The sequence below is a fragment of the Pelodiscus sinensis genome, chromosome 9, assembly GCF_052426305.1.
Source record: "Pelodiscus sinensis isolate ZL-2025 chromosome 9, ASM5242630v1, whole genome shotgun sequence".
NCBI lineage: Eukaryota > Metazoa > Chordata > Testudines > Trionychidae > Pelodiscus > Pelodiscus sinensis.
The window spans coordinates 38,009,807-38,081,895 of NC_143060.1; the positions used below are offsets into that span (position 1 = coordinate 38,009,807).

The following is a 72,089-nucleotide window of genomic DNA, read 5'->3' on the forward strand; positions in this document are numbered from 1 at the left end:
GGGGATTTAAGTAAACACGGCCGCCGCTTTTTTTCTGGCTTAGGGAAAAGCCGGAAAAAAGCATTTAGACTGGCATGATCCTCCGGAATAAAGCCCTTTTCCGTTGGATCTCTTATTCCTACTTCAAAGTAGGAATAAGAGATCCTCCGGAAAAGGGCTTTATTCCGGAAGATCGCGCCAGTCTAGACGCTTTTTTCCGGCTTTTCCCTGAGCCGGAAAAAAAAGCGGCGGCCATGTTTATTTAAATCCCCTGGGGGATATTTAAATCCCCCACGGATTTCCCTATTCTGAAGTTGGAAATTAACATGCCTCTTCCGGAGAAGGGGCCAATGTAGACGTAGCCTATGAGTTTGAGTAATCAGAAAACGTCCAATATCAAAAGCAGGAATTCAGTAACAGAAGAGGCCCTGAAATAAGGGCCTTTCACAAACCCAGGATGTCTTGCTTGATGTGAATACTTTATTCATGCTAAAGACGCCAGCTACAGTTTTAAGTGTCCCCTTCTGCTGCTAACGTTAACAGGAGGACTCCCAGAGATGCTACTGTTAGAGAAGGCAAATAAGGTAGTTACTATAAACCAGGCCTTACTCAAGAGCCTGAAAAATCCACAGCCTTGAACATAGTTTGGTTAGGCTAACTGCTGGTGGAGACAGTGCTAGATTGAGCTGAAATGTCTATACCAACAACAGGAAAAGCCCTCCTATCAGTATAAATAAGTTTCAGATCCCCATCCAACTGCAACCTTAGATCAGATGAGGCGACCCACTGAATTTAAGCATATTAGTCAGTGGATCATAAGCAAGTTTCTACACTGAAATGGTACAGCAGAAACAATGTGTTGCAAAAGTAGACAAAACATGCCGGCTATTTCAAAGGTACAGAAAAAGCAGAAAACCTGTATCTTAGTCATATCCTTCTAGTCTCCGCAGTTTATTCTCGTGGGGTTAAGTACAAATTCCATAGAATCAGAACACTAGAACTGGAAGGGACCTCCAGAGATAATCTAGTTCACTCCCGTGCCCTCACATCAGGACCCAGTACTGTCTAGACCATCCCATGTTTTAACCTGGAGTCTGCATCCCCCAGCTGTCTAGGGGATGAGAGAAGGTAAGCAGAACAAGTTCCAGCAAAATCTGTAATTCGATAGGTCCTCCTCCCGAACCTTGGGAGATACTAGTGATATCCTACATGTTCCACCACTGCCCCTAGAGCAGGGAGAGTATTTTCTTCTGTATGTTGTTCCCAGTTAGACTGTGCTGGGGCAGAGGAGCCCCTCCTGCTCTAGACCTTTGAAGTTAAAAATACCATTTCATAGTCTGGCCTGACATGTACACCAGAATTTTTCAGAGCTGAGGAGGTTCTAGATTACCTTTGCACAGCCAAGAATAAGATTATTTGGAAATCATTTCCGTGGCAACTAACGTTCTGAGGATGTAACAAATGAATGAGATAGTCATGTAACTTCAAGAAAATATTTATAAAAATACAATGGGATCAGTTCAATGAGAAATGTGGCAATAAATACAGTTCAAGGGGAGAAAAGCATTTCTACATGGATATATTATGGCACATACAATAAAAATAAATGCACCATCAAAACATGGGACTTTTGTGGGCTCAAGGACTTTGTACAAGCTCCCTTTTTAGTAAGACAACTATTTCTAGGAGTTTGGTCAGTTTAGATAATGGAATGAATACACAATCACAAATGCACATTTATCCTGTCTGACTTTAAACACAAGCAAACAATACTGCAGAAAAAGTACTGCAGCTTAATTTTAGCATTTAACATAAGCATGGAAGTGTTCAATATTCCATGCAAAAGATACCTAAGTACTAAACGTAAAATGAGGGGTGGATGTGGTGTGTATACCTATTTAAGTAGGAGGTTATGAAAATGCATAGATCTTTATTAAAAGAATTGGCTGTACAAGAGTACTCACAGTATTCCTTTTTACTTCATATGCAATTATTGGCTATGCTGTAGACTACAAATGTTACAGCACTAAAGGCAACTAGAAGAGGGGAAGGGCAGAGAAAGGAAAAAGGAATGTATGTATGTAAGGCAATCTTTCTTAAGGAACATTAAGCATAGTGTGTAATAAAATGGGTAACAATTCCACAAGGCTAGTTTCGTTTTTACTGAATAAAATAATGGACTAATACTGAGCTTTTGATACAGATCTAATAATCAATGCCCTGATCACTGTACTGACCATGGTAATCTCTTTGATAGTCATCCTGGAACTCGCCATGATAGTCATCTGGATATTCTGCCTGGTAATCACTATCGCTGATTTCTGATCCATTAGTTCCTGTTCCTTGGCTTCCGTTATGAATTACAGGTTCTGTTGGAGCAGCACAATATTTGGGGTCATACACTTGTCGTCCAAGCCCATACACGCTCATTCCCTTCTGGGAAGCCACTTTGTTGGTACCCATTTGTAGTGAAATAGTAGAGTTGTCCACGGGTTGCAATGTGAGCTTCTGGTCATAAATATCTCTTCTGGTGCCTGGTGCTGGCATCCCAGCCTAATAAAATAGCATTATAATGGTTTTAAATTAAGCATCATGACAAGGTTACCCTAAAAGACAGTTAATCACATTTCACTGAGTTCTGTGTACACAGCATCAACTAGTACAAGCTACAGACAAAAATGGTGACTTAAAATGCAACAATATTACACAACTAACAGTTAACCTGTTCTAAAATACCAGTAGGGAAAAAGAGATAAGCTACAGCTTATCATGCCTTGGGGGAAGGCACTGGTGATAAGTCCAGCATGCCCCCCTTTTGGATGTTGCAAAGTGGATGGTGAATATTCAACTAGGGTACTGCATAGGGAGCAGTCTTCCATTTTTGTTTTGGCTAGGAAGTATGGAAAATGAAGCTTCCCTTTAACTTTACTGACTGACACACAACCAGAGAAAGGGACTCTCTGCAGACATTGGTCTTTTGGGTTCCTCTAGTTTTCTCTCAGCAGGAAGCAGGTTGGGCTCCCACAAAAGATTCAGCTCTTGAATCATTAAAAGAAAACATTACTGGTACTGTGCCCTTTCAAGGTCTCAAGTGACTCCTTTAGCAAGATGCAGCGTCACAACAATAGCTGATTTTGAAATACTATCACATGTAACCTTTCTCACCTGACTGGCCCCTTTGTTAGTACCCATCTGTAGGCTAATTGTTGTCTGGTCAAATGGTTTATCGGTTTGCATTTTTGGATCATACAGATGCCTTCTGGTCCCATATGCAGTCATACCTGCCTGGCTGGCACACTTGTTGGTTCCCATCTTAAAAAAAAAAAAACACACACAAAAAATTTGGCGAGGAGGGCGAGAGTGGGTGTTAATTTCATTGCAATGCAGAGACCTAGTCCAAAACAGATATGCCATATTTCAGTGGGTGTGCAAAGGAGGTGTGTCTTCTCAGCAAGGGTATTGATTAGAATGAGAAACCTTATTTCATTTTGCACATTATGGTATATTTTGGCCATTATGATCTACAGCGGAAAGGCTGATTCATTTCTCATTACAGTAGAACCTTGGAGCTATGAACACCACGTTATGAATTGACCTATCAACCACATGTCTTATCTGGAATTGTAAGTTCGTAATCAGGTAGTAGCAGAAGGGAAAAAATGCAAATACAGTACAGTATGGTGTTAAATGTAACCTATTAAAGGGAAAGTTTAATAAATTGGACAAGGTGAGGAGATGGAAGCAGCATTTTCTTTCTGCATAGTAAAGTTTCAAAGCAGTAAGTCAATGTTCAATTGTAAACTTCAAGGAATCGTGTTTTGTAACTCCAATCCTAAAGTGTTCATAACTGAAGTGTTTTAATAGTTTGGACAGAAATACTAGTCTTCATTTTTAAGCATTATCGGTTTTAAGTATTGAATTGGCTAAAAGTATAGGTTACGTGTCGTTCTCCCCCCCCACACACATTTTAACCAATTTAAATTTTCACAGTTGCAGGAATTTGTGGGAGGAGGAAAGGGGTCAGTTTAAAGATATCTAAATAACACTCATGTTTCACCTCTTCTAATATGATGTATTGCCAGTTTGTTTTATAAATAGTAAGGTGGAACTCAAGTTCTCAAATAGCATTTTTCTTACTTTGTTCATTTATATTTTGATGAGTATCAAGACTTTTTTTCATCTATCAATAAATATCTAATTCTTCTAACTCTCAGAGATTATAGTAAAGAAAAATTCTTTTCATAATGTCACTTGATTTTAGAAATCCTATCTATTATTTTAGAAGGACAGAAAACAAACTGTACACCAATAGCAGGAGGAGACCTTGTTCCAGCTTTTCAAACAGCAAATTATCTATTAGAACCTCTAAATTTACAGTCCATTTGTTAATGTCCCAGTCATAGGACTTTTAAAAATAATAAATTGTTATTTTAGCTACAGGGCATCCCAGCTATAAGTTGCCCCAGTATACATCCATTCTGCACTCAAGTTGTTGACGCTTGTAAGAACTGATGCATTAAGTCCTCCTATTCCCTGATCTTAAGTTGCACACACATACACCCCTCGCCCCCCCCCCACCAAAAAACCAATTTGCACAAATGGAAGTCCCACTTTAAGTTGTTTTTTGGAAAGTATCTTGGACTTATAGCAAGGATAGCTTGTATTTAAATCTGAAATGTTTAATTATTGGATCTCAGCCAAAAAAGATTGGTGGTGTGGTACTGCTACCTTTCCTTCTGCCTTGCTGCTGATTGCCTTGAGAGATGGGCTCCAGGTCATCAGCCACCATTCTCCAGCTCTGGAGGCAGCAAAGTGACTGCCAATAGCAGTGCAGAAGTAAGGGTGGCATAGTATGGTATTGCCACTCTTCTGTGCTGCTGCGCGTGGATTGTTGCCTTTAGAGCTGGACATCTAACCAGCAGCTGCTGCTCTCCAGTAATCCAGCTCTTAAGGCCACAAAAAAGGGTATAATATAATGATCCCCCTAAATAACTTGGCTTCCCTCTCCTGCAATTCACTTTTGGACCAGGACCCGCAGAGAAATGTCAGACTCCACAGTGAAATATCTATAGTATAGGGTAAAAGCACACACAAGACCAGATTTCATGATCTGTAATTCATTTTTCATGACCATGAATTAGATTAGGCCCTATTATCTTTGATGGTTTATCAGTTTGGTTTATCACACACAAAACTTTAATCTAATTCTTACCTGAAGGCCAATTACACTTTGACCAGCTTTTAGTTTCCCTGCATCAAAACTTCTTGCTTGCTTTTCTGCATATTTTACACCAATATCAATTGTGGTATGGAATCCTTTGGTTTTTGCCTAAGTAGAAACAAGTAATTTAAAAAGGGAAAACACACTTTTTAAATAATCCTTTTTGCTGTTAGAATTCATGAAAGAATTACATCCCATACACAGACAGCAAGCTAAGCTTTTCAGAAGTGACTTTTGGGTCCCAAATTTACGGTGCCTTAGTGGACCTGATTTTCAGACAGTGCTGCAAATCTGTGTTCTGAAAATCAGTCCCTATAGAGTGCAATATGGGAACTCAAAACCACCACCCAAAATCATTAGTCACTTCTTAAATATTTGTTAGCAAGTTTTAGATATGCTTGAAAAGTGAGAATTACTTGACTAAGTCTTACATTTAGTACAGTAAAACTCCAGTGGTTCAGCATCCAATGGCCCGGCACTCCTGATGGTCCAGCACCATCTGGAACCCAGCTCCAGGCAGCCAGACAATTGGGAGTGCCTCTGCCCCCGGCTTCCCCGATTCAGCTGCTGCTGAAACTGACCAGCAGCTGACTCCAGGAAGCCCAGGGCAGAGCACCCCAGCTGCTATGCCCCAGGCTTCCTGGAGTCACCCGCTGGTCAGTTTTAGCAGCGGCTGATTTGGGGAAGTCTGAGGCAGAGCAGCTGGGGTGCTGCCAGGTTGGTCCTGCAGCGCCAAGGGGCGTATCCTCCCCCAGACCTCTCATAGCCCCCCTTCCGATAGTCCGTCATATCTGATAATCCGGCACCTCCTGGGTCCTAAAGGTGCTGGATTATCGGAAGCTTACTGTACATACATCTTTTACTTGCTGTTAGAAACACTTTAATATTCAACTACAGGCATACTGTACAGTTAAGTTTTCTTTGGCAGGATTTTTTTCTGCCAATTTTGTAGATGACCACACTAGTAATTAGCTTGTATGGCCTTCTGAAAATTCAGGAGTAATGTGATTCATTAGTTGTATGCACCTGAGACAGCTGGGGGCAGAGGGGTATAAAGATATTAAGGATTTTCAGTTCAACATCAATATTTTCAGGCTTTACCTCCTCTAGTGAATGGAGTTTATGGCTATGTGTGTTCAGAGTACAAGGCCTTCACACACCTAAGAGATAGGACATTCTCAGCCAGAGAAAATGTAGCCCTGTCCCGAGAGCTAACCCTCTATTAGCCCCTGTTCCTTGCAAGCACATCTTTTATTTTTATATAAACACACTCACACCCCGCTACCATTAGCAAAATTGCTCTGTGGCTGCTCAATAGCAGCTATGGAAGAGATTTAGTACGAGTTAATAGGATGTCATTAACTCCTTTCCTGGCTGTAGCATGCAAGCAGGGGACTATGCAATTAAAGACACAGTTTCATAACCCCAATCCTCTCCAACTCACAATCCTCATACCCACTACTGTGAAGAGGGAGACACTAAGGCAGAGCCGTGGCAGAGAGAGGAGCACAGTAAAAATCAATCTTTTCCTGCTAAGTTTTCCATGCTTATGAGTGGAAGAGATGATCCTGGTTAATGCATGGATTTCTGCCAGTTCAATGTGGTATAGTATATTTGATGGAAACAAATACTTACCAGACCTGCTAGTGCTACCAGGGAAGTCTGAACTTGGGTCATGTTCCCATTCTCATAAAGATCATTTGCTTCAAAAATATCATGTGGCTTCATACCATAGACTTGGATGGCTTTGATAAAATTCCCAATGTTCTCCAACTGAAAAACAACACACACAGTTTCATTTTTTAAAAGGTAGCTTCAAAATTTACAGTAGGAACTTTGACAAATTCCCTGCCTTGAAGAGTTTAGACAAGACAACCTCGGGATGGGACACAACATAGAGCAAAGTAAATGAGCGGTAAAGCTTAACAGAACACATTAGATCTGCATTTGGATTTTTTGTTTTATACATAGACCCGCTAATGCCTGATCAGATTCATATTCTCTCCTCAGAGATATTCTAGTTTAAATCAATGGTTCTCAACCATAGGTATGTATACCTGGGATGTATGCAGAGGTCTTCTAGGGGTATAGGTTTACAACAGGCTATATAGCAAAATCAGTACAAACTAAAATTTCATACAATAGCTTGTTTGTACTGCTCTATCCTATACATTGAAATGCAAGTACAATGTTTACGTTCATTTGATTTTATATAATAAAAAATGAGAAAGTAAGCAATTTTCAGTAATTAATGGAACTTGTAGTTGTATGTCTGATTTTATAAGCAAGGTGAAACTTGGGGATATGCAAGAAAAATTGGACTGCTGAAAGGGGTAATTCAAATGGTTGAAAGCAAATAGTTTAAACTAATATCACCCCCCACAAACACAATCTGTGCCAATAGTTTAGTTCTACTGAATTATGTTAAATACTTCAAAAAAGTCAGAACTACAATTTGTAGAAATTCTGAAATAAAGAGTATTTCAGAAATTACTTAATGTCCAGCTTAACATAAACTGCCCATTAAGCTCCCGTCACATGTGAAATACATGTTTACACTATGCACTTTACTGCTGACTCACTGGGACAGTCAGCCCAACTTCAGGTATTATTTTTTAGACACATCTGAAGAAGTGGTTTATGCCCACAAAAGCTCATGATACATGTTGTGATAGTCTTTAAGGTGCTACTGGACTATTTGTTGTTTTAAGTTTTTCTAGTAACAGACTAACTCGGCTACCCCTCTGTATTATTTATTAGTAGTTTTTGGATACTGCTGATAGGTCCCAAGGATAACATCCCTCTAATCTTTTTCCATCCACGTGTGGAATTATATTTTTATGTGCACCATCAATAGAAATACATGGTGCCAGCTGTGGGTGCTTGGCTAATCAGGCAGGCAGCATTTGAATCTCTCCTGGGTAGCCACCCAAGCACTCAGCTTACCAGGAACACTGGTCATGATGCCACTGTTTTGGGGTCCCTAGGGCTGCCTCAGACTTGCTAAGCCCTAACACTCAGGGGGCAAAGCCAAAGCCCAAGGATTTCAGCCCTAGATAACAGGACTCAAGTTATAAGCCCCCTGCCTGGAGCTGAAGCTCTTGTGCTTGCATTTTGTCCAGGGTGTGAAGCTTTGGCTCCCATTCCTCCCAAGGGCAGTGAGGGAATGAGAAGGCTTAGGCTTCAGCCCTCCCTCCTGGGGTTGTGTAGTAATTGTTGTCAGAAGGGACCACAGTGCAATCAAGTTTGAGAACTCTTGGCAAACACTGCAGTAGCTAGCAGCTTTGGCTGGGTGAAAATTTCCAGTTAAAGTTTAACTAAAACCAGCCTTTTAAAAGCCTTTTTTCCTTTTAAGGAACAAGTAGTCTTGCTGTATGTCCCCATTTGTCTGCTACTTGAAATTTCTGCTAGTAATTAGAGCTGCTATTAAACATTTCTACTGATGTACCATTTTAGAGGACAACCCAGTTGGGACTCCATTTATCTATTTGCTTAAGTATCCATAAACAAATAGCTAATTAACCACTGGAAATATTTCAGTAGAGGCAGTTCTATCCCATTTACATCAGTTCTGCAAACATACAAGGTGGGCTTTTTTTTCTTTTTTACCTGATGCCAATTTAGTTCTGATTGATTGATTTTCTTCACTGATCCTGGCTGCAGTTTATTTATGAGTCTGGGGAAAAATGAATGAAATGTGTAAACCGTGAATCTCATTTTCATAGTATTTGTACAGGCATTACCTAAAAATCTTCATTGTTCATGCTACCATTGCTGTAGTGAGTTGATGCAAACCAGTTTAAATTATTTTGTTTCATGCAAAGGCCCCTCTTACACTTAAGGATTTCTGACAAATCTCTTAATTCAAATACAAATTCAAAATGTGCTAGTTTAATACCATAGTGTCATATCTCTGATAGGATTCTTGGTCTTTCTTCCCCGGAGGCTCATGAAAAAGACAACATGGAAGCAGTGTCTTCCTTGGTAGCAAATGTATTCTGATTATAACTGATATATTCAAAATGCTCTCCAGAATCTGGAAAAAAACAAAACTACCTAACAAAGAAAATGTGCTTCTTACTCGCATAGGATTATGCCATCCTTTAAGCCCAACTGAAAGTTTGCACCAACACTCATGCCTGTAACCTCTTCTATCCAGTTGCGTAGATCTTCTTCTGCCTGTGGATCATATTTCAGTGCAATCTGTAACAGAAAATTGTTAAAGAGATATGTCATTGTACTGCCTTCCCAAAAGTTTTAGTCCAAATGTAAAGTTAATTTGCATCATAGAATATTCTATAACATCTCAGTCATACCAGTGCTGTGTTCATTTCCTTAATGAATTGGCAACCTATGAATGTGCTCTTAGGACAACAAGCTTTCTGCACCTCTGTCCATTACGTAAAGCTTTTTATAGCTAACAAAGCAAGAAGAAAGTTGTGTCCTTTCCTGCTTCTTTAGGATTCGTGAAGACTAGAGTTACCTCCTCCTTCCCCATACCATCAAGCAAGAGAACTTTTTGTCTTATCTTAAAAATCAGTAATATCAAAAGCCTGCCTTGCTTGAGGACTGTCTGGACACCTAAGAAGGTAGGAATTGTGTGACCTCGTAATTCAACTAACAGGTCAGCATGCTGACTCATTCTTCAGAGGGAGGAAGTTAAGGACATCTTAAAAACAAGGTTTTTAAATGGTCTGATTAAATATCCTCCTTACCCTTCAAATCCTCGGATTTCACTCTTATGTATGAGGTCATTATTTTATTTGTTACCTACTAACCAGAGTCCCTCAGTATAGGCAGAACCTGAATTTGCTATTGAAAACCCTAAAGCAGCAAAAGCTTAAACAACGAATAGCACCTACAAGACTAACAAAACATGTAGATGGTATCCTGAGCTTTCGTGGGCAAAACCAGCAGTTATTTAGGGTATTTTCCTCCCAAAATTTATAACCAACAATAGCTATACCAGTTTTGTAATTATAGATCAGGCTGTGTAATCATTCATATGAAAAACATAAGATTGAGTTACCATGACAAGTCTAGAAAATAAACCCTCGGTATTTTTGTCTAATGGAAAGACAAGTGAGCTAAAATATACAACTCAAACACTATTTAACACAGAAGACATGCCTAACTAAGGATGTTAAGTAATGGTCTGACTAGTCGAGTAGTTGATGAAATTTCCATTGACTACTCCATAGGCACTTGCACATTCCTCCTTTGAAATGTAGAAGAGTCTCTGTGCATTTCAAAGGAGGAATGCAAAACTCTGCGTGCAGACTTCCCACTGGCCCCGCATGGGTGCCAGCTTTGAATGTACAAGAGTACCCACCAGGGGCTCTTGTGCATTTCAAATCCGCAGCACAGCATGGAGCCCAGGGTCAACGGGGGACTTCCCAGCTGACCATGGGTTCTGTGTGGCATTTCCCCAGCTGATTCCAGGCTCTATGCAGCAGCACCGCACAGCTGACGCTTGGCTCAGCTGTGCAGGGCTGCCCCAGCATTTCAAAGCGGCAGCGCCACACAGCTGATCCTGGGCTCAGCTATGTGGCGCTGCCACTTTGAAGTACTCCCTCTTCCCCTCCTTTGCTGCCTCTATCTGATAAAGGGAGGGAGAAAATAGACTAGTCAACTAACTATCCGATAAGCATTTGCTTATCAGCTAGTCGACTAGTCCTTAACATCCCTATGCCTAACAAGTAACATACATTTATACTTGTCACATTTACTCCTATGTGTCATCACAAAAAAACCTTGTGGTAAGAGAGACCATTGAGAAGGCATGTTATTGAGCAGATTGATACACTACCAGGATTAGAAATGAATAATTGTATTTCTTTTTAGCTTTAGCAATCCACAAAGATGAACAGCCTCAAACCAAAAAACAAAGTAACATTCTGATTATGATTTTGCTGTTCAAGAGGAATGGAAACCTCTTGGCTTTGCTTCAGGAATCTGTCTGAAGTATTTTTAAATTTTATTGCAGTAGTGCCTGGAAGCCCCAGTCATCATTCTAGGGAGAATTCTGTGTCACTGTGTGCATGCAGAATTCACATCCCCCACAAATTTCTCTGTTTCCCTGCAGAAAAATTACTTCTAAGTGGAAAGTCACAAAATCAGTCACACAGTCCTCCTCACCAGCACAAACATGTTGTTTGGGTGCCTGGAGCTGTTGGAGACATAAATCACTGCAAGGGTAGAGAGGAGGTTGGGGATGCCCCAGCTGGTGGCTCCTACCTTATACCAGGTTTAGCTGCTAGTCCAATTTGGATGGAGAAGACAGCACTTCCTTTTTATCTGAAAGAGCGGCCAGGCCCAAGGTCAGGTCAGAGCCAGCCCAGAAACTAGCCCTACTCCCCCACCCCCAATAACTCAAATCCTCCCCATCAAATCTCACTCCTACACCCAGGATCAGATCCCTCATTGCAGCCAGACCTTCCACCAAGCTGCTCACATCCAGATTGTTCTATGAGAGGCACTCTTACGCCACACCTAAATCACCTTACATTAAATTCCTCCACATTTGGATCCTGCTAAGCTGACTGCCTGCTCCAAACCTGGATCAGGTATCAGGGTTGGGCATGCGTGAGAGTTTGTTCCTCTGGCCCTGCCCCTCTGCACCAAGATAGCAAGCAAAAGTGTTTTTCTGGGGCAGGCTCAGCCCTTATGCTGCATCAGCCTTGGGTGCAGCCACATCATCAAATCTGTATCCCAGGAAGAGGAAGGAAGCAAGGTGATCTACTATCTCTATACAGCCAGTAATCTGTGCTTCCCACCTGCCGTTCTGGAGCCTTCACATTTATTGACACAAAATATGCAGAATTGTAAAATATTGTGCACCAATTTTTTTTTTGGGGGGGGGGGGCGGTGCAGGAGTTTTGGGGGGTGGGACAGAACTCTCTTAGGAATAAGTCATGGATTAGGACTGTAGTCTTCACCTTCCTCATCTAGATTTGGTACAGACTCAGATTTTACTAATCTCATTTTCAGCACAAAAGGACACTTCCACCAGTACAGGTAGGACCTCCTGGTACAGCAACATCCATGATAAGGGTGGATGCTGGACCAGAGAACCCTGGAAACTGGAAGTGTTGCCCGGGGCTGAGAGAGCATGGAGGCTTGCAACAGGGGGCCAGAATTGACCTCCCCAGTCTGGTCCTCAAGGAAGGAGTTTGCCAGTCAGGAGGGAGGCCAAGGAGATCCAACCTGTATATTGAACAATCCTGCAGAATAAGTGCTATTCTGAGAAAAAAAATTGTGCTCTTACCCTTCAGTGGCAGAGAACATAGACCAAGAGGAGAGAAACTGACTGAGGTGATATTTTTCAACAGGGGAGCACCAAGTCTGTGACTGTTAGTTTAACATACTGGATATTAGATAGAAGAAAGTAGGAAGATGATTACAGATTATAAGGTTATCCCAAGCAAAAGGATCACGCTTCAGCAGCAACCATTGTACCACCAATGGTTTGAATTAGCATATGGACCCAGGTTGAGTTACTCTCCAGTGAGTCATGCATCAGCTGACCCACAAATTTAGGAGACTGATGCAAAATTTGAACCAAGAGGCAGTACACACATTATAATAGCTAAAGAGGCGTAGTGTTTCATAACGTGAGGGTGATTAACAGCAAATGGAGAAATAAGTAGAGAAATGCAAGTGCCCACTAAGTGCAGGGGAAGTCTGCAGTAACATGAGCAGAATGATCTGACACATTTATAACCAGACTACTAAGAGCTAACTACAACATTGGCATGAGGCCACATCTCTCTGGATCAGCTGCACAGGCAATCAAAGAGAGAAGCCATTGAAATGAGAGGTTTAATGGCACTGAAAGGAGTGGCATTGCTAGACCACATGCATCAAGAGTAAGACCAAAGTTTGCAGTGTCAGAAAAACTGCAAGAAAACAGTGTGAGATGGTCTGGAAGAAGCAACTGAGACTAGAGTTTGCATGTGGAGACAAGAGTCAAGAAAATGGTGAGTAGACTGTTTAAGGGAGGATGAAGTGAACTAGACTGGCAAGCCTAGAAAAGATTAGGCCAGTAATCCAACCCAGCCAGTTTGGAAATGAAGGGAAGCAGAAAGGAATAGTGTAGGGGACTAAAAGAAGCCAACTAGTCTGACATCCTGCTGTTCTTGACATAGCTTTTGGGAACACTGCCAGTAGTGATCACATGCAAAACAATACACCTTTCCGCTCCAGTATGCCGAAAGTGGATTCAAACACTTATTCCTCCCTTTCACCTCATTCTCCTTCTGCTCCCCCCCCCCCAACCAACCCTGTAAATTGCATGCTTAAGATTGCTCTTGGCACTTAAAAGGCTCATAAACTGTTAAAATATAGTTAAAAAAATGCTCAGGTGTCACTGTGAAACAAGATTCTGTATATTTTCATTATCTGTTTATGGATAACATGGCCCCCACCATGCTTTCTTGTTCACTGTATTCATACATCTGTACTTAAGGTCAGTCTAAGAATTAGCAAAATCATTCTCTGGAATTTAACCCAGGCACAACTGACTCCTTTTCCATTAAGCTGACCCTCTCCCATCCTGCTCCAAGTTTCATGCTCCTTTCAGACCTAGTGATCAGTTTACACCAGTTTACTATTTTTTCTACCTTTCAGCGCAATGACCAGCTTTGTTGACAAGTCTCCTTCAGGTCTGCTTGGTATATATTGTAGGACCTCTAAGAATCAAACATCATGTGAAACCAGACATAGTCAATCAGGCAGCAGCAGAGACCAATTTCCCTTCCCCTCAAACAGTATTGGGCCTTACTGACTCTTCAAGGCAGGCCCCTCTGGACTGCCTGTGCCCATTCCCATACATGGAGCACCCACTTACAGCTAGGAATGAAAGATGCTGAGATTTGCAGGAAAAACTCTGAGCTCTTGCTGCCAGCCCGAGGCAGTCAGAACAGCAGTGGGTTCTGTGTTGCTTTCCTGTAAACTGTGTATGCTGTTTTGACACGCACAAAGAGCTTGGCAGAGAAGGGCGCGCGCGCGCAAACGCGCACACACACACACACACCCACACACACCCCTCCCCACCCACCCACACCCCCACCCACCCACCTCCCTCAGAGAGGGGGAAACTTTTCAGTTCCCTATCCCAGTTGGGAGGGGAACAAGCTTGTCCAGGGCCAGGAAAAGCTGCCTGTGAGGAAGCTAACTACCTCTGGAACCTGGCCAAGAATGTGAAATGCTGGAGCTGCATTTTGTTCAGTAGTATGGACAGTCTCCATTACCAAAGTGTCCATAACTGAAGCTCTACTGTAGATCCAACATTTTAACGTATTGTGTACTGTCAGATTGTAGACAGGTATTTTAGAAAGGTGCAAACATTAAATATTGAGTCTGGAGACTTATCCTCCAAAATACAATGCAGTCTAAAACATTCATCCCAATAGGGCAGGGGTCAGCAACCTTTTCAAACCAAACATAAGACTGCCTATTTGCATGACTGAAAATATACAACATATTATTGATAATTGACATGATTACAATGTTTCATTTATGCTATTATTACTCTCAGACTTTATTTAATGGGACTTCTGCTGCTGCATCTTTTCACACATTTCTTTGAAATTACATCATAACTGGTCAAATCCAACTTCATTCATGCAATCAGGCTGTCTTCTGTCAATCTTATGGCAGGAGGCTAGTTATGTGGAAGTGCAGGAGTTTGGATTGGAGTGTACAAGGGGCTCAAGGCAGAGGATTCAGATGTATGATGGACTCAGGGTTGGTGAGCATGGGCGTGTGTGTGCAGAAGTGATATGACTCGGAGGCCAGATGGAGCCTGGGCCCCAACTGGGGGCTTGTTGGCCAGGCTTCAAGTAAAATATGTCCAACACAAAAGGTTTCATTGTTTTGACCTTTTTGGAGTCTTGGACCACGGACCCACAGAAAAAAAGTCAGGCCCACACAAGTGATAAGGGCAAGAAAAAAAAACCCACACTACACCCCAAACCAAAAAGCGACAACAAAAACCCCACAACCACAAAATCCCAATTCTCCCCAAACCCCCAACCCTCACTGACATAATTCTCCCCCCACCCCCCCAAAAAACCCACCTCCCTCTCCTGGTGCTCCAGCCCCACCGGGGGGGCAGGGAGGAAGGAGAGGGAAGACTGAGGTTCAAGGCCTTTGGCCAGATTTACTGTTCTGGGGTTCCAGAGTTACAGTATTGGTCCTTAAATACTGGTAATAAATTGTTTCCAGGATCCTTTTCAGATAATTGACCTTTTTATAGCAAGGTCATAATTAGATGTTAACATCATGAAAATAAGTATGTAGGTCAACAACATGTTCTTCCCTTGAACATCTGCATTTACAGTCCTAAATTGAATGTGCTATTTTTTTAAATACTTACAAATACTTTCTACGTTAGATACACATATGGAATTTTGCAGTTTTTCATTGTTGCATATTAACACTTTCATTTTCGTAACACTGGGTATGAAAGACACAAATAGGCAGCAGATCCAGAATGAAATCACTGTCCACCTGTTTTATATCTGAAATGCTAATTATTTTTTAAAAGATGAAAAGTTTGTCTTTTCCTTCTACAAGTCACTTTCCATAGAAACTTTCCTACCAGTCCACAAGTAATTCCTGGGGAAATTCTGTACCACTGCATGCTCGCGTAATTAGTAGGCTGCACATATTTTCAGTTTTTACACAGAAAACACACAAAAACAAAACCTTCCTCTAGAAAGCTGTTGCAGTTCTGCCTTTTCTCCCGCCAGGGGACACTGTGATGATAGAACAGAGCATTATTAGAGCCCTGTCCAGGTGCAAAATTGTTATTCAAATCCACAAAAATGATGCACGGATATCGACATTCACGGATGCGAATATAAACCGGGTATCCACAAATTTGTCGCCACATCTAAATCCGCAAAAACGAGCTGCAGATATGCAGGGCTCTAACATTAGCTCCCGACCAGCTAAACAAGGCAAAGAGCCTGCCTTCTTCACAGTGTCATCTGGCCAGGTCAGGAGACGGGGGTTATAGGGAGACAGACAGCAAGGGCTACTGGGGGTTCAGCCAGGAACAGTAGATAAATGGGAGCAGAGCTGCAGGGCAACAAGATGACAGGGCCACATAAGGACAAGGGAGGGTGGCTGAGTGGGGACATACAGACACATGGAGATGGGGGCAGATGTGCCTGGGGAAGCTACCTAACAATTCCTTCCTGCTGCACAAAAAGCGGTTCCATACTTTGCCCCATCCATACTCAACAACTCTTCAAATCCTCCCCTAGCTCCTCCTTTACTCCTGGACTCACCCCCCATCACCACCACCCCCAAGCCTTTGCATGTTTCTGGCGGTGCATACACTTCTGCACTGTAGAATTAAGAGTTCTGTATTAATGTGTCTATAAGGAATCTATTTGTCAAAATCATTTTCTCAATATTTTTGTTGACTGCATTGTTACAAATATACTTGCTGACAGGTATTCTGAAATAAGTGATCAACAATAATTGAAGCTGGTATGATTACATTGTGTTATTTTGATAAATAAAATGTGCAGAATTTTGCAAAATCTGAAAATAGTACATACAGAATTTTAATTTTGGTGCAGAATTCCCACAGGAATAAGTGGACTTTTATGCCATACTGAATGTGTAATCTAAGGGCGTCGAAATATGGTCTATATACTATTTTATTGTATTAGTTGAGAAAAGGTGTGATCATGGTGAGAATGCTTCAAGAAGCAGCCTTCAGGTTTAACATACAGACTTTCTGATTTTTGTTCACACTCCTACAGTTTCATTCTTGCATTAAAGAAACACCAACTTCAAATCTAAGGAAGCAGTGACACTACTTGTGCTGAGTTTTGTCAAGTTCTCAAATAATTTACAATTGCACTCCAATTTCGTTATTTTGGTGTAAAACATTTTCTACTCAGTGGTAAAGTTGGTGTCCCATTTGCATTTGACTAGTTTATAAAGAAAGGAAGAGCAAGGGAAATGAACACCAAAACTTTAAAGCTCTGCTGGCTAGCAAAAAATTGCAAGTAGTTCCGTAATACATCACCCGATTGTTAGTCTGAAGCCAGCTTCCTGGGTATGAGGAAATGTACCTTTTAAGCAGCTTATTGTGCATGTTTTCAGTTCCAAATCTTAACACAGAATTTCACACTTGGTTAATGACCATTGACCACTTGTCACTACCTAAATTTATTCCAGTAAGTTTAGTTCAATAAAACTATAATGATTAGGCTAAAACTCATTTATTTGGAGAAATACCAAATAGTCTATTATAATTTACATGTATGTGAATTATTATATAGTGTCTTACACCTCAGAGTTCTTGATTTTTAATTTTTAAATGACCAAGTCATCAATCTATGGAATTGGGTTGATGAGATTTCGAGATCTTTTAACACCCAGCCTGATACCCAGGTACTATTAGTTTGTTTTTTTAATTATACAAAATCTGTATTCATCGTGATTTGAGGAACTAGGAATTTTAGTGACAAAAGCAGTAAAAAATGGGTGATTATTCCTTGTATAAAGTACATGGAATCCTAGAAACATTTGTTAAATTATCCTGGCTAATTTCAAGCTATCCAATAGACCAGGATGACTAGCATACTCAGAACTGACTCATTCCAATTCATGTTGGTCACAATCCACGTATCCATCATCATTTACAACTTACAGGACTGGCTTCACTTTGTGTCACTTTTCTGTGGGTGCTTAGTACCACCAGCAGCCAGTGAACTCTCCCCCCCCCCCCAAACAAACTCCTTCCCCTCCTTCCCAGAGCCTTCTGCATAACCCAGCACAGTTGTTCAGTGATGTGCAGCAGGCACTGGAAGGATAAAGTGGGGGGACAAGATGTGCTGGGGAGGGGAGCAGGGAGAACGGGGCAGGAGGCAGCAGGGTAGGTCATCATTTCTTACAGGGAAAAATTCCTTGATACCCATTGTTTCAGTATCTGTTGCCCCTTTTCAAGAATGCAACGCAGACGTATATATCAGGGACTCTGTGCACATATGCCAAACTGTGAAGTTTAAGAAAATACTTCAGCCATTTTTAAAGAACTAGATTTTTAAAAACCCAAACAGTCTCTCTCAAGCTTTCAAGAAAAATTCATTTCAGAATATACAAGCATGAGAATACAAGATCCAACAGTGACAGTTTCAGAGAGCTATAAGTAAATGGAGGCAGGATTATAATGGAATTTGTTTTGGTAGTCTGCCTGTGATGCCATAATACTTAACATTTAGATAGTGTTTTGTCTAAAACTACTTGATAGTCACTGATTAGGCCTCAAAACTCCCCTACAAGGTAGCATTAAGAAACAGATTAAAATAAATTTGCTCAAAATTCACACATTGAGCCTTAGAATCAGGATTTGAACTTGTAAACTGCCAATTCTCATCTCTGCAGATCATGCTATTCTTACATGTAGAGCAAGTTATCAAAGCACAAACAGAATCTGCTACTGATTCAAAAGAAATCACTGAACTGAAAAAGAGGAATTGAATATGTATAAATAAATGCTATACTTTTCACCTGAAGAATGTGCTCTGTAGGTCAGATGTTTAATTATATATAATAGACGTCAGACTAAATGCAATCATCTTGATCCATGTATCTAGCACAGTTACTAAGTATTTACATACTCTACTTCAAATGTAAAAGGAATCAGAGATGCTGCCACATCCCTTTGCTTGAAATAGTTTCCATCATATACAGGGTTTACTGTTCAGTTCAATGAATCTTAGCACCCCCTGCAATCTAATACACTGAGGAGATACTCCATAGGGAGAGGAGCTGATGGGCATGGGCTGCTAATGGGTGCTTAGCAGCTACTATTTTTTAATCCATGAGTGCTCCATCCCGAGCCTATGCCAACTGTATAAATTTTTCCAGCACCCCAGATAGGAGTATGTTTTCATTTCACTTAGTTTCCTTTTAAGGAAAAAATGAAAATAAACTGCATACTGCATAAGAACTAGAGCCATGGCGAGGACTTTTCTTTGGGTAAAGGATAATGTTTCAGGGCATGCATACTTTTCAATGTGTACTTTTGGTAAAAAAAAAGTTTTATTAAATAAGCTCTTCAGTTTCAGGTGTGAATATTCCTTATAGGAAAAATTTGGCAGGGTTCATATGCCTCATTTTAAACAAGACTAAGGGCACGTCTAAACTACATTCCTCTTTCGAAAGAGGAATGTAAATGAAGCAAATCGAAAGTGCAAATGAAGCACTGATTTAAATAGCCCATGCTTCATTTGCATATTTGCATCTGAGCGCTTTATTCGAAAAAGGGTTTTTCAAAAGTGAAAGCATAGTCTAGATGAGGTTCTTTCGAGAAACCAACCCCTGAGGTACTGGTTCTTTCAAAAAACCTTTTAGTGAAAAAGTGCTTGGACGCGAATATGCAAATGGAGCACGGGATATTTAAATCCGCGCTTCATTTGCACTTTTGATTTACTTCATTTACATTCCTCTTTCGAAAGAGGAATGTAGTCTAGACATAGTGTAACATTTTCATGACAAAAAATTTCAGAGGCACAAGGTTCCTGTGATTCAAAGTTTGGGAACACATTAACCTTATACCGAATTTCATCCAAGCCCAGCTAAGATTTTTTTATACCAATATTCTACTCACATATTTAGTCTCAAAGCAAATAGAAATAATATAGTATCCAATAATCCTGCTATTTCTTTTGCCATGCTTAACACCTGAAGTTTGATGACTTTCTATGACTGCAAAACATAAATGTCTCCTCTTAAAGTTTCTATGTAAGCTTAGAGGAAATCATTTTATTCCTATGGCATGAATAAATAAAAAATTATTGATTCTAGCATGCAAATTTATCATCTTATATTACAGTGATAAATCATGCATCAAAGTCATGAAATGGGCTACACGTGCAATAAAAATAAGGTATTTAAATGTTTAACAAATTTAAGGCGGAATGCTAAGGACAGTCCTTGCCTAGAGCAAGGAGGCAGAGGCAGTAGCGTAGGGAGGCAGGTGGGAGCTGGTCTGTGAGGGAAGCCAGTTTAAAAACCAGCTCCCCCTTGCAGACTGGTTGCCTGCTGCCCTGCACTGCTGACAATGATACAAACAAGAGCTACTGCCATGCAGCGTCAGAGCTCCCCATGGACAGAGGCTGCCGCAGAGCAGCTTCTGTCTGCAGCAAGCCCAGGCTCACTGTGGACAAAAGCTGCTCCATAGGACACCAGAATCAGCCTCCCCTACCCTCCATCCCCCACGCTGCTGCCTCTGCAGTGCAGGGGAGGGGGGCCACTGGCTCCTGCCTCTCTCCCCCACTTTCTCTGTAGAAGGCAGCAGGAGCCGGGGAAAGCAGAGTCAGACCGGTCCACAGAGTCAACTCCTCATGTGTATCAGCTCCTGCCTTCTCCCCCCTTTGCTACCTCTGATACCGCGGTGGCTGCAGGGGGGAGAAGTGTGTGTAGTCAAAAGGATTAACCAGTAAGCCTAGGCTTATCGATTAATCCCTAATAGGAGGTGCCCATCTGAAGAGGCTGAAGAAGCAGCAGAGTACTCCTCCCTCCCTTCCTCCAGGCTTGCAGCGTTCAGAGCAGCACACATGGCCCCTGCAGTCAGCTGCTCTGATCAGCAGCACGGGCAGAGAAGGCAGGGAGCCTGGGTGAGGAAACTGTTGGGCTGCTGGCCAGGACTCACTCAGGTAGGGGCTTCCCGTCTAGAATTTGCCTCTGGCACCCCAGCTCCGCCTTCCAGCAGGCAGCCCTTTGCCCTTCCATGCCTGCTTCCCTACCGCACATAACCCAAACCCTCTGCACCCCAATCCACTACCCCAGGTCATATCCTAAACACCTGCACCTTCTCCCTGCACTCCTGCCCAGGTCACAACTCCTTCTGTCACCAACTCTCCCCCAGATCCCTTGCCTCCACCTGCACCCCAATCCCTTATCCCAAGTAGGGATGTGAATGACTAGTCAACTATCCAATAAGCAAATAATTATCAGATTAGTCGACTAGAGTGTTGACTAGTCACGCCTTGCTGCCTCTGAGAAAGAGGCAGCAGGGGAAGAGGGTACTTCAAAGCAGCAGTGTCAAGTGGAGCATGGGGTCAGCTGGGGACTCTGGGCTCCATGCAGCACTGCCACTTTGAAATGTGGCAGGGAGCATGAGGCCAGTGCTTTCGCCTTTGAAGTGTAGCAACAGCCTTGGGGCAGTTGCTACACTTCAAAGATGGAGCCGCCCTTATCGACTAATCGAATCGTTGATGAAATAGCATCAACTATTCAATTATCCCATTAATCTAAATTTAACATCCCTAACCCCAAGCTCCCTTCTGCACCCAACCTCCATCCCGCACTTCCTCCATCAATATCATGGAAGAGTGTGGCCCTTGACCACTTACCAAATTCTTGGAAGACCTCTCCCTCTCAAAAATTATTGCCCATCCCGGCCCTCAAATACCTGGAGAAGGAAATCAATTTTTTACCTTCCAACTCAACCTTTTGGAACCATGCCCTGAGGAGGGAACCTTTATCCACTGAAACTATTACATAAGTAAAAGTTCAGAGGCCCAAACTGGATAAACAGTGACCCATGGATACCTAGGATTGCATGTTCTGAAAAAAACGGTTATGAACTTGTGACCAGAGAAAAAACCCCTTTGTGGGGTCTCAAGGACTTGTCGCCTGCCAGAGCCATTGTAGGAGTCGGGTGATCTCTGGTAAGCTTGTTAGCATGCATGTAAGCTCTCTTTGTTAGTTGTAATAGGTTTACTCTAATGCTTTCACCTTAAAGTTAAGTGTTCTTGCTTAGAAAGAGCTGTGTGGTAACACAACTCAAAGTTATTAAGCTTTATAATCTCTGAGGAGAACAGTAAAGCAGTCTGATTGCTGAGGAATTCACAATGTACACAGGGATCTGGAAATACCAGTCAGGGGAGAGAGAAAGAGACACTTGTGTTTCTGTCCAACAGAAGAGAAGGCAAGGGAGTTGAAAACCTATGAGTGGGGGCCCTTGCTGGACCATATGAAGGAAATACAAATGCTGTTGTTCTTAACTGTGATACCCCCTTCTTTTAAGTTGTTAATAGTAGAGTGAAGGGTAGTTCATGAAACCCCATGCCTAGTATTTAAACTCTATCCAGTTTCTCAGAGGAACTTGAACTGAGAAAGATACATGCTTCAAAAGGTTCTCCCAGAGAAGTCATATCTGTATTACAAATTTCAGAACTGGGAATAAATAAGATAGCCAGCTGCAAACTATATGCCATGCAAAATTTTGGAGAATAGATAGAAAACATATTCAAACCCAATCAGCAGAATATGACTTATTCAGAATCCTAATTTTACATATCTATTCTAATCCTAGAGTTCTCAAACTTCAATGTACCACAACCACCTTCTGACATGACCCCGGGAGGGGGAACCTGAAGATTGAGCCTGCCTGAGCCCTGGCACCGCAGATGTGGGGGGCAAAGCCATAGCCCCACCATCCCCCAAAGCCTAAGGGCTTCAGCCCATGGCAAGTGATTTGTAACTTCAGCCCTGGATGCTAACAAGTCTAAACCAACGCTGGCTACCTTCTTACAATAGGGTATTGACCCATAGTCTGAACACTGCTGCTTGAATCTACCCTTTTTCTGTTACAAATAGCTTGCTGCTGTACTGGAGACAATTCCAGACCATGTCTTCTCATGCTACCTGGTAACATGTAACATTAACTAGAGCAAACTGACATACTGTCCTGTCACAGAAATCAGCACACTAGTTGGCCATGCCAACAAGCTCTTCTCTAAATCTCTATTGCTTTGCCCTCTAATTAGGAGACATGCTTTTCTGTTTTTAAAACAACTGTTTTAGTCATCATAAAAATCCTAAAGTATAAAGACAGTTTATAGATCAAACAGGAGGGATAGGCAAGGAACCAATGAGTATTTCCCTGTGCAACACTTCAAGTTAGAACAAAATAAATCTTGACGTGTAGTCTTTAATTATACTACCAGAAATCATGCTATCTATATTGCTCAAAGTTTCCACTGTCTGAGATTCTTTTTCTCTAGCCAAAAGGATTTGATTTTTAGCTCTTTGAGGTTAGAAAAAGTATTGAGACTATAGCAAGATGATCAGGTGTCAGTAATTGTTTTAATAGTTTCCTTTTGGCTACCAAATCTAGTGAACTTCATACAACTGCAAGAAATTCCAATACACATTCACTCTAAAATTAACACTAATTTCCTCTTCTAGTCTCTTGTTTGGTCTCCTGGGATTTCTGGTCCCTCTTTTGATACTACCCACTAAGTAGCAACAGTTGCTTACAAATGTACTCAGTTTCATACTATGGACTGGCTAACAACAACAACAACAATCTGTACTTCCTTCGCTCTTCAGCAACAGCAAAAGACCACATCTATGCCTCTACTTCACCTGAGGCTCTGGGCAAGAGCAGCAGGGCAGTGCGGGGTGGGGCAGCTGAAGTGCTGGCACTTGATAGCCTCCCAGCCAAACTAGTTTGGATCACCTGTCAGAGGCTCCAAGATCTACCAGTAGATCCTGATCTACTGGTTAGTGACCACTGTCTTACATATCACAACACATGTAACACAGCACAATGTAGGAGCATCAAAGCAAAATAAAGAACACCTACTTAAGCAACTGAATGATTCTATGAGCAAGAGTAGCACACTCTTCCCCTACCTTACAAGGGAATTTCAAAACAGAGAGAGCAGAGAGAAAAAGAAAGGAAGATGTCATGTCCTTTATTCATAATGCCATTAAGCAAGACTGAGCCCTTTACATGAGAGACAGGTCAAGTGCACCTGTGATTCATCAGCTGTCCTCCAACTGGGCTTAAGACAGTGGTTACTAACCAGTAGATCAGGATCTACTGGAAGATCTTGGAGCCTCTGACAGGTGATCCTAACTAGTTTGACTGGGAGGCTATCAGCTGCCCCACCCTGCCGCTCTTGCCCAGAATCTCAGAGCTGCCCCAGGGAGCCTCCTGCTTGTTGCGCAGAGTGGGGGAGACAGAGGCAGGGAGGTGCTGATGCCACTCCATCCCACTCCCCTGTACACAAAGTGAGGAGGCTGGAGCCTCAGCGAAGGGGTGAGGCAGGGGCAGGGCCTTGGCAAAGGGGCAGGGCAGGGATATTTGGGTTTGAGGTAGATCCTGGACTGAAACTCAAAAAAATGCAGATCTCAGACCCCTCAGATGAGCTAGTGAGTAGGGCCCTTGAAAGGGAGCAAAAGTGTTTAGTGACTCTTAGCTGGGTGACCTGGGAGTAGTAACTTCTGGATAGGATTGAAGAGCTGCTGTGCTACGTTACTATACTTTAGGAATTTTGGAGGAACTGCTTGTACACAGATGGATTTGTAGACTAGGGCTTTTATATCAATTAAGCTGCTGAGACCATATTTTTGTAAATATCCTCCCCCCCCCCCCACCCTTTGAATTCTGATTAAAACTAGGGAAGTGAACATGAGCTCATCTGTTAACGTGCATAGTTACACTTCCCACCACCACCGCTGCCTTTGTATCAGAGGCAGCAGCACAGCGGTGGAGGATTGGGGAAGGAAGCCTGGTACATGCAGAGAACTGGCCAACAGTGCAGGGTGTGTGTGTGTGTTGGTGGGGGGGGGGGGGAATGTGTGGGGAAACTGCTTACAAAGTCAGCTCCCTGTGAGCACCAGCTCCCACCTACACTCCTCCTCCCCTGCTGCCTCCAATATAGCTCCCCATCTATTGCCTCATGAAAACTTTGATTTATTAACTGTAGCAAACCCCATCTTTCTGAACTCCCCCAAATCTCTTCCGATATGCTTCAGGTGTCAATTTAAACTTTTACAGCAGAAGTTATTTGCACGACTCAGAACTTCCATCATCCTGCACAGGAACACAAGAAAATGTATTCAGGGTGTGGAACGAGCCTTCACTCTGCGTGGCCACCCAAATCCCCTCTCCCTTAGTCCTGCTTCCCCAAGGGCCTTCCCTCAGTAAGGGAAACAGATACTCAACTCTGTCCTCTACCCAATTTAGTTCACAGCTTATCTCAAAATCATTCATAATATCTTATTGTGACCCTTTAAAAATGTAACAATTAAGAATCTATGCCACACAAAGAACCAGATATACAGGCACTGTCCCCACATCCCAGATCAGGGTGCTGCTGGATCATTCCTTCCAATTCATGTTTGTTGTTGGCATCTCCCTCTCTTTCTATCCATATTGTCATTCCTTTTCTCAATCAACTAGCTAGCTTTAACCATTTTTCCTCCATGATCAAGCTTCCTTTCTTCCAGTTGCAGCATTTTCCACTCTTGGTGGCATTCTGATTTCTTATCCTTGATGCTGAGTGCACTGGTCTGTGGAACATCTCCTTGATCACCTCATGCTCTGTAGAAGTGGCACATTCCTCTGTGTCCCAGTTTAGGGTAGAATCTCGATTCTCCCTCACATCTGAGCACAACATGGACTCATGGAGTGACTTTTACTTGATCAGCTGTTGGCAAACATCTCTCTGCACAAACTCAAATGGTTCTTTCTTTAGGCTTTCATAATTCATGCTTGATACCGATCTTCCTGAACAGACTGCTTTCATTCAGGGCTTCTCAACATGTGGCCCGTGGTGCAGTTTAGGTTTATGTGGGGCTCAAATATGGCCCACAAGTGGGATCCTTTGAACATGGCCTCCACTGGGAACACATTCCACAACAGCAAGTCAATATAATGGTCTTTTGTTGATATGCGTTTTAGTAGTTAAATTCCTGGACTGTCATTGCTCATTAAAAGTGCTTTTATATGGATGGAAATCGGATAAAAATTGCATTTTATTAATATCAGCAGAACTGATTTAAATGGGGCCTGCGTGTTGTTTAGTCTTGCCTTAATCTTTGTATTCATGCCCATCAGTATGAAAGAAGCTATTTGCATATACAGGCAGTCCCCGACTTAACACGGATCCGACTTATGTCGGATCCGCACTTACGAACGGGGCTTTTCTCGCCCCGGAGCTCGCGGGCAGCGGGACGGCCCAGAGCGCAGCGGTCCCGCCACCGCATCCTCCAGGGCCAGAAAAGCTGCTCCAGGTCTCCCTGGTGTGCTGGGGGGGACTCCCCAGCACAGCAGGGAGACCCGAGCAAAGCCGCACAGTTGGCGGGACCCCGCTGCCCGTGCGGCTTTGCTCCTTTGCCTCGGAGCAAAGCCGCACAGGCAGCGGGGTCCCCCGCCTCTGCAGCTTTGCTCCTGTCTTCCTGCTGTGCACAGGAGCCTGTGCCTGTGCGGCTTTGCTCCGGGCAAAGGAGCAAAGCCGCACGGGCAGCGGGGTCCCGCCGCCTGTGCGGCTTTGCTCGGGTCTCCCTGCTGTGCTGGGGGGGGAGGGGGCGCAGCTAGTGCGCGCCCCCACCCCCCAGCAGACCAGGCTTTTGTTGCGGGACGCCTGGGGTAGAGCAGCTGGGGTGCTGCCGGGTTGGTGCTGCGGGGACCTACCCGGCAGTGCCCCAGCTGTTCTGTCCCAGGAGTCCAGATTCAGCCGCTGTTGAAACTGATCAGCGGCTGATTCCAGGAAGCCCGGGGCAGAGTAACTCCGCCTAAGGCTTCCTGTAGTCAGCCGCTGATCAGTTTCAGCAGCGGCTGAATCTGGAGCCAGTTCCGACTTACATACAAATTCCACTTAACAAACCTCTAGTCCCTATCTTGTATGTAACTGCCTGTATATGTAACCACACTTAAGTTGTATACCTTGCCATGTGCTGAGAATATCATTGTGGCCCCCTGGGGCTTCCAAAGTTGAGTAGCCCTGTTCTAACAATGTCTTACACTAGCACTGCAAAACTTTTGTTACCCAGGGCTGTGGAATGTTTCTCATTCCACCCTCTCTCCTCTCACTTCCCCCAAGCAACATATGGCTACATAATTTCAGCAGGCCGGCTCAGCACTAGGTCAGTGGAAGCATTTCTCCCACTGACTTATCTACGCTGTTCATAGGGCTGCTCTTATGTCAATAGAGCTCTGTCCAGTCAGCATAACACGCTACACAAGCAATCTTGCAGCAATGAACCTGTATCAATACTGCTAAGCTACTGTAAGTGAAGACATGGCTCAAAACAAAGGTTTCGTTTCTTACAAAAGCCTCTTAATAAGCTTTACAATTTTTCCACACTTCTAGGAAAAACACAAAAGAGTTAGGCAAAGTACAACACACACTTGTATGCAAAACTCTCCTTCCATTTTGTCACTTCAGAATTCTTTGTATTTTACCAGTGCCTGAGAGAATCTCATAAACTCACTACCCGTACCCAATTCCCCTGCTCAATCTCCCTTTTTGTTTAGCAGGGTGCAGCTTTTAAAAGTTCCAGCAGTTCTTTGTTCCAGATTTCCCACTTGAAAGACCCTTGCCTTGTGTCAATGCAGAGTATGGGCCCCAGCAAGCTCAGAGGTAGACTTCTAAGGGCTACTGTTCTCAGTCTCTAACCCCGTGGTCACCAACAGGTCAATTGCGAGGCGTCTGTGCCCTCCCCCCCCTCAAGAAGCCCCACTACCTACCTCCAGAGAGGTAGTGCCGGCTTCCCGCGGGTGGACAGAAGTCCCACAGCTTAATGCCACTTCCAGGGAGTCCGGAAGTGCATTGGCTGCTCTGCTGGACGTGCTGCGGGAGGGGGCGTCGGCCCTGGAAGAGCTTGGCAACTTCCCTGCACCGGTGCTGGAAGGGTGAGTTGGCCCGGAACAGGTACGCGTGGGGTTTCCCTGCACCGTAGGGGATAGGGGGTCGGCCCTGGGGCAGGCACGCACAGGGTTTCCCTGCACCGTGGGGCGGGGGGGGAGGGGGAATCCTGGGAGGAGGCAGATGCAGGGAACTCTCTGCCTCCACTGGCACCCCGCCCCCTGTCCCCAGACTCCAGTCCCCACTCCCCAGCCACAATACTCTGTCCCCACTCCCTGAACTCTGTCCCCAGCCACAGAACTCTGTCCCCATTCCCATCCCCACTCCCCGAACTCTGTCCCCAGATACAGAACCCTGTCCCTCTGCCCTCCCAGCACCCTGTTCCTCTCCCCTGCCCCCAGCCGCAGAACTCTGTCCCCACAAAATGTATAATTATAAATGCTTCATTTTAGATTTAAATAGCATGAATAAAAAACAGACCATTTATTTCATAACTATAAACATGTGATTTTAATTGTATATATCGCATAATTTTAAAATAAACTGTTTATCAGAGTGTGTAAGTAAGGGCTGGGGATAGCAAGTGATGGACAGGAGGAGAATAGAAAGGGCAGGGCTTCAAGAAGGGGCGGGGCTTCAGATCTTCGCCTGTTCTGAGATTTAAAACATGATCTTGGGTGTAAAAAGGTTGGAGACCACTGCTCTAACCCCTGGTACATATCTAAAGCCATTGTAGACTTTTCCCATGGATGGATAAAATGTGCTCCCTGCAGAAGTTAACTTTTTTGCAAGCAGCATGATAGTAATCAAACAGAAAGTGACATAATGCTAACGTGACAAAAATCATTAGTACAATATTCATATGACTATTTTTAAAGAATGGTAAAAAGAGTAAGGGTAGTCTTTGTGTGGTTTTTGAATCCTGTGAATAGTTCTTAGGATTTCTACAGAGGAATTGTATTAAAACATTCCACAAAGCATATTTTCTAAAATATTTCAAGATACATCAAGTTTGAAATTCTTGCTATTTTCCATAAGCCCCAGAAGAAATTTTACAAAAAAGGTGACTATTTTCTAAAGCGCACATACAACTTGTTTCCCAACCAAAAATAAAGAAAGAAAATAAAGCCACTAGATAGAACTCAGACTAGGGATGTGAAGGACTAGTCGACTATCCGATAAGCTTTGCTTATCAGAGTCAACAAGTTTGTCGACTAGTTGCTCCCCCGCACCCTTTTGCTGCCTCTATCAGAAAGAGGTAGCAAGGGAGGGGGGAAGAAGACGGTACTTCAAAGTGGCAGCGCTGCGTGGAGCCTGGGGCCGGATCCTGGGCTCCAGGAAGTGCTGCCACTTAGAAACACCTCTGAGAGAGCCCGATGTCAGGCCCCTCCCAGCATTTCAAAGCGGCAGCGCTGCCTGGAGCCCCAGGTGATCCCGAGCTCTAGGCAACGCTGCCACTTTGAAATGCCAGGAGGAGCCTGATGCCAGGCTCCACAGCGTTTCAAAGCAGCAGCGACGCATGGAGCGGCAGTGAGCAGGGAGCCCACAGCCGCTCCACATGGCACATTCACCTTTAAAGTGTAGCAACAGCTCTAGGGCTAACTTCAAAGGCAGAAACACTCTAGTCGATGCGTTTTGCATCGATTGTTTGACTAGTCAGTATTCGCATGGTACCCATATCTGTCCAGAGTATGACATTGCTAATAGTGATTTGAGGTAAGCTTTAAGAAAAGAAAGCCCAGCAGAACAAAGATGACAACGTGCCTATTTACAATACTGTACTGACAAAAAACATAGCAGCCAGAGTCACAGCTTCTCATGACTCTCAATCAGTCTCTTCCTTTTCTGGCTATTTTGAGTTTATTATACATTTCTCTGACTGCATGCCTTATACCCAAGACAATTAAAAACAGGTAAATGAATGGGTGGTCGGTGCAGCTGGGGCTGGAGGAGGCAGGCCCCAGCTCCACCTTCAGCCCGGCCCCCTCCACAATTTAAGATATACAGCTGAGGTAAGATTTGTTACTTGTATTTTAAACTATTTTCCTTTGGGGATACCTAGGGATATAATAGCATAGTCGAGTAATCGATTAACCGATGAGCAAAAGGTTATACGTTAATTCTATAGACTACATGTATTTCCCTCCCCTCCCCCAGCCAGAATTTTTTTTTTTTTTAAGCAGGCTGGCCATCAGCCCAGCCCAGTCCTAGCTTGTGACGGGTCTGGGACCTACCCCCTGCTGCAGCTCTGCATTTAAAGTGTATTAGGAGCTGGGTGGATAAGCAACCCAGCTCAGTTCCAGCTCGCACCAGATCCAGGAGCTGCTGCCACCCTGCACTGCTGCCTCTATCAGAAACAGCACAGGATGACAGGCAGCCTGTCCACGAGGGGAGCTGGTTTTTAAACAGAATCCCCTTGAGGACCAGTTCCCACCTGGCACCCCATGCTGCTGCCCCTGATACAGAGGCAGCAGCATGGAGTGGCAGAGGGCTCCTCAGGAGTGAGGATAGAGCATCCTGGCTGCCAGCCCCACCCTGGAGGACTACAGAATAGTTGACTAACTGATAAGAATTCATGAAGTTACTCAACTATTCAATTAACCGATATTTAATATCCCTGGCAATCCCCTGTCTTTACTTACACAACAGATTCCACTTAACAGCAACCTATTAACTTTCCTTCAATAGAAACATTTTGCCTGGAATGATCCAACTGACTAGAAGGTTAATTGGTCTAATTATTGGTAACATTTGCTGTTTATTGGCAATTTTATTGAATGCCATGTGGAAGTCATAGCCACACATAGGTTTGCAGAATTGAAGCCAAGGATGTACCAAGCCCTAGGATAGTCTGTGTGCAGGGCAATAGCAGAGAATCTTGTGATCCATCCCTTCATTCACTTCCAGCTCTTGAGTATTTTGATTGACAATTGCAGCAGATTGCATCCCTGTCCATCTTGGCTACTAGCTCTATCAATTACTATCCTCCAGGAACTTATTTGAACTAGGGATATTAAGATACATTTGTGTAAACATGTAGCTGCTGAATTTTTCTTAGCGATTCAAAGTTTGGGGGGGGGAGGGGAGGAGAGAGAAGAGAACAAGCAAGAGTCCTTACAGAAAGCTGCCCCCACCCCTCTGTTGCCCCTCTCTCAGAGGCAGCAATGTGGGGCGGGGGCATGCCAGGAAGGTGCACAGGAGCTGGCATGGGCCTTTTCCCCCTGCTGCCTGAGAATTAGAGGCAGTGAGGAGTAGAGATGTTAATTTTGGTTAATCAGCTAATCAAGTAGTTAATGGAATTTTCATCCACTACTCAATTAGTCAATAAAAGGGGTGCTCTCTATCCCCGCTGCACCTCTGCCTTTGAAATGTAGCAAGAGCCACCAGGTGGCTCTTGCTACATTTCCAAGGCAGAGGCACAGCAGTTGGGATCCCGCTTCAGTTCCCGCTACACTTCTGCCTCCCCACACTATGGAGAAAGTGCAGGGGGAACCAGTTTCTAAGCCAGCTCCCCCAGCACCAGTTCCTGCTCTGCCCCCTTACTGCCTCTGATATAGAGGCGGGGGTGGGGAGAGGTAGATGACAAATGCAAGTAGTCAACTCAACTACCCAATAAGCATAGGCTTATTGGGTAGTTGACTATTTGACTACTCTTTTACATCCATAGCAGGGGGAGGGGAGGAGCAAATGTAACCATGATGGTTAACTGATAAACTCAGGCTTATCAGTTAGCAGTGTTCACAGATACACAGTAATTTCCCTATTTTGAACCATATCCTGTGGCAACTAGTTCCATTGTGTCAGGCCTGCACAACTCAGAAAGCAGCGAGGGCCATATTACTCCAAAGAAAACAGCTGCGGGCTACAAGTAAGGCTGCCAGATGCTCTCCCAAAAAATACCAAACACGCGGGCTAAAAGTTTTTGTTGAGAATAAAAAAAATTAAAAAAAAAAAAAAACCACCACACACACACACACACACAAAAACCCCACACCACCACCATCCATGTTGGGCATACAAAAAAACCCCCGCACCACCCGGCATCAGCACACAACCACAGATTTTGTTGAAAGCTCAAGATTTTGTTGAATAAATTCACACGCAAGGGAAAGACTCTCAGTCACACACAAAGAGAAGAAATATCTCACGGAGCAAAATTTGTTCCTTCTAATACAAGTTATAATATCGATGGGACGTAGATTTTACCAGCTGGCGAGCTGTGACAGGGCGACCCACCCTGCACTCCTATAGCACTGACCCCTGTGCTGCATGGGGAGCGCGGTGTTCTGACAGCAGTCTGTGCTGTGCAAGCGGCCACTCAGCTGAGCGGCGTGCAGCAGGACTAAGCCCTGGGACGGGAGCTGGAAGCAGGGGCGGGGCCGCACGTGGGCAGAGGGCGGGGCCAGAGCAAGTGCGTCCCTGACATCGGGGGAGAGGCGCCGGCATAAGAGTGCGCCGCATTCAAAAGGGGAGTAGAGGAGAGCGGAAGAGAGGCGGGAGGAAATATTATTTCCTAAAGTCATCGCGGGCTGCACAGTGAACCCCTTCGGGCCGCATGTTGTACAGTGTATTGTGTGAAGTAGTATTTCCTTTTTCTTTTCTTTTTTTAAACTTGCACGACTCCTGGTTCTTGATGTTTATTCCTTCACCTCACTTCTTTATTTGCTTTCTCCACATAATTCATGATTTTATATAGATTTCTATCATATCCCTTGTTAATCATCTTTTGGAAGTTGAAAAATCCCCGTCTTTTTAAACTCTCCTCATACAGAAACTGTACCAAACCCTTAGTCATTTTTGTTGCCCTTCTGTGTATCTTTTCAAATTCTAATATCTTATTGAGCTGGGGTAACTAGAACTGCAAACAGTATTCAAGTTTTTAGTATCATGGATTAAGATATTCAACAGCATTAAGATATTCTATCTACTTTCTTGAAAACAGTCTAATTATAATTAGATAAAACCATTGTTGGTTCAAGAAAGTTCTTTAAACAAAAGTCTCCACAACAGAAAAAAGCCAGTTAGTAAGGGGTATGCTTAGCTTACATCTTGTGTGTGGAATTACAATGTCATCTGAAGAAGTGGGTTGTGCCCATGAAAACTCATGATACCATCTACATGTTTTGTTAGTCTTTAAAGTGCTATCAAATTATTTGTTGTTGTTTTTATTAAGTTTACTTGCAGTTTAATTTGATTCTTCAACATACTGCTCTTTTGGAGACTCTAATGCCAAGTTCTTCAGCATGACAAAACCTTTATATTTTAGTATCTATTATGAAATGTTAAATCCACAGGCATGTCTCAAAGATAAAATGAGCTTTTGTAGAAACAACCAAAGTTTATTGGTATTTAGTCTGTACTATACCGGAACCCTCTGCATTGATTTCAGAAAGCACAACAAACTAGAGTACAGTTTTAAATATTTACAGTATTTCAAATTTTTTATTTTGTTAGAGTAATTTTATAAGATGAATTGGCCAGTGGACATACCGTCACCTAACAAATTTAGAACATGCTGTTAAAAAAAAAAATCAACTTACCCAAATAAGAATTTATATTCTCAGACAGTTACAAAAGCGGGATAGGTTGAGGCAGAACAGTGTGTAGTGTTTAGAATGAACTGCTTGTAAAGTATTTTTTTTTTAGCAAAAAAAAGTCTTAAAGGGAAGAAAGTCATTTTTCACATGATCTCACTTAGAAAAAATCTGTTTCAAATTGCCCTACGTGTCCTGGCCTCCAGCCTGTTTTATTGGAGGCCTTTCCTGTACAGTTCCATAGGGGATAGGAATCTCTCAAAAAATTTCCTTAAAAGGATGTGTTAGATACACTCTATATATGGCATTATGTAGCTACAGAGGCCAACAGTTCTGAGTACAGAAAAGCTATCTATTCTTTATATTCAAAGGCAGGTTACTACAAAAAAATTAAGATATCTGTGAGCATCTTAATTCAAAAGACAAGGTTGAAAGAAAATAAAGTTTACTGAAACTTCATCAGCAGGAAACAATGAATCAGTCATCCCCTTATGGTACTGATCTGGCATCAAGAATGTAGCAACATTCTCTCTAAAATTAAGTCACATTTGAAACTGCATTCAAAACAACTTCAGATGTACACTTTAACACGCAACTATTACTAAAATGCAACTGAAATGACTTAATTCAGAGACACCCAAACCCAATACCTCAGCTTGGTTCAATCAGGTCACAAGCAAATGGTCTCACACTCAATTCAAACTATCTTTTATGATGCATACAATAAGCTTAAGTAATACAGTTAATCTTTTTTGTACATGTTATTAAACCTTGGATGTTGACTTCAGTAAGCTTTGTTTCATTTCTTACAGTTTCAGTAAAAACTTAAAAAACACCCAATAGCACCAGAGGACTGAGAAAGTGGGTTGTACCCATGAAAGCTCATAATACCATCTCTACATGTTTTGTTAGTCTTTAAGGTTCTGCTAGACTATTCGTTGTTTACGTTTTTCCAGTTACAGACTAACTTGGCAATCCCTCTGAAGTTTCAGTAAACATTGTGGTAGACTAATCAATTGAAGTGTTATTGCAATAAATATTAAATTTCTCTTATTGGAAAAATAATAAGTGTTAGAACTTAGGTACATATTAGTCATCTAAAAGGAGTGAGAAGTTCAGTATCTCAAATAAGAGCCTATTGGTGTTCTGGCACTTTCAAAATGGTCAGTATTTCAAGAGGCTATTTTTAAAGAAACCTGACATTAAATAAACCACAGTGGTTTGGTAACTGGCTGAAGCTTTCTGGGAAAAAAAAATCACAGGGTACATGTAGACTACACCTCTCTGTCGACAGAGAGATGTAGATTAGGCACGTTGAAATTGCTAATGAAGCAGGGATTTAAATATCCCATGCTTCATTAGCATAAACATGGCCACCACTTTTTCTGAAAAAAAAAATGCAGTCTAGACAGGGATCTGTCGAAAAATAAACCCTTTTTCGACAGATGCCGTATTCCTTTAAAAAAAAAAAAAAGAGGTTTACAGGATGTCGAAAAAGGGTTTATTTTGACAGATCTCCATCAGGATTGCCATTTTTTTTTCAAAAAAGCTCCGTGTCAAAAAAAAAGCGGAAAAATGTTTATGCTAATGAAGCGAGGGATATCTAAAATCCCAACTTCATTAGCAATTTCGATGTGCCTAATCTACATCTCTTTGTCGACAAAGAGATGTAGTCTAGACACAGTGACACCGCTTAGAAACTTAATTCTGTTTGCCTATCTGTCATACATTGGCAACCCTCAGGCTATGTCTACACTCGCGGCTTCTTGCGTCAGAAGTATGCAAATGAGGCTAAGTGTGGAATATCACCACGCCTCATTTGCATCCCTAAGGAGCCGCCATTTTTGCAGAAGAAGTTCTTGCACCAGAAGGAGCTGTCTACACTGCCCCTTCGTGCACAAGAAAACCCCTCTTGCGCAATGCCAATTATTTTCAGGAACAAGAGGGTTTTCTTGTGCACGAAGGGGCTCAAGAAAATGGTGGCTCATTAGGTATGCAAATGAGGCTTAGTGATATTCCACACAGCCTCATTTGCATACTTCTGATGCAAGAAGCCGCGAGTGTAGACCTAGCCTAAGAGCTCTGACAGTCAGAATGTTTACTAGTTTACTCCAGTGCAGGGCTACTCAACTTTGGAAGTCCTGGGGGCCACAATGGCATTCATAGCACATGCCAAGGACCACAACTTAAGTGTGGTTGTATATACATGCAAATATATATGCAAATAGCTTCTTTCACATTGACTGCATGAATACAAAGATTAAGGGAAGACTACACAACACAGGCCCCATTTAAGTCAGTTCTGCTGTTACTAATAAAATGCAACGTTTACCCGATTTCCACCCACATGACAACACTTTTAATAAGCCATGATAGTCCAGGAATTTAACTACTAAAATGCATATCAATAGAAGACCATTATATTGACTACTTTTTTGTTTTGGTTCCCACCTGTGGGCCGCATGTTGAGCCCCACACCAAACCACACCACACCACAGGCCACAAACAGACAGGCTCAGTAATTTCAGGAGATGTCTGATAATTCTAATCATTAATATATGGTGCAATACTAACAAATCAGTGGTGAGCAAAGTGCAGCCCATGGACCATATGTAGCCCATCAGGGTTCTGTGTGGTACCCGTGAGACATTTTGTTGCCCACATGCAGGGTTGCTAGATTCCACTAGTTTCCACCCAAAGTTTTTTTCCTACCAATAATACTCAAGTTACACAGACATAGAACAAAAGCAGGTGAAGTGAGATGCATGCTGACTGCACACATTGACTCTCTGAGCCATGTGCTCCTTCTGCAGCCAATGAAAGCGCTGCTATGGTTCAATTGGCATCCTGCAAATTCTAGGTACATAAGTGCAGTTAGCAAAACAGCCCTATCCCAGGAGACAGTCTTTATTACAACAGTCTTCTGACCCACTGAGAGGAAGGAGGGCCAGACATACAGACTACGTATGTTAAGGACTAGTCGATTCCCCCCCCCCCCCCCACCTTGCAGCCTCTGTCAGATATAGCAGAAGGGGGGAGAAGAAGGGGGTACTTCTAAGCATCAGCACCGCTTGGAGCCCAAGATCAGACGGGGACAGACTCCAGGCTTTGTGCGGTACTGCTGCTTTGAAACGCCACAGCGGCATTTCATAGGGACAGCAACAAGTGGAGCCGGGGATCAGCTGGGGAGTCCCCTGAGCACAAACTTCCACTCGCCTCCCTGTGTTGCTGCCTCTTTGGGAGGCAACGGGGGGAAGAAGGGGGAAGGAGGGGGCAGAGGGAAGTAGCTCCATGAGATCCGGCATGCATGAGAAGACAGTCTAAAAGCTGGCTCCCCACAGGCTCCCATCTCTCCCCCTTTTCTGTCTCTGATACAGAGGCGGTGGGGGCTGTGTGTAGTCATTAGGATTAACCCATAAGCCCAGGTTTATCTGTTAATCGTTCAAACCAACGACTATATGCTAACATCCCTAATAATTAGTAGATATGTGAAAGTGTAACCTTGTACACGGTTAGCCACCTTCTTGGTTACACAGGCCTCCTGGGATGTGTGGGGAGCTGACTTAAAAGCCCCTCCTGGGAAGCTGTCTCTCCTATCCTACACTCTTGGGAGAGGGGAGGCAGCAGCAAAGGCCAGAGCATTCAGGGGACTGGCCTAAAAGCAGGCTCCCTACACATACTGGTTCCGGGGAGCCACTTGTCCCCTGCACGTACCACTGAAATTTTCAGGGGTTATACATTTACTTCACTGCATTTTAACATCTCTACTAATTAGTGCACACACTTTTAGTACTTTAGTGTCAACTAAATGCATTAATAGAATGCAAACATAACTATGGACTTAACCAGCGTATCAGTATTCCCTCTATTTTTCCCCCTTCTGAGCAGATTTGTGTTTCATGCACCAGTATGGAGGCCATGTGATATATCTGTTGGTACCAGAGGTGTGTTAGTGTAAACAGTTAATCTTCACATTATGTGCAGCCTCCTCCACCCATATCAGAGGCAGCAGGGTGTAGCAGGAGCTTGTATGCTTGGGAAGCCAGCTTTTAAGTCAGCTCCCTGTGCATACCCGCACTGCTGCTTCTGATACAAAGGCCAGGTGGCTCCTGTTCCTCCCACCCCCACCCCCCGTGTAAATGTGTAACTGCTGACATTTTCATAACAAAATTCACGTGGTGTGGCAAAGGTTCTGAGTGTGGGAGGGGGAAATCAGGCCTGGGGCAGAGGGCTGGGATGCACAAGTGTGAGGATTCCGGGCTGCAGGCTCTGGGATGAAGCCATGTTGAGGGGTTTGGGTGAAGAAGCGTGTTCCACGGTTACTGCAAGGAGAGAGGACTCCCTCTACCCTCTCTCCTTTCAGCAGAAAATAGGTTGGGGAGAGGGAAGGGCAGAAAGGTGTCTTTCCGTGGCAGATCAGGGGGCTGCCGTTGGATGTTAGGCCCCTTCCCCTGGATGCAGCAGGGTCCAGCTGGGACTGGATTGGGGCTCAGCTGGATTGGGGCTCCAGCCATGGTGGATGGGTGGGTCCAGCCACTGCAGCTACCTTTGGACCAGGGGAGAGGTGCCAAGCTTAGGTTGTCCTTCCCCAGGCCATGGCAGGCCCCAGGCAGAGGTAGGTAGAGAAAGGGGTACCTTCCTCCAGCTGGTAGGTAGCCTTGGGCAGATTCCTTGAGCAGCTGCATAGTGCTAAGTAGGCAACTGCCTGGATGTGCAGCTTACAAGGAACTTAGCATCATATCTACATTTTGTAACTTGTTTCTTGTTGTGTAAGTGTATTTTTGAAAGAATGATACTTGTGTGTCACTTCTTCCAGTGCTGGGTCTACTGCACTCGAATACTGTATATTGTAAGTTCCCACTAAAGAAAATAAAAATGCTTTGGTCAATATTCCATAATTCCTATGTATCAGTTAATGCAGAGAATGCTTAGGAGTAACTGCTAATAAGGAACAACAGAGACATTTGTCTAAATCTAATATTTGTATATATTAACAAGTCACCTAACAAATCACAAAAATACTTTACAACAACAGAATTATTTCCACTGAAGTCCCATACTACCAAAGTCTGGAGTTTAAATATTTAAATTCTTTCACACATGTACACATTTACCTCACATGAGGAAGAAAAAAAAGACTGCAGAAAGCCTACATTTTTAGATCAGTGTGCAACAGTAAATGTGCAATCCTCTGTTACTATAAGAATGTAACGAGGTCTAGAAAAATTAGGCAAGGCAATTGAAACAGCATGGAAGCAAAATTATATAAAGTATGAAGAAGGAAAAGATACACAGAAATGCAAAGTTTATTTTAAAAATAGGTCAGACAAGAATATTGGAGTTTAGGTGAGGGTGGGGAGAGGAAATAAGGCCAACTAGTTCCGTTGGAGGCACCCAAGACTCTAACCTTCTCCCAAATCACCAGCCCTAAAGCTTTAAAAAAACCCTGAAGTTAGTATTGGAAATAAAAATGGTAAATTTAAATATTCAAAAAAGGTCACTTGTGGGCAAAGAACTGAGTTTAGGATTTTGGGTTTGCCCTGTAACAATCTAAAAAATTCTGTCAACTGTTGCAGGAGAAAAAGTCAAACTTGTTGGCATCATTCAGCCCAAATTTTCACTTGAAGGAATTTAAGTTTTCCTGCTTGGGAAGAGAGGCAGAGGTAATGTTCCATTCCTGCACACTTACAAAATGGGGAAGATGCTTTATTTCCAATGTTCTTTTAACCACCAATCTTCAGCCTAAACTTAAAACAATTCACGCAAACCCCTGCCCTTTATCCTTGCACTTGTGCTTGTTCTTTCAAGGTCACAACTGCACAGAGGATAACTGAAACTTAGTGACTTTCAAATGGATCAGAAAGACTATTCTGGTGTCAATTTCCTGCTGAAGCTGATGGGTTTTGCCAGGCACACTATGGAAAGTGGAAGAGAGATGCAGGAAACACAATATCATGCCAAATTTTCAGACTCACACTTCTCTCCACCCCTTCCCTCCTCCCCCAAACGAAGTTCAACATTCTTCCTTTGCACCTACTCTTCCTTTCCCAGTTGTGGGAAAATTTACACAATCTAAAATTATATTTAAAAAAATCCATTACCCCCAGCAGAAAGGGGTGAAAAATAAAGCATTTGGAGAACAGATTTGCTGAAGCCTGTCAACATACAATAAAAACTTAGATTAGTAAATGCCCCATCAACCCAGAAGTTTCATGCCTTTTGGTCTACAAGGATGGAGAAGATGCTTGATTTATTTGTTGGGGTAGAGATTGGAAAGAAATGGATACATGATTCTGGTCCAGCAAGAAAATATTTCCTCCCTTTCCCCCTACGCTGTCTGGCACCTTATGTTTTCCACAAGGCGGAAGCATAGACTTCTGCCAACCACAAGCCATTTCATCTGTAATATTACACTGAGCGGGAAGTAGAATGTCGGGCAAAATCTGTATCTCGACTGAGTCTAGTTTTATTTGGCACCCACTTTGTTTATTTGGCTTCATTTTATTACTGATACCACAGAAATACTGTGTCCAGTCTTTTGAAGGAAAGACAAAATATGGAATCAATATTTGTTCTGAGACCTTGCCTACAAAAGAAAATTGTAAACAGATTTAAGTTGGTACAAAGTGACTTAACTCCCTTATATGTGCACTCATTTGGTTTCTATCAGTTTAACTTAGGTCAGTAAGCAATTGACTTAGGATAAATTAATAGAAGGTACTCTTAAATTGAAACAAACAGCATCCACACAAAGGAGTTGCATGGATTTAACTAACTCAATGCAATGCTCTTCTGTAGACAAGACCTTAGAATGCTGCTGGAACTACCAATTATAAAGACCTCTGTTTCAACTTGTAAAATTATTTTTCCTTTGAACAGCCAAAAACCTTACCCAGATAGAAAGACATTACTTCTAATTAATATGCTCAAATATATAAACATTTTATCGTAACTTTACAAACAACTCTAGAAATCTAAACAAAATTTTGAAACAGCCATCTGCTGAGCCAGACTCTCCAAGGTTTGTAGTTAATTATAAAGGCAAAAAAATTCAAGGAAAAAATTGGATGTTTTACAAAATCCTCTACATATACTGTTCTAGACTTAAATTTAAAATAAACATGCACCCAATGACTCCACTACACTAAAAATCAGTATAAAAAGCATATTATGATTTATTTGATCTGATGCAGGATTGGTACTTTATGCCTGTGTTAATGGGATACTAATAAAAGCATCTTTCACAGAGCAGAAAAATGGAAATGAGAGAACAGTGAAATCAAACACTACAGGAAAAAAACCTTCAAAACTATACTATACATCCTTAGACAGTTGAAAAGTAGCCATGCTTCTTTAGAAGTTGTTTTAGTATCAAAAGACAGGCAGTTTATGTGTGAGATATTGTCACATACATTTTGCAAACATAAAAATAATCACAAGCAGCAACTACTGAATATTGTCTGTATCATGTATCTCTGCCACAACTATATGACTGCAAGAACATATTTTATTGTGGCTTAATTGTCACTGGAGCATACCTTCTTGCATTAGGCAATGAGATGAATGTGATGGTGGCAATCCTGAAATGTTTTATTTCCCCAAGAGACCAATGGAAACTAAAACCCCCAACAGCAGTAGCTGCTGCCGCCTCACCCTTTCTAGACCTCCTTTGTGCATCTCTTCTCCCCGCCCCCTTTTGGCTGGAGCAGCAAAGGGAGACAATGAGCATTCTGTGCACAGCGCCCACGCGGATTGGCTGGTCTCTCCCAGTACCCCATGATGTAATAGGATTGGAATGTGTTGGAGCTTTAGACTGGAAGCATTTCTCATCTGTTTCCCAGACCAAAGGGTTCACCAGTTAAAATCAAGGAGACAAATACCACCCAACACCTCCACCACTTTGCACATGTCTATTACACGTGATCGAATGCAAAGTGTGTTAAAACCCTAGCTGCAAAGGTTAGTCAGGAATGTCATCCCCCTCCCAAGTTGCTGTTGCAGACTAGAGAGAAAGGGAAGGGAGAGTGGAAAGCGATGTAAATGAAGGGATAAGAATAGTTGTAGGGGCATTAGCAATGGTGTAAACAGAAGGAATGAGTCCCAATGTTGGGGAGGGGGGAGATGAAAATGTTGTGGAAGGCACTGGCACATAGCTCACTAATACAGACACATAATACATAAGTCTGCTGTTCCTAGGAAACTCTAGGAAGGAACATTAACTTTGAAAACAGTAAAAAACAACCAATGGTCTAGCAACACCTTAAAGATTAACAAAACATGTAGATGGTACCTGGGCACAACCTACTTCATCTGAAGAAGTGGGTCATGCCCAGGCAAGCTCATGATAGTCTACATATTTTGTTAGTCTTTAAGGTGCCGCTAGACGATTCAGTTGTTTTTTTAAGTTTTTCCAGTTACAGACTAACTCCACTACCCCTCTGAAGCTTTGAAAACAGCATCCCACAACGTGCAATGCCATTTACTGACTAAAGACCAATATGCCCTGGGCAGCAGCATTTACCCAGTCCTTAATTCTTTCCAGGACTTGCCCAGGCTGAATCTTGGCATCTCCAGGCTTAGCAAATCAGAGCCCCATTGCCGGGCTTGTCGCATCCTTCGTAAAAAGTGGTGGTTTTTTTTTTGTTTGTTTTTTTCAGTACCAGGCTCCTGGCACGTCACACCCTCCACTCGAGGGGCAGCTCTGCCGGCGCGAGGCTCAGCAGGGCCGCAGGGGGATGCTCCTCCGACACCAGCCAGGAGCCAGCCCGCAGCCCCAGCGCATCCCTCGCTCTCCCCACGACGGTCACCATCACCGGAGCCCGTAGGGACCCCCCAGCAGCCTGCTCCCCCCAGGCAGCCCGCCCACCGCCAGGGAGCCTCGCCCGCCTTTGTCTGGCTGCCCCGCGCCGCGGAGGGAGGAGAAGACAAGGACGGACGCGGACCCTGCTCCAGGGGGCGGGCGGGCGCCGCTCTCCTCCCCTGCCCGGCGGCGGGAGCGCAGACAATGCAGGGGCCGCCCCTGCCCAGAGCGGGAAGAGCCCCCCAGCGGGGCAGCCCCGCGCGGACCGAGCCCCGGCCGGTCCCCACCTTGTTCTTGACCTCGGCGGAGAGCCCGTACGAGGGGCCCTTGTTGAAGTGACTCATGGCGGGTCCGTGTCCCCGGCGGGTGGCGGCCGCTCCCTGCGCTCTGCTCGCCGCGGGCTGGGGAGAGTCCGGCTCCGGCCCGGCCGCGGAAAGTTCTAGTCCCTCCCCCGGCCGCCCCCCGCGCGTGCCCCCACCCCCGCCGCCATTGGCGCAGCCCGCGGGCCAATGGGAGCCCGGGCAGAGAGGAGCGGGGGGCTTGGCTGGGGTGGGGAGGGGCGCGCGCTAGGTGAGGGTGTGGGCGGGGGGGGGGTTAGAGGCGGCCGGGGGAGGCGCTGCGTGGGGAGGCACCTGGGCAGAGGGGCTGGGAGCTGGGCGGGCGGGAGCGCGGGGAGGTGGCAGGTTGGGAGCTGGGAACAGCAGCGCGCTCTGCCCGGCAGCTTTGCCAAGGCCTGGGGGGGCGGGGGGGGGACGTCAGCAGGAAAGAATCCGCAGCCCTCAAACCTTGCGGCAACAGCAGCAGCGTTATGGAAAACTCATTTCCATGCCCTGGATCCTTGCTGTGGAATCTGAAGCGGCCACTAATTTTTAACACATGCTACATCTATCTACACGCACGCCGAGAGACTTATTAATCAAGTTGGAAATCCTAGTCTGCTGTCTGAGATCACTCGCTTTGATGAGACCCCAGCAAGACTTCAAGGGCTACAAAGCTCCCAGGGAGGAGTAAGAGGAGCCATAATTCTGTTATCTTATGCCAAACTCCTTGTATCTCTCAACACCATGACAAATGTTGGCTATTTCAAAAGAGTTACCAAATGCCTCACTAACCTAAGCACCCGTTTCATATCTGGAATTGTGATGATTGCTATAAGTCATTACCTATATTTTGCCAGTTCTGTTTTGCGGAGCCATTACAATATTTCAAGGCTACAGATCCAAATTGTTGGCATCCCACTGTCTTTATCTGTATGCAAAAAGAATGGAATAATTACTAAAGACCTAAGCAGTCACAGTTCAATATATCTGTATTCATAGATTTGCATAGAAGTGAGTGTGCAGTACTAAAGTCAGGTCGGATTCATAAATACTGCAGAGCCTATCTTCCAAGTAGCAACCTGACACCCCCCACCCATCTCTGACAAATAACCTGATTAACTTGGCCAAAGTTACTTGCCTTAATACAACCTCTCCAGAAAACAACCTGTTCAGTTGCTGAACCATTATAGGGCCGTGTTTAGACTGGCCAGTTTTTCCGGAAAATCAGCCGCTTTTCCGGAAAAACTTGCCAGCTGTCTACACTGGCCGCTTGAATTTCCACAAAAGCACTGACTTCCTACTGTAAGAAATAAGTGCTTTTTGTGGAAATACTATGCTGCTCCCGTTTGGGGGAAAAGTCCCTTTTGCACAAAACTTTTGCGCAAAAGGGCCAGCGTAGACAGCTGAGATCTGTTTTTCGCAAAAAAAGCCCCGATCACGAAAATGGCGATCGGGGTTTTTTTTTGCGCAAAATCACATCTAGATTGGCCAGGGACGCTTTTCTGCAAAAAGTGCTTTTGCTGAAAAACGTCCTGCCAATCTAGACGCTCTTTTCCGAAAATGCTTTTAACGGAAAACTTTTCCATTAAAAGCATTTCTGGAAAATCGTGCCAGTCTAGACGTAGCCTAGAAGTTTCCCCATCCCAGTTGCTAATAAGTTGAACACAACGGGGGTACAGGGGGACTAGGAAAGGAAGAGAGTGATATTTTGCAGTTTGGGTAATATGACCAAGGTAAACCCTTACTCCTGATTACAAAAAAACTGGGTTTCTAACAAGTTACAAGAATAACTCCCGTCAGCAGAAGAAGTGGGCTGTGCCCAGGAAAGCTCATGATACCATCTACATGTTTTGTTAGTCTATAAAGTGCTACCAGACCATTTGTTGTTTTTTAAGTTTATCCTGTACAGACTAACTCGGCTACCCCCTGAAGCTTCTGAAGAATAACTTCATTTGCTCAGCCATTGGAGGAGTCTCTAGTACAGGAGTGGGCAACCCGTGGCTCTCAAGCCGCATGTGGCTCCTTGCTCATAGAAATGTGGCTCTTTAGAGTTACCATACATCCAGTTTTTCCCAGACATGTCCTCATTTGCCCATGTTAAGTTGCCATCTGGCCGGCTTTTTTAAACACAAAAAATGTCTGGGATTCAGGGAGGGGGCAGCAGCACCTGTCTTCAAGGGAATGTTCAATTGTTTTTCGGAGTTACGCGCTTGGACAGTTCATGGCCACTCTGCACACGTGCCCCAGCGCCTGGAGGGACAAGCGTGTGGCGGTGGCAGAAGTGGCTCTGATGAGACCCAGGGTGTTAATAAAAGAATCTGGGGCTGCCTGGCTTTGGGGGAGGGGAATTGGGATAGAGTGGGGGGGGGTGGCTAGGGGTGCCTGGCTCTGGGGGAGGCGTGGGTGCATTGGGTTACAGCGGGGGGGTTGGGGTGACTTGGCTCTGGGGGAGGGATGGGTGCATTGGGTTAGAGCAGGGAGGCTGGGGGTGCCTTAGACCCTAGATATATAAAAATAAATATCTAATACGTGTCTCTTTGCACTACTGTCCAAAGCTATTTTGGCTCTTAGTCTCTAACTGGTTGGCCACAACTGCTCTAGTAGGTGTGATTTGCCATTTAGAATAGGACAGAGGCAGCAAGTAAAAGAATACACAGTCACTAACAAAACCAAAATATGTTTACATTATAGCTCTTGAAACTTCAATAAGTGAATTCACAATAAAGAAAAACTTCAGAAGCAGGTGAGACAGAGGAGAAGAGGAAGAAAAACTGCCATGAGATTAAGAAGGCATTAAAATTTGGGGAGTTTCAAAGGTGATCATGTCCCTGCACAGACTGCTGTGCTTATGGTGTTGCACAATATAGCAACATTCACTGATATCATAACATTCACTGATATCTCTCCTTGTTCAGTTTACTGCAAATTAATCAGTCATATGAATACACTTAGCCAACCAAGCTGTATATTTACTCCAAAAATAGATTTTGATTTCTTTTTATGGAGCATCTGCATTACTGAAGGTCTGGCAACAATGGGTGCTCATTCCATACAATACTCTAATATCTTTGTGCATAAATACCACATAGGCTATTCAAAATCTTTTTCTGCCTTGTATTCTTCTGCCATCTTCACAGCTTTTAAAATCTATAGTATAAATATAAAATTAAACACATTTCAGATTTAATAAGTTAGAAAATGTCAGTCAAATAGTGGATACTTTGAGGTATTCCTTGCTACATCAAGGTTTGCATGATAGGTCTCAGAGGCAGTAGCCTTAGCTGAGCTCTTTTTCAGTTTGATTTCTGGCAATACACACTTGTTTGTTTTGGGTCTTGCATTGTAAATATTACACTATAAACAAAAATAAAGGGCTGATCCAAGTCCTATTGAAATCAATGGGAATATTTCAATAAACTTTCAGCTGTAGCTGGATCAGACTAAAAGAGTCCTGAGAGAGAGAATGGGTAGCCAAAAATATGGTTTTTGTTGTGGTGTCATGAACCAGCTGAACCTAAACCACTACACAACTCATATAGCCTCTATGGGAAAACAGCCAGAGCTGTTCATAATTAATGGAAAGCAGAATTTATCTATGCTACTCAACAGGAAAATTACTCCTTCAGCCAGCATAGAGAGACTGTACTGTAAATGAGAAGGGAGAGAACTGAAGAATGAGAAAAGGGAAATAATGATTTAAGTTAGGGATAGGTAAGTCAGTTAATTTTTTGGACATTGATTTTGGCATGATTGTTTTCAGGCACCACAAGAAACAAACTACCAAGGACTTGACTCAGTACCCACTGAAGGCAGTGGAAATGTTACCATTAACATCAACGGAAGCTGAATTAGGATCTTCTGTAACAAAGCTCTCAACCATTCTTTCTAGACTCAAAGGAAATCCATGACATTTAAAGTGTATATTTTTATCATGAACTGCTTTGCAATTTTCATATTCAATGCATAAAAAGACAAACATGTTAATGTTGGACAATGAAATTATATTTAATTTTGTGATCAGTAGTGTATTTATGCCTCCTAGGAAACTTTGGAAAATACTGTACTAAGAAATATTTGAGCTAGATTCATCAAAATGCTCTGATTGCTTAGCGCCATTTGGCAACACAAACCTATACATGCAGCCAGAGTGGTACAAACCAGCCAAGGCATACTGGGGAATCTGGCTCAATATATGGAAATCTCTTATATTTTCATCATTTGTCTATATTCTTTATTACAAGGGACTTTATTTGTATGGGGGAAAGGATTTGTACAAAGTAAAAGCTATCCTCCACATTAAGTCAATCCTTCAGCAACTATTTGTAAAGTCATAAACAGATTCATGACATCCATTGGAAAGTAACAGACTTAAATGGACTACGCTCTGAACTTCTGCTTTAGAAGTGTTGTGAATGACTTGTCTAAAGATGCAGAACCAGAAGCGTGAGCTACTCTAGAGCCAGGAAACATATGAAGAAGAGGGGCTGTGTATATTTCTGCCCCACCTAAAACCACCACAATGTTTTCTGCCCTCACAATATCTTTTGGAGGGAAGAGCAGAACCTGGCAATGCTTTTGCCCCTGTGCGCATGTTTTTGATAGAAGAGGCTAGAGCAACTCCCAGAGGAAGGGCTGGAGTGGCTGTTGCGGTGCATAAGAGTGAACCAGCTGCTGGGGAACAGGAAGAATTTTCCTTTTCTCGTTTTCTTTCTCTCTGCCAGCTGCACTGGCAGAAGGAGTCATGGTGGCATGCAAGGATGGCAGAAGGATGATACAGTGTATGTCTCCAGTTGGCTGGATGAGGTGGATGCCCAGCTTAGGCCAGGTCTACATTAGACCTGGAAGGTCAGGTAAAGGTATACAACTCCAGCTATGTAAAATATGTAACTGAAATCAGCTTATCTTAAGCTGAGCTTCAGCACTGTCTTCACATTGGGAGGCAGACTGCAAGGAGTACCAGCGCAGACTGGAGCCAGCCTCAGCTTTTGATTTAGTGGGTCTTAACTAGACCCGCTAAATAGAATGCCAGAAGATTGTTTTTCCAGTATGGCAAATGGAGATGTGGCCTTATCCCCTATTCTTCTCATCCCATAGGGGTTTCTCTTTCCTTGTAGCACAGTTATTAATGCTATAAAATGCGTGTATCCCAATCATCTTTTTTTAGCAGATTGCCAAAAAAATCTTGTACAGTCATGAATACTTTGTAAAATAAACACCATAATATTTGCTAATATTATCATTAGCAAGAATACCTAAGCAACAGGCACTATAAACTGAAACACAGTAAAAGTGTTATCTGCCATGTTGGGGGAATAGGAGTGCTCGTTAGTCAAATACTTTGTTTAACTGGAATAAGTGTGGGAGGGAATGAGAGGTCCATCTAGGGGATGTAGGATCCAGGGTGGGGCCAAGATGAGGATCTTGAGCAAGGGTGCCATTTTGGGAGAGCAGGGTCAAGGGTGGGGGCAGCAGCCATGCGTAACAGGACAAGGCTTGCTTTTCTTCCTGTTCCCCTGACGATATGGGAGCAAGGAAAAAGTACTTGGATTCTTTGAATTACTCCTGTGCCTCCTCCTTTCACCAGCCAGGAGTGAGAATCCAAGTACTTTTCCCTTGTTCCCTGATAGTCAAGGGAATGAGAAGAAAAGTAAGCTGCATCCCGGTACACACGGCTGCTGCCCTCTCTCCATGGCTGTCCCAGAACAGCACCCTTGGTCTTGAGTTTCAGGAGGGGGCTGTTCCTAGCTGGAGGCAAGGCTAGATTAACAGGAACTTTGCGGGCTGCAGCCCAGGGCCTCAGGCTAAGTGGGACCCCATAAACCTATGGGCTGGAAGAAGCCCGCTGCTTCTTTTCATCCGGCACATGGCAAGTGTCTGTGCTGCGGATGGACGCTGGCCCCCAAACCTCAGCACCCCCCACACCCACAGGTCAGGAGCCTGAAGCATCAGCTTGCTGGTGTGTCTCTGCAGCTCCTAAACAAGGATTATTCAGGGAATGTCTACATGCTGCCCCTACCCCCAGTGCTGGCTCTTCAGCTCCCATTGGATGGGAACCACGGCCACTGGGAGCTGCAGAGGTGGAATCTGTGGGCACAGGCTGTGTGTACCATGCAGAGCAGCCGGGCCCCTCCACCTATGAGCTAGACATGCTGGCAACTTTGGGGGGCAGAGCAGCATGGAGAAATGGCAGGCAGAGATCCTGCTTAGACCCATCAACCAGAAGCCACCTGAGGTAAGTGCCTCCTGGTCAGAGCCTGCACCCCACCTCCTGTCCTGCATCCCAATATCCTTACACCAGCCCAAAGCCCTCTCCTGCAGCCAGAGTTCCTCCCAGGCCCCTCTTCCACACTCCAATCCCCTCTCACAGTTCTGATCTCCCTCTTCTACTCTCCTAGGAGCAGCTGGGACATGTAGCCACTTCGAATGAGCCAGGTAGGGAGCCTGCTGACCCCACACCAACTGGACTCCAACCGCTACTTTCCAAGATCAGAAGTGCTGGTTTATAGGGTTTCCCATTTGGTGAAGTGCTGAATCTTCACTTTTTTTCTGAATTGAGCATACTTATCAGTGTGCCCAATGAATAAATCAATTGATTCAATGGAATCCTAGTGAGGAAAATAAAAAGGAGCATAAACTTTGTCTATTTAAGTGTAAAAATATAATAAGAAAAGCCAAAAAGCAGCGAGCCAAAAACTCAAAAAGTAATAGCAAGATGTTTTTTAAGTACATCAGAAGCAGGAAACCTACTAACTAACCAGTAGGGGCCCTTGGACAATCGAGATGCTAAAGGAACACTCAAAGATGATAACGTCATTTTGGAGAAACTAAATGAATTCTTTGCTTCAGTCTTCATGGCTAAGGATATTGGAGATTGGGAGATTCCCAAACCTGAGCAATTATTTTTAGGTGATAAATCTGAGGAATTGTTCCCGATTGAGGTGTCTTCAGAGGAGGTTTGGGAACAAGTTGATAAACTTAACTGTAACAAATAACCAGGACCAGATGGCATTCACTCAAGAGTTCTGAAATGACTCAAATGTGGAATTGTGGAACTATTAACGGTGGTTTGCAACTTATCCTTTAAATCAGCTTCTGTATTTAATGACTGGAAGATAGCTAATGTGACGCCAATATTTAAAAAGGGCTCTAGAGGTGATCCTGGCTATTACAGACCAGTAAGTCTAACTTCAGTACCAGGCAAATTAGTTGAAACTATAGTAAAGAATAAAATTGACAGACACATAGATGAATATAATTTGTTGGGGGGAAGTCAATATGGTTTGTATAAGGGGAAATCATGCCTTACTAATCTGCTAGAGTTCTTTGAGGGGGTCAACAAACATTTGGACAAGGGGGATCCAGTGGATATAGTATACTTAGATTTCCAGAAAGCTTTGACAAGGTCCCTCACCAAAGGCTCTTAAGTAAAGTAAGTTATCATAGGATAAGAGGGAAGGTCCTTTCATGGGTAGGAATAAATAGTATGTTTTCAGAGTGGAGAGAGGTAACTTGTGGGCCCTCTCACAACTACAAGAGTCTGTCATGGGACCAATCCTGTTCAATGTATTTATAAATGATCTACAGAAAGGGGTAAACAGTGAGTTGGTAAAATTTGAAGATGATACCAAACTGCTCAACACAGTTAAGACCAAAGCAGACTGGGAAGAGCTTTGAAAAGATGTAAGTGATTAGGCAATAAAATGGAAATGAAATTTAATGTTGATAAATGTAAACTAATGCACACTGGAAAAAATAATCCAAATTATAGATACAATATGATGGGGACTATTTTAGCTACAACTACTAAAGAGAGAGATCTTGGAGTCATTGTGGATAGTTCTCTGAAAACATCCACCCAGTGTGCAGCAGCAGTCAAAAAAGCAAACAGAATGTTAGGAATCATTAAAAAAAAAGGATAGAGAATAAGACAGAGACTATCTTATTGCCTCTATATTAAACCATGGTATGCCCACATCTTGAATACTGTGTACAGATGTGGTTGCCTCATCTCAAAAAAGATATATTGGCATTGGAAAAGAGCAACAAAAATGATTTAGGGGTTTGGAACGGGTCCCATATGAAGAGAGATTAAAAAGACTGGGACTTTTCATCTTAGAAAAGAGGGGTATGTCTACACTACCACCCTAGTTCGAACTAGGGTGGTTAATGTAGGCAATCGGAGTTGCAAATGAAGCCTGGGATTTGAATTTCCCGGGCTTCATTTGCATATTGCCGGGTGCCGCCATTTTTAAATGTCGCTAGACTCCATGCCCGTGGCTACACGCGGCTCGAACTAGGTAGTTCAGATTAGGTTTCCTATTCCGAACTACCATTACTCCTCGTGGAACGAGGGGTACCGGTAGTTCGGAATAGGAAGCCTAATCCGAACTACCTAGTTCAAGCCGTATGTAGCCGCAGGCATGGAGTCCGAACTAGTGGACATTTAAAAATGGCGGCGCCCGGCAATATGCAAATGAAGCCCGGGAAATTCAAATCCCGGGCTTCATTTGCAACTCCGGTTGCCTACATTAACCACTCTAGTTCGAGCTAGGGTGGTAGTGTAGACATACCCGAGGAGACTAAGTGGGGATATAATACAGGTCTATAAAATCATGACTGGTGTGGGAAAAGTGAATAAGGAAAAGTTATTTATTTATTCCTACAATAAAATAACTAAAGGGTCACTAAATGAAATTAGTACGCAGCAGGTTTAAAACAAACAAATAGAAGTTTTTCTTCACTTTTTCTTCACAAGTTATTTATTTATTCCTACAATAAAATAACTAAAGGGTCACTAAATGAAATTAGTACGCAGCAGGTTTAAAACAAACAAATAGAAGTTTTTCTTCACTCAGCACATAGTCAACCTGTGGAACTCCTTACCAAAGGATATGGGGAAGACTAGGGGTATGTCTGAACAACAGAGCTTTTCTGGGATACCTCCAGTATCCCAGAAATGCTCTGTTACATCTAGGGAACACGTCTGCTTTTCAAAAAAAAATTTCAGAAAATCAGACACATTTTTCGGCATCCCTATAAACCTGTAAACCTAATTTTACGAGGAAAAAAGGATGTTCCAAAAGATGGTTTTTTCTGACATTTGGCCAAACGTGCCAAATGTTGGAAAAGCCTCTTTCGTAAGAAGAGTGGGGAAAAATACGCAAATTGCAAACCAAACTCTTTTTCTGACTTTTCGTTGTAGTGTAGACACAGCCTAGGACTTTAACAGGGTTCAAAAAAGAGCTAGATAGGTTCATGGAGGTTAGGTCCATCAATGGCTATTAGCCAGGATGAGTAGGAATGATTTCCCTAGCCTCTGTCAGAGGCTGGGAATGAGCGACGGGAGAGAGATCACATGAGGATTACCTATTGTGTTCCCTCCCTCTGGGATGTCTGGTATTGGCCACTGTCAGCAGAAAGGATGCTGGGCTAGATGGACCTTTGATCTGACCCAGTATGTCCGTTCTTATGTTTTTATGAATTATTCATGTCGCAGGAATGAGGCATAAGTGAAAATAAAGCTACATGTCCCCAAACTTGAAATACTTACCTATATCAGCATTCATAGTTCAGTGCTTTGTTTGTTTGTTTTTCCTTTGCCATTGATTCCACTGCTTAAGAATTTATTTGTCCTGATTTCTCTGACTTCCTGCATGTAAAAATAGTAGTTTTCACAGATAAATAAGTCATAACTCTTTCAGACTTTTTTTATTTAAAAAGACAATTTATGACACGTCTCGTTTATTCTTAAATTATGAGACAATGGTTGCCTTCCTTGGAAAAATGATACCGTAGCCACATATCCATTAGCAGCAATGTAGCCAGAGCTGGTAGAGTGGGTGCCAAGGTGGTTTCAGTCAATAAAAAAGAGGGGAAAAAAAAAACAAAATAACAAATGCAGTAACAAACTTGCACATACAGTATGACTCAAAAGTGGGGAATTGTTCAGACTGATTATGTTGAGTACTTGTTAACTGACAGTCAAATGCCTTTCTTCTGAGGTCTTTTTTTAACTAGACAAAATTAATGAATAGGAAAAAATAGTAATAGTTTAGATTTTATCATTTGAATTACAGTCCATCTAAAATGTTTCTCTTTTAAAAAACAGCCCCTTTATTTTCCCTACCCCAAAACATAATAATCACAGTAAACAGGTTCATGAATTTGCCCTAGAAAAAACAGCCAAAAGTCAGTGGGCAGTTGGGATCATCACAGCATAAACTTAGGAACAACAAACTAAAAAGAAGAGAAGATACTTAAAAGTCCACAGGAGCTAATTTTACTCTCTTCAGAAAAAGAGAAATATTTAAGGATGTAGACATGCTGCATAGCATTCTTCATGATTCTCCTGCCCCATCATACTCCTCTTGTTAATCTAACTCCTCTTTTAGGCAATTGCAGTGTGAGAAGTAGCTGTAAATAATAACTTTGAATCCCTTTAAAAGAGAGAGGGAAACATTTTCCAAAAGACCACAGGTATTCAGCATATACAATATAGTTCTGAAAAGATGATGTTATCTATAGTGAAGTTTTGTCATTGGACAAAGACTAAAAAACCCCATAATCTTTGGGGCTCAACCTAATTATTTTTATTTGGCTCAGGCTAATGAAATAAATCCAGTGAAGGAGATATAAGTGTAATATGAATGAATGCTCCTATCTGTCTTATAAGCAACATCCAATAGGTATAAAATACAGTTTTTGGCCTGTGAAATTTTCCAGGTTTGTTTTCATGGAGGACACAAAAAAGAGGAATGTCAGAACTGAGCAGAACAGGATCTAGTTTTTAGACCCAACAATCTGCAAACTGAGAAATCATACTGAGAGGTCAGAATACTATATTTTAGTGAATATACCCTGCAGCCAAATATAACCCGCACCCGAATATACCCCGAGGTTTTTGCTGTTTCAGTAAAAAAATCTTGTATACCCCGCACACTAGTATAACCCGCGGGGTATACAAGACTGTGCTGGGGGTATATTTAGGGTGCGGTGGTATATTTACGGTGTGTGGGGTTAGGCTCCCAGCCCGCAACTGAACAACACAGGGAAACTTACAATGGGCACAGCAGCCAGGAATGCTCCGGAGCTGGGGCAGAGGCATCCCCAGCAGAGGCATAAGGCGGGAGGTTCCCAGCCCAGGCTGACAAAGGGAAAGAGCCTGGAGCAAGTTGCAGCGCAGTGCTCTGTGGCCAGCAGCAGCAGCGGGAGTCTGCAGGCAGCCACGGCTCACAGGAGCAGGGCCAGGGCATGGTGCTTGTTGCTCGTTGCTCCTGCGTGATCCAGCCAGGCACCATTCCCTGCCTGCAGCCACCACCGCCACTCGCCAGACCTGCTGCGTGCTCACTTGTTGCTCCCGGGCCAGCGCCTGCCCCACCGCCCTGAACCATGCCCCAGCCCAGGAGCAACAAGTAGATGGAGGGCATTGCAACTGTTATAAAGTGTGATGATGTAAAAATCTATGCAACTAGAAGATCTGCACATTCTTCTAAATAAGATGTTTCTGTTAACTGGAAAAGAGCAGTACAATAATCAACAGGAAAGCAGGACTTCATTCTTAAAATTCCATTAGGGTTGTAATTCCAAAGTGACTGTAGGAGCTTTTAAGTGGATGTTCTGTGCAAATGCACACATCCTTAGTTAGACATAGGGACTTACTCAACCTGCTCTCAAGGAAGTTAATTGAACTTTTGCCATTGATTGCAATAGGAGCAGGCTCATGGTGTCATCACTTTGACCCTAATTAACCTCATACTGAGACGGCAAAATTATAATTAATTATTTTTTTCAAATGTATTTACCATTGCAATCCCATGACTGTGACAATCCTGGATTTGACTTAGAATGACTATATCATAAAATAGAAATATGTGGTCTTATATTATTGTGCCCAGATGATGTCCTGCATCCCCTCTCTTGCTGGATACTGGGCAGCGCATGTGCAGTCTATGGTATGCACTGCTGCTGGCAGCCCCTGGAAGAAGCCAGGGAAAGGGAGCAGCAGGCAGGGGTGGGGAGAGTGCGGGAGGTCTCTCACATCACCACCAGTTTCCCTGCAGCAGTGCTCCCACACATCTGGTTTACTGCTCCCTTGTGGCAGTGTAGCAAACAGGGGCAGCAAGGCAGGAACCCATCTACTAGCTAGGTAAAGGTAACCCAGCAGCAACTGGGACTGTCCCAGGCTCCTCCCCATACTCCTCCTTACCCACATACCCCAGCTCTCTGGCCTGAGTCTCTCCCCACACTCTCAGCTCCCTGCCCTGACTCCTGTGCCCCTCACACAGACATGACCCTGAGCATCTCCCCATATTCCCAGCCCCTTATCCTGGCTCTTTCACTCCCACACACTGACCCTCTGCTTTAAGCTCCTCATACTCCCTAACCTGACTCCTGCACCTCCCATGTACCCAGACCCCTGCTCTGACTACTGCCCTGAGACTCCTCCCACACCCCAATCCCGGCACTGACTCCTCCACATACCTAACCCCCCGCCCCAAGCTGGTCACCCCCCAACACACACTCTATGTCTCCTGTATCCCTCCACACTCAACCCCTTACCTGACTCCTGCACCCCCCACCCCAAACCTCTGTCTTGAGCTCTGCACACACCACACCACACTTAAATTTTATACAGGTACTGTTGTATTGCACCTCCCCTATCCTGTGCCCTGAGCTTTTCCCAAGGGGGGTTGTGAGAGGACAGTACCTGTAAGAAATTTAAGTTATTTTCACCCCTGCTACAATGTATCTAAAAGCAACAATAAAGTGCATGTGCTTTTTCCTGTGAGAATGCAAAGGTCCGGAAGGTGCCTGATAGTGCTCATTTATTCACACGTCAATTATTTCCCCACTCAGCCCTGTTCTAGAGGGTCTACTCTAAGGATGGATCAGTTTAGGTTCCATGGCTCCTACAGTCTTACATTTGTTGAGACTGCAAAAAAAGGTTCACTTTTTGCCAAATGTAGAGGTAGTTCTGTTGAATCACTAGCTCTCTTCTGGGAAATGGACTGAGGCTACTACATGATCCCTCCCAGTCAAGACTGAAGACAAGTTAAACACCATTCAGCTGAAGTATCTCCAAATGATAGAAGACATCAAATAGTACAAATTAAAGTCAAAGGATATATGTTCTACCTAAACAGCTCCTGCACACTGAATGGTTACCCGGGAATTTCTACAGTGACATGGCCATTTGGTCCAAATGCCTACCAACTTCCCTGTGAGAATCATCTTTGACTTTCACCCAATGAAAGCAGGATGGAAAAGAGCCTCTCCCCTCTTCTATCACCCCTGAAAAGCTAAAACACAACTGGATGGCATCAAAAACTGCCTGTCCCTTACAGGCATTCTACCTCATAAAGTGCCAGATTTGGTGCAGGACAGAAAATTAGAGAGGCACAAAACAGGTTTGGTGATCTATGTTCTGTCCTATTGACAGCATAACATAAGCTACCAAAGGCCCATCAGATGGTTCTTCTGATCAGTACCAAACTGAGCTTGATTTGAGCAGATGATTTAGGTCTTTCTCGGGAAAGCATTTAAGCACATGTTTAAGTCCAACTGAGGTCACTGAAACCTAAGCCCAAGCTTAAAGTTACATGAGTACTACATTGTGACTGCCCCCTTTCAGATGGAGTAGATTCAGGTGCATCTATGGTTGGTCAGCTGCCACCCCATGTGCTTTAAGAGAAGGCATGTGGGTTGTATAAAGGGGCTACCTGTGAACAGGGCAGGAGAGAATCAAGCAAGGCAGTGGATGTGCTTGAGAACAGCAGTGAGAAAGGAAGAGCTGTAGGAGTCCTGCAGAACAACAGTAACTGTGAGCTGCTTGTGGTGAGTTCTGAGGGAAATTACTGGGAAACTAGGCTAAAGCTGGGGCATGTTACTGAATTGCAAGAAGGCTTGTGTAGAGGCCTCTAAGAATGAGGGGAAGAACCAGCATAGTCAATGTAAGCTTGGTCTAGAAGATGGGAGTTGGTTCTGGATGGAGCATCCTCAGAGCAGGGGTAGGACTTACAGACTAGGGGTGGGAGTGTGAAGCTGCAGAGAGGCCTCTTGTAGGAGATCTGACATGAGACTTCAGGAGAAAGCTCATGGGAAAGAAGTGACTCTTAAGACTCCTGGGTAGATGGGTTGAAGAGTGTGGCCCTGGCACAGAATTAAAAACTCTTGGGTGGGTGACCTGGGAATGTCATCCCTTTTTAAATGGGACTGAAGAGCTGCTGCACTGTATTTTTTGTTTTACTTTAGTGTTTTGAAAGGAATTGTTTTTACCGTGGGAGATTTGTCGACTCTGCCCCCCAATGCAATAGGTAATTCAATATCTGAGATTTAAGTTTAACAAATGATGTTTTGTAATCCGATGCAAACCATTCAGATGGGAACAATGTTATGTCATGTAGTTAATTCCTCTTTGAATTGGCTATCAAGTGTGGAATAATTCTATAAAGAAACCATAATTCCTTATAATTGCCACTTACAATCAGCAAATCAGTTCCGTGATGGCCTAAATTACAGGAGGTTGAAAGATGCTGGGGAAAAAGAGGGCTCTTCTCTGATCATATTTAAACTTTCTCTGCACCTGTTTACTGAAAGCACACTACTTTTGGCTAGAACTCAAAATGGGTGTCTAATTACATTGCATTGTAAAGACAAGTTGTGTAAAGAAAGTTGTGATTCTAGTGAATAGTATTAGGATTAGGATATAAATCACATTGTTTTTCCGTAGCTCGCCAATAAAAACTACCTAGTTTGTATAGATTTAAAAGAGATTCTTCACTTAAAGATGGTAATCCAAAAACTTCTTAGTCAATGCTAGCTTAATATTTTGAATTCTTATTCCTCTTTTTTCCGCCCTGTGATCTTATATGTTGATCTTGAGGAGATGAAGATATTTTAATGAGCACGAGGGAATGCACAAGAGGTGAAATTAATATTGTGGGCATATGGGAGATTGAACTGGTGCATAGGACAAAAGGCTGAATTTTACTCATGAGTGAATGACTGCCATACAGTGGAATTTATTTCTGAGTCAGGTCTGGAAATCTTATACAGTAGAAACTCAGCAATTCAAATATTGAGCAACTGAGTCTGTCTGGATAAATACACTTTCAGAAACTGAAAATATTGTTGATTATGTAAAAGTTCTTAGAGGACATGATCCAAATTTGGATCACAGAGACTTAGGAATCATTGAACTGATAATTTAAGTTACAGCAACGGTGAAAATAACTCAAAATTTCTGACGAGTACTGTCTTATTGCAACCTGGGTCCCTGCCAGCTCTTTAAATTGCTCCCTGCTGGCTTTTGCCACAGCTTGTGTCTAGACTACAGGGTTTTGTTGACAAAAATGGACTTTTGTTGACAAAACTATACCTGCGTTTACACTACCGCCGAGTTCTGTCAACAGTAAGTCGACAAAACATAGCAGTTTCGTCGATGGCAGTAAACCTCATTCTGTGAGGAATAACGCCCTTTGTCGACAGAGTTCTGTCAACAAAAGGAGCTATTGCATCCACACTGTGCTTTTTCAAAAGAGAGCATCTAGATAGACTCTCTGTCGAAAAAACGGCTTGCTTTGTCAACAGAACTAGCTGTAGTCTAGACACTCTTTGTCGACAGATGCTCTTTGTTGACAGAGGCTTTCGTGCTTGTATTCATTCCCAAATTCCCAGAAAAGTCCATAGCAGCAGTGTTGTGATTGTACTGTTTCTCACTCATAATTTAGAGGTAGATTTCAAAAAAAGATCTTTAGGCACCTAAAGAGACAGATAAGTATCTAGGGTGGGCTCCATGAATGGGACTTAGGTGTTGCAGTGCTGAACAGCATGGTACCTATAAAATACAGTAACCCACAGCAATCCACAAAGCCAAGTTAAGTGCCTAGGCTCCCTAGATAATGAATGAGGAAAGGTACGCATCTAAGACTGATCCACAAAAGCCAGCAAGCTAGACATTTAGCCACATTGCCTAGCCAATAGGAGATGCTGATAAGAGAGATGCTCCTAAATCCAGGCTGTAGGGAGATGCCTAATGCTGCTTAGTGATCCACAAACAGAAACCAGGCAACTAGAGTTTGATAGTTTAGGTGCCTACATTCATTCTCCTGGGAATGAGTTAGGTGCCTGTCCTACTCCACACACGATGGCTGTAAAAGGAGGAGGTGCTGTCCTTCATCTTACACCATTTAGCCCTGTGGCTACAGAACTTCTCTTGATATAGGAGTCCCAGGCTGAATTTCCCCTTCCTGTCTCTCATCTCTTCTTCTCTGGCAGAAGATTTAAATAGGGATCTCTCACTTCTCAGAGTTTTCTATTCACTGAGCCAATGGGGTAGGCTAATGTGAATCCTCAGTATCTCTTGTAGAAGCTGTTGTGCTCTGAATAAATAAGGAAGGTTTGGGGCAGGGGGACTAGACTTAGAGTCTCTGATCTACCATGTGGGTGCTTTCACCCCTAGATCAGAGTCACAGAGTCAGTCTCTTTGGATTGTGGGGCCTGCTGAGAATGAGGCTGTCTTTCATATGGGCTGTGTGTACTAGCTGCATTTCTGTCAGTCTGTGTTGGTCTTGATCTGTTAATTGCTGTTTCTCTGCTGTTTTAATTTGGGGGAATGGAGGGACAGGAAGCTTTTTCATGGGTCCACTTCAGGTGGCTTTTAACAATTTGACTTACAAGCATAGGGGTCAGTATGTGCCTGGGATCTCTCATACTGTGGAGGGCATGTTGCTGAATGTAAGCAAAGTTATTGGCAGTGCCAATTAAAATCTGACTCTCAAAAGAATAAATCTTTAGTGATTCTCATCCCTGGCCCTGGAGCAGCTTGGTACTGAAGTGAAGGGGTTCTAGGGCAAGGAGTTTTCTGTTCTCGTTTTACCCTTGTCTACTTCTACTAAAAGAGGCTTTTTCTAATGCCACTCTTACACAGGGAGACATAAATGTCTACTCTCTTCTGTTCCGAGAAGGACATTTCTGCTATTCAAGGATGATTTGTAAAGCTGACCCCAAATGTGAAGCATGTTGTGTCATCTTTATGTGGTTTTCAGTAACCTTGAACAGCTCTTGAAACTGGAATTAAAGGGCCACCGTGCTGGGGTGGATCATAGTGTTTGGTATCTCAGAGGCATCTGGTAAGAATGTGGGATCCTAGGATAGTAGAGGGTGAGGCTGGGACATAACAGAACCAGTGAGAGGCACCTACATCTGCACTGCCCTTTGCCTTATGTGGTATGCCAATATCCAGGGAGCAGCACTCTTGCAGGATACCTCTGTGTCCCTAAATACGAGACGTCTCATGGCATGTTAGACTATCATTGCAGAAGCAAGTCCTGGAGGCTAACAGGCATTTCTCTGTAGAGCACGCAGAGATAGGGTCTAGTGATGGGCATGATAAACACACATATGAGATGGATGTATGTGACTATTTCTAATAGGGTAAGAGTTTGGAGACCATGAAGATGGACTTGTGTGCTCTGAGGAAAAAGGATACTGCTCATTGCACAGTCTCATGCCTGGAGTTCCCAGTGAGTTACCTTCTTCCCCTGGCATGATGTGCCCTCAAGCCCCTGATCCAACACGCAGTGATGATGCAGGTCCCAGCCTGGGGCTTCGTTGCCTACTACACTTTGTGGGGTGGGGGAAGGGAATGGATATGCCTGCAGCTTCGACTGAATCTCACTCCTATGTGAATGATGAGAGCTGTTAAAATAGTTGCTCAGTGTTCCTCCTAGCTGGTGGATTCTGAGGGGGAAATTAAGAGGATGAGAACGTTCTTGTTGACTCAGCACTGGTTCCAGATGTCCCACCCAGGCTGCTAGACAGGCCTCCACCTCCACGCCTAGCTTGCCTCTGGTGCTACCCAAAAAGTTACTATCTCCTTGATTTACAGACCTTCATTCACTCAACTGTTCTTGAGATGTACCTCAGCTGATTACAGGAAACACATCTGTCTCAGAATTGCTCAATACAGTGAGGAAGCATGTGGGGATTGTTCAAGATGGCCCATATGGGTTGACTTTGTGGGTGCTCTGGGGTTGGAGCACCCATGGGAGGGGTAAACAGGGGGTGCTCAGCATCTACCATGGGCAGCTGTTCAGCAGTGCCCTTGATCAGCTAACTGAAGGTGCCACCAAACAAGTGTTTTCCCTCGCCAAACACCTTCCAGTCTCCAGATACCAGTGAGCAGAGGGTGAATGAGGGAGAGTGGGGATGTCAAGAGGCAGTATGAGAGCAGAGCCTTGGGGGAAGGAAGTGGAGCAAGGACTTGGGGTGGGGGAGAGGAAAGGATCAGAGTGGGGATGGGGCCTTAGGGTGGAGCAGGCATGGAACAGCCCTGGAGAAAAGTAAAAGTTGTTGCCTATGGGGCTTCCCTATGGTTTTGGAAAATATTTCCACTTGTTTCTCTCTGCTCCTTGGCTGTCTCCTTCTAGTCTTTGTGGTGCTGATCAACTTATAAATATTATTGGATGGTCAAAGGGCTGAATTTCTCAGCCAAAAATGGACTGCTGTTGTCTTTTTGCAGGATCAGCCCATGATAACCGGGGGAACTGGTTGAAGGAATGGGAACTGGAAGCTTTTTTGAGCCATAGTTCCATTGTCACTGCAGGGGCAGCTATTCTTTTTCCAGGGTGCAGGGGCACAGATTCCCTCTGAAGGAAAGTGTGCAGGGCTGGCTTCTCCAGATAGACACATGCTGGAACTGTCCCTCCCAACTTCTTACTGTGGAGCCTACTCCCCTCTCCGAGGGTGAGATGGTGTCTCCTTTTTATAGACATTTGCCCATGCTGTGGCTGACATTACTGCTCTGGTACAGTATTTCAATTACACTGTACATTGTTTTAAGTGGGAACCGTGAGGAGCTGTATGCTCAGCTAGGGAACTGTATTATCTCCTGCAGGTCTCTGGGATGATGATTATTTGGAGGTTCTCTCATACCACTGTTAAGATAAAGGTAACTTACAACCATAACTCTGGGGCTGGACTGGGTTGCCTTTACACCATGAACGCTAGTGGGAATATGTTTGATTCTCTGTGTCTCCAAATCACTTGTCTGATCATCAGAGCATCTTTTTTTTCCTTACCTGTGTTTCCCACTCATGCTTTAATACCAGTTTATTACAGGACTTGAATTTCATGTAGATGTTTCGGGAGTGTTGGAATCAGCAAAAAGCACTTTTGGACTGGAGAAGACTTTGGAACATTGACCTTTTTGTTTTTTCCACCTCCACCTGCCAGATGGCCAGCTGAGAGCCAGAAAACAGTCCCTGCTGAGAGCCAGAAAACAGCTGTTTCCTAGACCAGCATTCTGTATTTGCCTGAAGCCTGTGATACGCTGGCAATGGGGGATTTGTACTAGGAGTTACCCCATCTGACTGAGGAGGAAAAATGCTGCCTGGCAACTTCGCTGTTATTAAAAGAACTCTCTGTTGCAATCTGGCAGCTCTTTGCAGGCAAGATCTCAGCTACTGATATGCTGCCTTCTTTCTCCTCCATTATGTTGGGTTTGACTGTCACCTATTTTCATTGGTACCTGGTTGCCTCCATTCTATAATGGTCTGTGCAGAAGTCACTTGGTGTTAAAAAGTTCATGACTAAACCAGACATCCATTTTAAGGCTTTTTGAAGAGCCACTCCCTTCCCCCCCTCCCCAAAGGCCTCTTCTCTGGAAACCTGTTTCCTGCCATTAACCAGGTCAAGTTGGCCAAGCTGTTCCACCTGATTGTTCTCAGTTGGAAGTTGGCAATAGTTCTTCCTGCTCAGACTAGAATCCAGTTGGGGGGAGGGGGAGAACAGGGGGGAGGCTGTTGGATTAGAGCCTTGCCGAATTCCAGACATTACTCCCTCACTGGGCTGCCCAGTTTTGCAAAAAGTCTTTGCAGAGACGACTCTTCCAGGGGATAAACTGTGTTCCCTTCACCAGTTGCCTTCTCTTCTGTGGATGAGAACCTTGTGCAACCAGGTAGATTCTTGTGATTTAGGTGGAGGCAAGTAGCCAACTCTCACAACATGAAAAAGCAAACCAAGTCAAAAAATGAAGCTGAGCTCCATCCATTTTGGCTTGGCAGTGTCTGGAGACAAACCGGGGACTGGCCAATGGGAGTGTGAAGTCAGAGCTTGGGGTGGGGGCAGCTTGTGGAGCTGGACCTGCTGCTGGCCACTTTCAAGATGCAGTGTGGTCCCCTGTGCCAGAATAGGCAGGAAGCCTGCCTTACCATCCCACCGCATCACTGACTGGGAGCTGCCAGGTAAGTTTGTGCCCCAACAATCCTCTGTCCCAGTCCTGAGCCCCTCAAATCCCTCCAGCACCCCAAACACCTCATCCCTGGCCCTATCCCATAGCCTGTGCCCCACCTCCTGCCCCAGCTCAAAGTCCCCATCTACATACTGAACCCTTGCAGCACAAGCCCCTCATCTCTGTCCCCACTCTAGAACCCACATCCCCAGGCAAAACCTTCACCCCACCCTGCACCCTCAATCCCTCATTCCCACTGTGGAGCCTGCACTCTAGTCAAAAGATAGAATTATGCTGGGTCATGGGAATCAACAACTTTCTGCAACTGGACCATGAAGGGGGGGGGGAGGGGGGAAATGTTTGAAAACCACTGGGCTAAATGGAACATTGGGCACTAGTATGTTCTTATGTAAAGAAATATATTGGCTAAAGTCCCCAAGTATAGCTACTTACACATGTATTTTATTCATGTGTTGAAAGGATTGCAAATGTTTGTGGAATCCAGGCTGTAATGATTATATTTATCCCATGTGCACTAACTTACTTGTGGTCTCATTTATGTAATTCCTTATTAATTTGATGAATTTCTCCCTTGGATAACCCAACATGAGTACTTGAGCAGCATTCACCTGAATTTGAGATTTTCATTTAGTATCCCCAACTAGGTAACAAAATTCAAGGCAACAGAACTTGAACAGTATGACACAACTGAAAGTATTAATTACTGAGCAGAAAATTAGAACTTAAAATATATTAGTCTGCATACTCTTAATGGGTATCAGGCAGAGATCCATCCTCTTTTTTCTTAAAAACCATGTCAAATTTAATGAAATGAAGTGCAACATGACGTGCAAATATGCAGATGTCTTAATGCTTCAGTAGTCCACACTAATGTACATTACCTTCATTGGAAATGAATGTGTATATAAAACATCTGACACAGACTTATCAAACTCTATATTCATATCTACTCTCCCCTACTGTCCTTTTAAAATGCTCCTTTTAAGAATCACTCTTCAGTCTCTGTAGCTCTACATTTCAGCCTGCAACTGGAAGATACATCTAAAAAAATCTGTGCCATAAAAGGATTATAATCCTGCATATATTAATCCTTAATATTTTTATGTCCTCCAAACAACACAGAAACAAAGCAATTCCACATGTCTCTGCAATTAAGACGCCTATGCAATGTATCATCTGCCATAAGCTTGGCCCAAGGAGACGGATACAGAAATATTAGAGGCTGAATGGCTAGAGCTTTTAACATCAATCTGTAATAGATTCACTCAAATGCATATTAAACATTACCCATGGGGACTGTATTATGATTCCCCTGAAATGCCAAACAAAATATGTCTAGTAAAACAAATCACTGTCCAAAACATTACTCACCAAAGTAACACTATTTGTTCAGAATGTCTCTCAAAATACTGGCTCCGCGTTTCAAATTCATTTAAAGAAATGATGGTACTCAGATACTTTTGATTCCAAGTTTACATGAGAGCAAAGATGCCTATCGGGAAACTGCTATTCCATATCTTCATTGAGCAAAAAAACCTTTTTTGTAAATTTGTGGTTCTAATATCTGAGGGTATGTCTACACTACAGTGTTATTTTGAAATATCTTATTTTGAAATAGCTTATTTAAAAATAGCGCGCCCACACTGAGTGGACTCTGAATTGCATTTTAAGGCTGGCCAGAACCAGTTCCAGTAGGGCACCAGGTCAGGACTTACTGTGTGGGGCTGCTGCCTGAGGCTATCAGAGGTCTGTGCTTAAAGGGACCCCCCTGGACAGCCAGTTCTCAGGTTTCCCTGCTTGCTTGTCTACCTCGATGAGGGACAGGAAAGAATTTTTGTCTCTGCGTGCTCTGACTGCCCTCACTCAGGACACCACAGAACTCTGCAACATGGAGCCAGAGCTGCCCCTGGGCACTTTGGTGCTTCTCTTGGATGCGATGCTGTGAGCTTGGCTGCACTTTCTTCAGGCTGCCATCCGGGAGGTCTATCGGGTGGCTGTCAGTATCTAGGAGGCCCTGCAGGAGAGCTTCCACCCTGAGGAGCACTAAGAACCTCCCTGGTCTGCCCCGGGGAGCAGTGGAGGGCTGGCTGCCAGTGGCTTGCTGGCTCATGTTTTGGGGCCACTGGGTCAGGGGCAGTGACTGCTGGCTCTGGGCTGGCAGGCTTGGAGCTGGCACAGGCCTGTAGCCAGAGTCTACCCCTCTAAGAGCTCCGGGGAGTGGGGGAGGGAGTGGAGTGTTCTTGGTTTAGGCTGGAGTGGCCACCAGGGCACCCTGGGAAGGTTGGAGGCCCCGTATTTCGATATAAATGTCTACACAGCACTTATTTCAAAATAGCTTGAGGCCTCCCCCCCCCATCCCTCTGCTCTAAAGGACCTGAGAAATACTGGATAAGTCTTCTATTTAAGAATAAAATTAACCAGTAACAGAAATACAGGTGCATATACAAATAGAAAGGAATGTGTGTATACATTTTTCTTTGTAATCTAGAGTTTTATTGAACAAATAATATAGTGAAAATCATATTTGCACTAATAAAGATTATAGAACACGTGTAATGTTTAAAATGAGTTGGAAAAGTGGTGGGGTGAATCTATACTGCACATCAGCTTCCCATGGCTTCACAATACTCACCGCAGTGTTGGAGATGAATAATACTATCTTCACCATCCATAAACTTTATTTTGAGAAACCAATCATGGATTTGGCTCACAAGACTGGATGTTGCACAAGAATTCAGGATGAGGGTTTGCTGAATCTCAATTCATCTTAGAGAGGGCAAAGTACTGACACTGAGCTAATATTTCTGTCATGGGATCATCTCATTATTGTAAGGATGGAAAGCAGGATGATGAACCCAGATCAGTTCTGCTCTTCAAATCCTTTTGTCTGACTGCAAAATGGTAAAGATAATCAAATTCACTTCTACCTCCAACACCATTCCATCAGTACAATAGGCAGTCTCAACATATGATAGAACAGGGCCAGAACTGGGATATTAAGGATGATGAATAAGAAACAGTCTGCCAGAGCTTCATTAGGAAAGCTTTAAATTAGTATTGACTTTCTTTTACTAGAAGCTCTTAATTTCCATGAGTGCCAATTCTAACAAGCATAACTCCTTATTTGAACACATTTTTAAAAACTCTTTTGTTTTCTATAGTGAAGTTCTGAATTAGTGTTTTTTCCCCTGTAACGTGATGTGCAGTTTGTGTTTTGTTAATCAGCTTAACTTGAGTGATTTTGCTGTATTCACTACATACAATACATCCTTAATGTCACACAACTTTTCCACAATTTGAATGCTATTTGCTCTGAATTGTAATCTTAATGAAAAATTTTCACCCTAAAGCACCCATTTTCTATAGAACACAACATGGGGGATGCAGCCTTTTACCTCTAGGTTTTCAATTCAAATCCAATCCAAGACAATAGTGAGGGAAGATCATCACCATCTGATATTGCTGTTTTGGTGCCACAGATGAAGTAGTCCCGTATTTAATTTCTAGTGGACACTGCTGTTCTGGATCAGCATTCCAAAGTACAGAGCAATAATTAGTATCATAACTGGCATTTTAGCAGAGAAATTAAATGAGCATTAAAAAAAAGTCTGCCTTAATGTCAAGAAGAGGAAGGACTATTTGTGAAAATTCTGTATCTAAAGTGGTTACCATTTGCCTCTTCCTCAGATGAGGAAGATTTACCTGCTAGTCCAGATTAGTAGCACATCACTGAAATAACACTAACTAACTTAATCCATGCTATAGAACAATTATACTGCTGATAACCCAGAATCCATATTAAAATGTTGACTGCATATAGCCTCTTTTGCTTTAAAATACACAACGGCTCTCCAAGCAAAGTCATATTATTAACTTTGATTTATCATACAATTAGATATTCTACTTTAACAATCTGATACAAATAAAGATGTAACACATGGATTTTGACTCTTCCCAACACTTACAAAATATGAAATATGATTTTAATGTCTGTGAGGCATTTACTGTGTATGTCACTGCAAGTTAAAAGGCTTGGTAAAAGTTCATTCACTGTTATTCCTGATGCAGTAAATTTCTCTCAGGTGCCTACATTTTTTTAACCTTCTGGCTCACCTCAGAGTACAAATCTAAGTTATCATGCACTCCCACTGCTGCCAAAAAAGAATAATTTCTGGAATCTGTAAAGCATTACCTTTATTCTAAGGATTTGCTTAGCAATACTATAAACAGAACAGTAACTTGAAACACTGGGTTTCTTAAGTAACCACTTGTCAATCTTGCCTTGGAAATTTAAAAACAAACATTCCAGTGATAATCAGCAATGTATACCTGCAGATGGCATATTAGTTTTTGATTAAACTGAGGACTTGATCCGAGGTCCTTACTTCTGGAAAATTTCCACTGGCTTCCATCAGAGTCTTGTGAGACTGCAGCTTGGTCTCTATTTTTGAGTAAACTTCTGCTGAAAGTTTTGCCTGAGTAAGGACTGTAGAATGAAACTTTCAGTTTCGGATTAATTTTGCAAATAGCACAAAGGGACTTGACTGAGGAATGAAGACTAAGGTCAGTATAGGGCAAGAGCTCTCCCCCCGCATTCCAGGAGAGCTTAAATGTGGTTTATGATGGAAAAGTGACACCCATTTTACAAAGATACCAAACTCTCTCCCTATTGAAATCCCTGTCCTTGAACTTACTGTAGGTATAATTAGTATCTGAAATAGGCTTTTTCCATTTTGGGTAAATGTTGTTGTTTATAGTTTGCTTTCTTCCCCCTCTTTTTATTACTTCATGCCAAAACCTTTTATTCATATTATTAACTTTGATTTATCATACATACCAGATTTAGCCACTAAGCATATGTCATAGCCCACAAATTTATAGCAGAATATGAATTGTGCTGTGTCTGCTTCTCTGTAACCCATTAGCTAAAACAGAAAATAGTAATTTACTGTTCCCAGCCACCCATAAGAGAAGATGCAGAAGTCTTACAGAGATGGTTACTAACCAGCAAGCATGTAGGCAGATAAGTGTCTGGCTGGTGTCTGGCTGGTGAGTCTTGCCCACATGCTCAGGCTTCAGCTGATCGTCATATTTGGGGCTGGGAAGGAATTTTCCTCCAGCGTAGATTGGCTGAGGCCCTGGAGGTTTTTCGCCTTCCTCTGTAGCATGGGGCACGGATCACTTGCTGGAGGATTCTCTGCATCTTGGGGTCTTCAAACCATCATTTGAGGACTTCAATATCTGAGATATAGGTGAGAGGATTATTCCAGGAGTGGGTGGGTGAGATTCTGTAGCCTGCGTTGTGCAGGGGGTCAGACTAGATGATCATAATGGTCCCTTCTGACCTTAAAGTCTATGAGTCTAAGTAATCTTTAAAAGAACAAGCCATTTAAGATAGTAATTAAAAAAAAGATTTTTTTTCTATAAGGATGAGACAAAATTGGTCATACTTTCCTCTGTTATCCTCATTCAACTTCCCTGAAGTTATGGGGCAGTGCTAGTAGAAGTAAGAGGAGAACTGATCCAAGCTCTTTATTTTCTCTGAAGTTGTGAGGGAGGAGTGACATGGAGAAAAATGGCCAAACACATGATCTAAAGAACCGCTGCTTCTAACAGTGATATAGACTGGTCCCCTCTGTACCATTGCCGGGAGCACTAGTTTTATTAAAGGCTCATGACTCTTCCACATTCTTACCAATATTCCATCCAGAATGCATAAGGGCTACAAAAAATAACATATCTGGGAAACTAACCACCAAACAAGTCTTGCTTTTAATGACCAACTGATTTAATATTCTTTTCATTGACATGAAGTTCAGAAAATACTGCAAAAATAATACTCTAAAATGTATTAATTGAATTACTGATTATACTAAATTAAGTAGCCAATATGATCTATTAACATGCCACAAGGTAAGATTGCTACTTAACTAATTGGCATGTTAGAGATGCACAAAACAAGGATTGGCCCATCAGGTAATACCATCACAGTAACTCTTCAGTCCCTAAAAGGCACCATCTTAACGATTTTTAAAAGGCAATGCTGGGAAAGAGCAATGAAGGATTTCAAACTGAGTATGATGCAAAATGTGCCAATGGCAGAAGAGAAGAAAGAAGGAAAAGATAAATGGGTGATTTGGGAAGTCCATGACACAAATGCAGAAATGAGTTTAGGACAATCTGAATAAGTCTAACTCCAATGGATCTCAACGCATCCCCCCACTTGCAAATCCCTAAAGCATTTTCAAACAGAAGTGCAGACCCTGGATTGAGAACCACTGGGTCTAACTTAATGAATACGAAACCATGAAAGGTTAGGAAGTTACATGATTTTATGTTCATACACTCACTTCTCAAATTGGCCCCAGGCTTTCAACTCATGTTATTGGTGTTTATGGGATCAGAACATTAATGGTACTAATAATCATATCTATATAGAAACACAAACATACTTTAATTTCCTGGAGCTGAAGACTGACACAATACTTTTATGCCCTATTATACCATTTTTCGTTTGTATTTGCTATGCATCTGGATGTTGGTAAGTTTTATGCTGTCAAGATTTGAAATGCATTTGTTTCTTCATGGAAGAGAATGTGCAATCATCACATCATTCTGATCTCTTACCATCATTCTTTGTGGTACATCTCACTAACCTAGAAACTGAAACATTCTCTAATCAAATTATTTTTTTAAAGACAAGCAGGCATATATAATTTACATATATAATTTACATGTAATTCATATATGTAAAATCTATAAAGAATTTAAGACTATCACTGCTGGCCTCAGATAGTGGTTTGTGTAACTAATACTGGCTTTACCAATGTTTCCACAGTGAAATATTATCACTCAAAATAGGCAGCTACATATGGCATCAGGGTCAGAAAAATACTCACTTCCTGCCTCTGACCTTGTATCAGCCACTATAATCTAGCTTTGTTTATGGACAAGAAGCTTTAATTTACATGTCATTCCCAAGGCCATGAATTTGTATGGCATAATACTACATTTCTTAATCGTGAGATAGAGGGCAAGAAAACCATAAGAATACTTTTGGCCTTCTGTGCAATCTTCCTATCTGCCTAGCTAAGCTGAGAATATTTTTCGCCTCTGTTAATTAATTTTTCCAAGAGTCATTAAAATATAAAACTACATAGCTTTTTGGTGTACATATTTGAAAACTCTAACTGCTATAATATTAATATACTGAGACTCCAACTCCTGGAGACTGAAAAAAGACACTTTGAAATGAGGTGTATAACGTCTCAAAAACCTTGGATGCATACCAATGGGGCCAAATTATTGCTGGTGAAACTCTGCTGGTTGCCAGTGGAGTTAACATCAGCAAAGGATGCATTCCGTAGTTTCCATTGGCTTCAGTGGAAACTATTTACACATAAGGACAATTTTTTCTTACATAGAAGACATTTTTTAAAATCAAACCCGAGGGTCTGAACATCACTAATATTTTAGAATTGTGGCTAGTTCATCTTCCAGATAGGCAACGTCATGCCAGGTCACAAGTTCAGCACAAAAAACAGAAAATATGAGCTATGTTTTATTTAATCATGATGGGTCTCAAATACTTGTTAAAGAATTTTTCAAGATGCTGATCCAGCTAGAGAATGAAAATCTGGTTTTGTTACTACATTTGGCTTCATGCCACACCATCACTTGGTACTAGCACTAGAGGAACAGTCATTTGTCCAAGATCAATTATTTTGTGAAACATCTTTCTCAAAGGGCCTCTGTGGGTACTTTAATGCTTGATAAATGTACTAGCATATGAGAATTTGCCATTAAACAGAGCCAAAGTCAGCAATTCATGTCTGCCATTACTGTAACTTTTGTGGCCACAAAGCTGGCGGGTAAAACACACTGTTAATACATGGGATTGTACCTTGAGCAAGAAAAAGAAAATCCAAGAACTGTGTAGAAAAGGCACTCAATCCAACTGTGAAACTATTTAGTAAGTTGCTGTTGAAACACTATAGCATCTTGACGATGAATAAACAAGAGAGGCAGTTTCTAGAGGGGAAACAGTTGTTGTAAAGCAAACATTTAACACTATTATCAAAAGACATAGGGCAAATATATTAAAAGGTAAAATTTAGTTAAACAACTTTTTGTGCATAGCAAGCACTATCTTGTGAATATCCAAGACACCTCTTTGAGACAAAATTCCCTTGTTCAAAAAGAGCAGTAATTGCCCTGGCCTATACCTGTAGCAAATTATGGCACCTATCACACTTGGTCATGGAGCAGCTCACCTGAGAGGCTGACTTCTGCAAGTGCTATACAAACTTGCAGAAGTATACAAGAGGTTTCTTACTTCCCAGAGCATGTCACAATCCAGGTGGGTTATTTTTTCGCTAGTTATACATTGAACTCTGAATAAAAATTATGGTGTTTAGTGCATGCAAAAATTTCTATGAACATTTTGTAGGTGCAATTTTTAGATGTCATTTTCAAAACTGGGACTTGTGTCCTAAAAAAACCTTTAATGGGTTGGGAAATATTGCAATCTAGTACAACCTTACCTCAGAACACCTGCACAAGACTTACAACTAGTATACTGAGATTTTGTTTGGTTTTTTGGGGGGCATATCTGAGAAGTAGTCTTTCAAACCATTCATCAACTCTTCATCCTCTTTGTTATCATTCTTACTACAATAAAAGTGGCACTTAGCTTTTTCAGTGGGCAGGTACAGAGGGGAAGTAGGATGAAAATAAGAATGTTTAGAAAGTCCATTGCACTTTGGAGTGAGTAGTGCATTCTAGCTGCTCCTTAAATATGCTCCTGAAGGATGCAAAACAGAGAATTCTAAACATCTAGCATACTTGTGGTATTATGAACCTTTGGTAAGGATGTTAAATATGGTTTAATTAAAAAATCGATTGACCTCATGAATTCTTATCAGTTACGTGACTATTCTGTAGGCCCCAGAAGTGAGGCTGGCAGCCCCTTGCCACTCCACACTGCTACCTCTGTATGGAGCTCCTGGACCTGATGTGAGCCAGAACTGAGCTGGGTTGCCTGCCCACTGGGCTCCTAATACACTTTAAATGCAGATCTGCAGCAGGGGTAGGTCTCGGACCCAGCACCAGCCAGGATTGAGCCATGCTGCTGGCCAGCCTGATAAAAAGGTACTCGTGGGGGGGAAATGTATATAGTCTATAGCATTAACCAATAAACTTTTGCTTATTTGTAAATTGACTATACTGTTACATCCCTAACCTCTGGGTAACTCAACATGAAAACAACACCTTCTTTCAAATTTGGCTTGCAAGCTCAAACTGAATGAAGAAACCTTTTCATTTTTTTCATGCTTTTCACTTCTTTT

General features: G+C 43.0%; 1 protein-coding gene across 3 annotated transcripts; it reads right to left on the bottom strand.

Moving 5' to 3' along the window:
- Positions 1-1,458: 1,458 nt before the first annotated feature.
- CNN3 (calponin 3) lies at positions 1,459-42,628 on the bottom strand. 3 transcript variants are annotated; one of them, XM_075936571.2, is made up of 7 exons: positions 42,459-42,628; positions 9,282-9,403; positions 8,810-8,876; positions 6,836-6,973; positions 5,192-5,308; positions 3,145-3,291; positions 1,459-2,532 (listed from the first exon to the last, which is right to left on the bottom strand). In XM_075936571.2, exons 1-7 carry the CDS (start codon positions 42,513-42,515, stop codon positions 2,185-2,187), a joined length of 996 nt encoding a protein of 331 aa, XP_075792686.1. In that variant the 5' UTR covers positions 42,516-42,628; the 3' UTR covers positions 1,459-2,184. The 3 variants fall into 3 exon arrangements, with proteins under 3 accessions (XP_075792686.1, XP_006114200.1, XP_006114199.1); XM_006114138.3 differs by lacking the exon at positions 42,459-42,628 and adding an exon at positions 40,910-40,930; XM_006114137.5 differs by lacking the exon at positions 42,459-42,628 and adding an exon at positions 33,378-33,401.
- Positions 42,629-72,089: the final 29,461 nt, after the last annotated feature.

Bases quoted from the DNA above. Each gene is read 5' to 3' on its own strand.
- CNN3 (XM_075936571.2), bottom strand. From the start codon at position 42,515: ATGAGTCACTTCAACAAGGGCCCCTCGTACGGGCTCTCCGCCGAGGTC. The intron at 6,974-8,809 runs GTAAAAAAGAAA...GTTGTTTTTCAG, and splicing joins CAGAACTAAATTGGCATCAG to TTGGAGAACATTGGGAATTT. The intron at 3,292-5,191 runs GTAAGAATTAGA...TTTTTTTTTAAG, and splicing joins AAAGTGTAATTGGCCTTCAG to ATGGGAACCAACAAGTGTGC.